We start from the raw sequence: 72089 nt of genomic DNA on the forward strand, positions 1-72089 counted from the left end.
GTTCGTGCCAATAGGCTCTGAGACTCTGGGCGCCTGGGGTAAATGTGCACTTAAGTTCCTGAAGGAGCTGGGCGAGGAACTCATTGGGAAGACTAGAGACCCAAGAGTGGCCAGTTTTATGTTCCAGCGCCTCAGTGTCGCTGTTCAGAGGGGAAATGCGTGCTGTATCTTGGGTACGCACCCGACCCCCGAGGAGCTGGACGAGGTCTTCGAACACTGAGTGGTATATTGTTATATAAGTGTGTGTTTTCTGTAAACTGTAGCATTGCAATAAAATCAAATAAAAAAAAATAATAGGGGTGGTAGGAGAGGAAAAGATTAAAGTATTCAGTGAGAATCCACAAGGTCTTCTCTGAACACTATTTATTTTCTTCTTCGAGGATGTGGGTCCCTTTAATTAAACCAGTGGTGGTACCCCTAAATATATATATATATATATATATATATATATATATATATATATATATATATATATATATATATATATATATATATATATATATATATATATATATATTTATATATATATATATATATATATATATATATATATATATATATATTTATATATATATATATATATATATATATATTTATATATATATATATATATATATATATATATATATATATATATATATATATATATATATATATATATATTTATATATATATATATATATTTATATATTTATATATATATATATATATTTATATATATATATATATATATATATATTTATATATATATATATATATATATATATATATATATATATATATATATATATATGTCGTACCTAGTAGCCAGAACGCACTTCTCAGCCTACTATGCAAGGCCCGATTTGCCTAATAAGCCAAGTTTTCATGAATTAATTTGTTTTCGAATACCTAACCTACCTAACCTAACCTAATCTAACTTTTTCGGCTACCTAACCTAACCTAACCTAACCTATAAAGATAGGTTAGGTTAGGTTAGGTAGGGTTGGTTAGGTCCGGTCATATATCTACGTTAATTTTAACTCCAATAAAAAAAATCGACCTCATACATAATGAAATGGGTAGCTTTATCATTTCATAAGAAAAAAATTAGAGAAAATATATTCCTTCATGAAAACTTGGCTTATTAGGCAAATCGGGCCTTGCATAGTAGGCTGACAAGTGCGTTCTGGCTATTAGGTACGACATATATATATATATATATATATATATATATATATATATATATATATATATATATATATGTCGTACCTAGTAGCCAGAACTCACTTCTCAGCCTACTATGCAAGGCCCGATTTGCCTAATAAGCAAAGTTTTCATGAATTAATGTTTTTTCGTCTACCTAACCTACCTAACCTAACCTAACCTAGCTTTTTTTGGCTACCTAACCTAACCTTACCTATATATATAGGTTAGGTTAGGTTAGGTAGGGTTGGTTAGGTTCGGTCATATATCTACGTTAATTTTAACTCCAATAAAATTTTTTTTACCTCATACATAGAGAAAAGGGTAGCTTTATCATTTCATAAGAAAAAAATTATAGTAAATATATTAATTCAGGAAAACTTGGCTTATTAGGCAAATCGGGCCTTGAATAGTAGGCTGAGAAGTGAGTTCTGGCTACTAGGTACGACATATATATAATATATATATATATATATATATATATATATATATATATATATATATATATATATATATATATATATATATATATATATATATATATATATATATATATGACCGAAAAATATTATATATTTTTGTAGTAGTAGGCCGAGAAGTGCGTTCTGGCTACTAGGTACGACATATATATAATATATATATATATATATATATATATATATATATATATATATATATATATATATATATATATATATATATATATATATATATATATATATGTCGTACCTAGTAGCCAGAACTCACTTCTGAGCCTACTAGGCAAGGCCCGATTTGCCCAATAAGCCAAGTTTTCATGAATTAATTGCTTTTCGACTACCTAACCTACCTAACCTAACCTAACCTAACTTTTTCGGCTACCTAACCAAACCTAACCTATAAAGATAGGTTAGGTTAGGTTAGGTAGGGTTGGTTAGGTTTGGTCATATATCTACGTTAATTTTAACTCCAATAAAAAAAAATTGACCTCTTACATAATGATATGGGTAGCTTTATCATTTCATAAGAAAAAAATTAGAGAAAATATATTAATTCATGAAAACTTGGCTTATTAGGCAAATCGGGCCTTGCATTGTAGGCTGAAAAGTGAGTTCTGGCTACTAGGTACGACATATATATATATATATATATATATATATATATGTCGTACCTAGTAGCCAGAACTCACTTTTTGGCCTACTATGCAAGGCCCGATTTGCCTAATAAGCCAAGTTTTCCTGAATTAATATATTTTTTCTAATTTTTTTCTTATGAAATGATAAAGCTTCCCATTTCATTATGTATGAGGTCAATTTTTGTTTATTGGAGTTAAAATTAACGTAGATATATGACCGAACCTAACCAACCCTACCTAACCTAACCTAACCTATCTTTATAGGTTAGGTTTGGTTAGGTAGCCGAAAAAGTTAGGTTAGGTTAGGTTAGGTAGGTTAGGTAGTCGAAAAGCAATTAATTCATGAAAACTTGGCTTATTAGGCAAATCGGGCCTTGCATAGTAGGCTGAGAAGTGCGTTCTGGCTACTAGGTACGACATATATATATATATATATATATATATATATATATATATATATATATATATATGTATATATATACATATATATATATATATATATATATATATATATATATATATATATATATATATATATATATATATATATATATATATATATATATATATATATATGCGAACAAGCCTGAATGGTCCCCAGAACTATATGCAACTGTAAACTCACACCCCAGAAGTGACTCGAACCCATACTGCCAGAAGCAACGCAACTGGTGGGTACAGGGCACCTTAATCGACTCTCGACCATCACGACCGGGACATAAGGAGGTGATAGCCGAAGCTATTTGAACCATCCCCTCCCCAGCCGGCACTCGGATGGTAATCTTGGGCAAAGTATTTTATCAAATCCCCTCATTCAGGCTTCATTCAGTCCTGGGGCCCATTCAGGCTTGTTTGCATTTGTGTTCCTCTCGTGTGCCCCAAAGAATGAGGTGATTTGATAAAATACTATGCTCAAGATTACCATCCGAGTGCCGGCAGGGGGGGTGGGGGGGAGGGTTGAAATAGCTTTGCCTATCACCTCTTTTTGTCCGGTCGTGATGGTCGAGTGGATTAAGGTGTCCTGTACACACCAGTTGCATTGCTCCTGGGAGTATGGGTTCGAGTCACTTCTGGGGTGTGAGTTTTCAGTTGCATATTGTCCTGAGGACCATTCAGGCTTGTTCGCATTTGTGTTCCTCACGTGTGCCCCAAAGAATGAGGTGATTTGATAAAATAATATGCCAAAGATTACCATCCGAGTGCTGGCGGGGGGGGGGGGGGTGGGGGGAGGGTTCAAATAGCTTTGACTATCACCTCCTTTTGTCCTGTTGTGATGGTCTAGTGGATTAAGGTGTCCTGTACACACCAGTTGCGTTGCTCATGGCAGTATGGGTTCGAGTCACTTCTGGGGTGTGAGTTTTCAGTTGCATATAGTTCTGGGGACCATTCAGGCTTGTTCGCATATATATATATATATATATATATATATATATATATATATATATATATATATATATATATATATATATATATATATATATATATATATATATATATATATACGCAGAACTAGCCTGCGGCAAAGAAGCATGGTAAAAGAACACTATACAGCATAAGGGTTAAAGCCACCCAGAAGGGCCACTTGGAAAGGGCAAAAAGCCAATACAGACAGTAACGCATAACCGGAACATGCAGGGACCGGGAAGAACAATATGAAATGACTCCCACACACACAAACAAGAACAAACACCGGAATGCACAGGAACCGGGAACAATGCTACAACCACACTCCAAACACATATAAAAAAAACAACACTGGAACACGCAAGAACCGACAAGGAAACACAAAACACACACAAACACAGACACCAGAAAGCACACACGCACGCACACACACACACACACACACACACACACACACACACACACACACACACACACACACACATACACACACACACACAAGGGATATAAGGGAAGACAAGATGGAAGCCCCCTTGGGAATGAGTGATAACAGTGTATTGAACTTTGAGTTCCTGGTAGAGCTAGGAATTATCTCCCTCAATAAAGAACTAGGAAACAAAAGGCTGGCATACCGAAAGGGAAATTATGAGGAGATGAGAAGCTTCCTAAGGAAAATACCTTGGGACACAGACCTCAGAGCTAAGTCTGTACAAGAGATGATGGACTATGTCACCCGAAAGTGTCAGGAGGCAGTAAGCAGATACATCCCGGCCCTAAAGAAAAAATCCGAGAAGCAAAAAAAGAATCCATGGTATAATAGGGCATGTATGGAATCAAAGAAACTGAACAAAAAGGCATGGAGGAACTTCCAGAATAACAGAACACCAGAAAGCAGAGAGAGATACCAGAGAACCAGGAATGAGTATGTCAGGGTGAGAAAAGAAGCAGAGAAAAGTTATGAAAATGATATAGCAAACAAAGCCAAGACCGAACCAAAGCTACTCCACAGTCACATCAGAAGGAAAACAACAGTGAAAGAACAGGTAGTGAAACTTAGAACAGGCGAGGACAGGTATACAGAGAATGACAAAGAGGTGTGTGAAGAACTCAACAAGAGGTTCCAGGAGGTCTTCACAACAGAACAAGGTGAGGTCACTGTGCTAAGAGAAAGGGAAGTAAACCAGGCGGCCTTGGAAGGGTTCGAAATTACGAGAGAGGAGGTCAAGAGACACCTGCTGGATCTGGATGTTAGAAAGGCTGTTGGTCCAGACGGGATCTCGCCATGGGTACTGAAAGAGTGTGCAGAGGCACTTTGCTTGCCACTCTCCATAGTGTATAGTAGGTCACTGGGGACGGGAGACTTACCAGAAATATGGAAGACGGCGAATGTGGTCCCAATATACAAAAAGGGCGACAGACAAGAGGCACTGAACTACAGGCCAGTGTCCTTGACTTGTATACGATGCAAGGTGATGGAGAAGATCGTGAGAAAAACCTAGTATCACATCTGGAGAGAAGGGACTTCATGACAAATCGCCAACATGGGTTCAGGGAGGGTAAATCTTGCCTGACTGGCTTAATAGAATTCTATGACCAGGTGGCAAAGATTAAGCAAGAAAGAGAGGGCTGGGCAGACTACATTTTCTTGGATTGTCGGAAAGCCTTTGACACAGTACCGCATAAGAGGCTGGTACATAAGCTGGAGAGACTGGCAGGTGTAGCTGGTAAGGTGCTCCAGTGGATAAGGGAGTACCTAAGCATAGGAAGCAGAGAGTTACGGTGAGGGGTGAGACCTCCGATTGGCGTGGTCACCAGTGGAGTCCCACAGGGCTCTGTACTCGGTCCTATCTTGTTTCTGATATATGTAAATGACCTCCCGGAGGGTATAGATTCATTTCTCTCAATGTTTGCGGACGATGCCAAAATTATGAGACGGGTTAAGACAGAAGAGGACTGTCTGAGGCTTCAAGAAGACCTAGACAAGCTGAAGGAATGGTCGAACAAATGGTTGTTAGAGTTTAACCCAACCAAATGTAATGTAATGAAGATAGGTGTAGGGAGCAGGAGGCCAGATACAAGGTATCATCTGAGAAAGAAAAAGACTTTCTGGGTTGATATCACGCCAGACCTGTCTCCTGCAGCCCATATAAAGAGGATAACATCAGCGGCATATGCCAGGCTGGCCAACATACGAACGGCATTCAGAAACTTGTGTAAAGAATCATTCAGAACTTTGTATACCACATATGTCAGGCCAATCCTGGAGTATGCAGCCCCAGCATGGAGTCCATATCTAGTCAAGGATAAGACTAAATTGGAAAAGGTTCAAAGGTTTGCCACCAGACTAGTACCCGAGCTGAGAGGTATGAGCTACGAGGAGAGACTACAGGAATTAAACCTCACTTCGCTGGAAGACAGAAGAGTTAGGGGGGACATGATCACCACATTCAAGATTCTGACGGGAATTGATAGGGAAGATAAAGACAGGCTATTTAACACAAGGGGCACGCGTACAAGGGGACACAGGTGGAAACTGAGTGCCCAAATGAGCCACAGAGATATTAGAAATAACTTTTTTAGTGTCAGAGTGGTTGACAAATGGAATGTATTAGGAAGTGATGTGGTGGAGGCTGACTCCATACACAGTTTCAAGTGTAGATATGATAGAGCCCAATAGGCTCAGGAATCTGTACACCTGTTGATTGACGGTTGAGAGGCGGGACCAAAGAGCCAGAGCTCAACCCCCGCAAGTACAACTAGGTGAGTACACACACCCAACAGCACTAGAAACAACACAAGAAACGTAACATATTAAACACACATAGGAAACAAACCAGTACAGTACATACAAAACACAACGACCAAACGGGGCGAGCCAAAAACATGGATGCAACCCATACATACAGCAGACAAGGCAACAAATACAGAACACAGGGAGTACACAAATCAATCACAAGTACTATGCATGTTTATCCGGGAACTCCTGCATCAGAAAGCACAAGCAGCAAGCCTCCCAAATCAGCATGACGTCTTCGGACACCTGTCGACCAGGAGACGCACAAGGCCGAGGCGTCAAATCTGGGACCCCATAAATGAACCCCCATTACCCACGGCACCCAAATAGTAGAAGAGCACCACGGTACCGAACGCACCTGGTCATCCCAAGTGAGTTCCAAACACTGAGACTCGCGGAGCACGTCCCAGGAGGCCGTGACCACAAGGAGGAGTTCCGCACCAGGGGATTTTGCACTGGGATTCGCACTGGGTGTCGCATTGGGTTTCGCACTAGTTTTCACACTAGGCTTCTCACTGGGCTTCACACGGGGGAGGGGGGGGCGGGAACCCGCAGAGGATGCAGACGCGCCAGGGCCCCCGCCACCAGGCACAGGAGCAGAGGCTCCATGGCGCACATCCTTCCTCAGCACCACGACAAGGTCCCGATCATCAGGGGCAATCTTCCACTGTGGGGAGCCAACAGCAGGAGGCGCAGGGGACGACACAGGAGGTAGCACAGAGCCCCCCACAGCACCGCCAACCACGGTGGGAGACACCGGAGTACCATATTCTCCCACTTCCACCGAAGGCACACCACTAAGGGGAGACACATTCGGAACCTGCTTCGAGCACTTGGAGACAGGCTGCCGGTTGTTCGAGCTATCACCCCCATCATCCCGCATCACAACAAATCTTTCCGACAGGCACACCTTCAAAGCATGGCCCCTGAGAACTGCAGCTTCAACAGCTGGTGGCATCGGACCACGCACCGCAAGAGACAGCTCCTCACGGACATCCAGAGTGACAGGAGACACCGTATCCAGGGATGGAACAGGCAAGGGTAGCCGAGACGGGGCAGGCTGGGGCGTCAGGGGCAGGGACGGGTCAGTCAGGGAAGCCGGCGTCTTCCCACCGTGAACCCTCAAGTCAACATCCACACCACCACCCCAACCCCCAAGTCAACACCACTCACATCCGCACCCAAGCGAGCCGCAGGGTCCAACATCGGGGCAGCAGCCGGCAGGGAAGCAACACACATCCCAGTACTTGGAGGGATGTGTGTTGCTGACTTCCCTCGATGCCATCCAGGGCTGACATCGGGGGAAAATCCTCCTCCCGGATTAGGTTAACAGGGGTAACCCGGCGCTCCACACACCCCGCAGCCTGGTGGCCCAGTAGGCCACACCTGAAACATGTCCTGGGCTGGCCTGCGTGAAATACACGAATAGGGAACCCCAACAGCATGATGGAGGACGGTATAGGATCCCTGAGGAGCATGGCGAGAGTGTAGGGGTCCCACATGGGACCCCTTCCACTTCCCAGTGGGGACGGTGTTCACCCTCACATGAAGGACCCGCTCAAAATGAGGAAAGTACCGACATAGAAGATCCTCTGGAAACTCGAAAGTTGTCCCATGCACCGCCACATACGTCGTTGTACCACAGCAATCTGAGAAAGTCACTGACCCACCATCACCCGGCAGAGTGAAGGAGCGCCCATCATTGTGCGCGACGAGATCATGGTAAAATCCTGAGGAGGCGAACTTGACAATCGCTCGCCTCCCAGCAAGCAGCTGCACCCAACACACAACTTCCACTGGAACATGCAACATGTCAAGTAACACCACTTCCACTGCCTAGTAGGAAGCATTCCTGGAAAGTCCCAGGCCGATTGAGTCCTGCCGGACGACAGGGGGCATAGCCCTCCCCCCCATTCTGCAGACCCCTTACGGCCCCAGGGGCCATTCAGGGAAAAGCACGGCATGCAAGCCACGTCAGCAGCTACACCCGGGCTCGCACACCACGCCGGGTTAACAACAACTGTCAGTCCAAAGCGTGTAGTTGCTAACCTCCACGTGCTCCACCCTCACTGTACTATGTGACGTCACTGCTTGTTACAGCCTTACTCACGCTTTTGAGTGTTGTTGCCTGCCTGGCTGCGTGCTGACGTGGCCTTTTTGCCATGGGGGGCCTGGCTATTCCTCCTGTGTTGAGGGTAAATTCCGTGGGACTGGAATTCACGTGTAAGGCTGGTTATCCGGCCGTTGAGTTAATTATGTGTGACATGCTTCGTGTCCCGGTGGAAGCTGTGTATGGCGTTGAGCTTGTTACGGCCCACCGGGTGATTGTCAAGTTCGTGGGGGAGGAGGAGTATCGGGACTTCCTCCGGCGGAACGAGGGGCGTTCATTGCAGTTGCCTACGAGGTCTTGTACGAATGAGCATGAATGAGTGAATGGGAGAGAAGCCTACCTGTAAGTTCAAGAGCTTGTTTTCTTAAAATGTCTTTTTCTTAGTTGATCTGAATGGTCATCCAGAGTTCTCACCTTCTCAACACCTGACACAGGTACAGGTGGAGACCGAGATACCTGACGGTTTATGCGTGTTTATTTGTGTTGTATCACAACATTACACTTGTTTGTGAATGTGAGCTTCACATACACTTCTCATTTAATTATTGTGTGACATAATTAATGTGCATGATTATTGCCTTTACCATTGACAGTACCATTCTTGTTTATTGTGCATGATCATTACCCGAGTATCCTGTTGGAACGCCTGTGACCATTTGCACACTGACAGTTAGGTGTCCCGTGTTAGTGATTGACTGTCAATCGTGTTAAGTTAGGTTTTGTCTACAAGTGGATCAGAATCGATTAATCAGACGTCAAATCACGCTATAATGCGTTCATAGCCTTGCTGATGTCAATTTAAAGTAAATCAATCACCCATTGTATTAGTGGTACATATGTAAATAAAATACTGTTAAGCATTATGCGGTGTTTCCGATGAACCGCTTCTGAATACTGCCATTACTGTTACTTAAGCCTTCAGCCCCAGGTGTCTTCAACACCGAGTTGCCTATTATTCACAAAGCTATCAATGTGATGAGGACCCCTAGAAGTCCCTTAAAGTGTTTCAATTGCATTGAGTAGATACCCACGACCAACGTGGATAAGGACCAGGTGAAGACAGTCTGAGAGGAGACCATCACGGAGTCCTACTCGACCGTGCTTCCAGGCCCTGTACGCTTGCTCATGTATTTTCTCTGCTGGAATCCGACAGCTTCCTGAAGCGTCTGCCATATCCACATTGGCGACGTTGCATGCATTGCAGACCTAAATTAAAAGAAAAAGTAGAAAACCCCACAATAAATGTACAATTGTAAGGACAGGAGTTATACATACTAATGAATCAACCATTATGCAAAGCGTTTCCCTCAAAACTTAAAATGAATAGACAAAAAATTTATCTAAAGGTGGGAGGGAGATAAAACACTTAATACTAAGGAGAAATAAGCTAAAACAATGAGAATGATCATGGAAAATAACAAATGAATGCAAAAAGGTTACACTAAGAATTCATTCATAGAGTCCATAGACAATATGGCGTCATTGCTACATCTACTGACGCCATCACAAAATGGAGTCAGTAGACAGAGCAATTGTACATTAGTTTATTTACATTAATAAAAGAATGGAAATACAAGGTGTAGTTTAGAAAAAAACAAGTGGACTCATTGTTAATTCGTAGATTAATTTGATCAGAGGATTTATTACCAAAGTATAGAAGGTTTTATCAATGTTAAGGATGAGTTCGTTAGCAGTTAACCAAAGACGGACATTATTTAGTTCAGTAGTCACTTTTTCATTCAGAATATGAAGGTTGAGACTGGAGAAAATGAAGGTTGTGTCATCAAGCAATGAGCTTGAGGTAATGACAGGCATTTGGAAGGTCATTAATGAAGATGAGAAAGAGGAAAAGGCCAAGTATACTGCTCTGTTGAAAACCAATGTTGATGGGTAGGGCGGGATAATTTTGTATATATATTTTGTATTAAATAATGTATATAAATAAAAATTTAAATGTACGTTTGTGCATGACCCCTAATCTCCGAAAGTTCTTCACCGATTGCTTTGAAATTTTCACACAACGTTCCATTCGCATCCGAGCAGGTTTTTATATACATACTATATAGATGTTACGTCTGTGACGGTAAAAAACATGCTTTTTCTGAAAAAAAAACTGTTTTTCATGTGAGGGAAATCTTCGAAACCTCTTTACCGATTGCTTTGAAATTTTGACACAACGTTGCATTCGAATAGGCGCGTCTTTTTATATATTTACTATATACAAGCCTCACCTGTGACAGGTAAAAACATGCGTTTTTGAAAAAACAGCGCCATCTGTTGCACATAATAGCAACATGCACGCTATACTAAATATGTCACGAATTCCATTTCAATGTTTCCAATTGCATTGATAAATTATATTTTCATAGATTTCAATTTATATTATTTTTTATTGAATTATTTTGTGTGACATTGTGTTGGAATTGAGCTGTGTTGTTTACCATACTGTTCATTTCGTAAGTAGAAGCATAGATGCCACACCTGTGACAGGCAAAACTGCTTTTTCCTGAAAAACAATGCCATCTGTTGCATGTAAGAGCAACACACACATGCTATACTAAATATGTTACAATTCCATTTCAATGTTTCTGATTGCATTGATAAATTGAATTTTCATAGATTTGTATATATTTTCATTTTGATTTAATTTTTTTGTGTGAATTGTGTTGGATTTGAGATGTGTTGTTTACCATAATGTTCATTTCGTGAGTATAGTTTATTTTTTATTGTTTCACATTTTCATTTCATTTTTAACTGTTTTTCTTTTATTTCAGTGATGGGAACATCAGATCACTTGATGTTCTCAATTTTCTGATGGGAACATCAGACCATTTGGGAAGGCATTGGACGAGGGAGTGGGGAATGGTGGGAATGACAAGGGGACGGAAGGGAGAGATGGTGGGGAGGACGAGGGGACAAGGGGAGGGGGTAATGGTGGATTTTTGCATATGGATTTTTTGCATATGATACAAAAATCTCTCGATTTTTGTATCATATGCAAATTTGCAAATGTTGCTGCTCAAACCTGAATCTAAATCATTTATATATATTATGAATAACAGAGGACCCAGGGCAGAGCCTTGTGGCACTCCACTTACAACATTTTCCCTGTCTGACTTTCCCCCATTTCTACTAACTCTCTGTTTCCTCTGGTATATCCACGCCCTAATTCAACTTCATATAACACCCCCAATACAATGAGCCTTTATCTTTTTAATCAGTCTTTCATGTGGCACTATATTAAAAGCTTTGCTAAAGTCAAGGTACACATCATCGCAAACCTTACCACTATCAACTGCCTCAACTATGCTGGAATAAAATGATAGCAAATTTGTTAAGCAAGAGCGGCCATTTGTAAAACCATGTTGTGACTCATTTATTAGTTTATGTTTTTTAAGATGAAGACGAATGGTATTTGCAATTATCGATTCAAGTAACTTTCACACAATAGACGTTAGGCTAATTGGCCGATAGTTTGACGTTTGTGATCTATCTCCTTTCTTAACAGTTGGTACCAAATTAGCTACTTTCCACGACTCTGGCACTCTGTCCGACTTTAATGATTTATTAAATATGGTAGACAATGGATCGCAAAGCTCCTCTTTGCATTCTTTAAGCACCCTGGCAAACACTTCATCCGACTCTGGGGATTTGTTTGGTTTGAGTTTCACTATTTGTTTAATAACATCCTCCCTGGTAACTGTTAGACTAGTCAACTTGTCCTCCCCCCCCCCCCCCCCCCCACACATAGATTTGTTCGGCTGAAGGCACAGTTAAGTTCTTTAGTAAATACAGAAATAAAATATTTATTAAAAATACTACTCATCTCTTCGTCATTATCCGTTAAACCTGTCTCGGTTTTTAATGGACCTATCCTTTCCCTAACCGTTGTTCCATATAACTGAAAAAACCTTTAGGATTTGCCTTTGCTTAGCCTGCTATACGAACTTCATAGTTTCTTTTTGCTCTCCTAATTTCTTTTTTAACATTTCTAACCAATTGTGCGAATTCTTGTTCTAAACTGACTTCCCCATTTTTAATTCTTTTGTTCCAAGCTCTCTTTCTAAGGTTCTTCAGATCCTTTGTTATCCATTTCGGGTCATTTGTATTCGATCTATTCAATTTGTAAGGTATACTACGTTCCTGTGCTTTGCTTAAAATATTTTTAAATAAGTTAAATTTTGAATCCACATCGAAATCCCCATTTACATCACCCATCGCTGGGTTCACGTCTTGTTCCAAGACCGGCCCACCCCCTATGCCCAAGACTTTCCAATCTATTTTACCCAAAAAAATTCTTAGGATATTAAAATTAGCTTTGCGAAAATTTGGCACTTTAACAGAATTTTCTCCTGCAGATCTATTCTATTCCATGCTAAATCTGATTTCTTTGCGATCACTGTTCACTCGCTATTTCGATATAATTAATTTGTATTTCCTTGTTAGTTAACACTAAATATAAAATATTATTTTCCCGTGTTGGTTTCTTAATGTGTTAAGTAAGAAAGCAATCATCAATTAATTCTAGACAATCTTCTGCTTCGTTATTCCCTGTTCTGTTAATCCAGTTTATTCCAGTAAAATTAAAGTCACCCATGACACAAATACTGTTAGACCTAGATGCTCTAGATATTTCATCCCATAGATGTTTTGCTTCCATTCTTTCTAAATTTGGTGGCCTATATATAACTCCTAATATAAGATTATTTGCTTTTTCGATTAATTCTATCCAAATAGTTTCTGTGTGTGTGTTCAGTTTTGATTCCCTCTTTGAGACTACATTTCAAAATTTTCCCTTACAGATATGGCTACCCCTCCCCCCTCCTCGTCTATTATATCTATCTGTGTGAAATAGTTTAGATCCATTTATTTGATATTGAGCTAATAGTTCTCAATTTTCTACATTCATCCACGTTTCGGTAAGTGCAATAATATCTATTTTTTCCGTGCATACAAGAGCATTTAAATTGTTTATTTTGTTTCTTAGACTCCTACTGGTCGTATAATATACCCTAAGTGTATTGTTATTTTGGGGCTCCACTCGTTCTCTGGTCATTTTGCCAAGTTGTTTCTCCCACAAACACGTACTTTTATTATCCCCTTTCTTCATATATTTTTTTTATTTATTTTTTTTTTTTGAGATATATACAAGAGTTGTTACATTCTTGTACAGCCACTAGTACGCGTAGCGTTTCGGGCAAGTCCTTAATCCTATGGTCCCTGGAATACGATCCCCGCCGCGAAGAATCGTTTTTTCATCCAAGTACACATTTTACTGTTGCGTTAAACAGAGGCTACAGTTAAGGAATTGCGCCCAGTAAATCCTCCCCGGCCAGGATACGAACCCATGACATAGCGCTCGCGGAACGCCAGGCGAGTGTCTTACCACTACACCACGGAGACTGTTACAATCAATTCCTATACTGTTACTATATCAATTCCCATACCACTATCTACCATCAGTTTAAACCCAAACAAATTCCTCCCACCACAGGTTCCAACGAGTTGGCAACAGCAACAACCCCATCCCGAGCATACAAGTCATTTCTTCCATAGAAGTGTTCCCAGTTATCTATAAATTATATTGCATTTGATTTGCAATATTTGTCCAGTCGGCAAATGACACCAAGTGCCCTCTACAACCATTTATTTCCAACTTCCTTTCTTGGAGGAATGCCACATATGACGGCGATTCCTCCCTTACTCCTAACTAATTCTATGACTATCTTAAATCTCTGTATCAGTTCCTCACTCCTAACTCGTCCAACATCATTTTCACCGGCACTGATACAAATATTGGGTTTGTTCCCATTTCCAGCCATAATATCGTCCATATTGTTAACATCACCAATTCCTGCTCCCGGATTGCAAACCCTAAACCTGTTCCCCCCTGTCTCTGCCAGAAAAAGTTCTATCCTGATACCTCACCTGTGAAATCTCCAACAACCAAAATATGCTGAGGTATTTCCTTTACTTTGTGAGCACCTTGAGAGACCTGCACTCCTTTCGTTGACTTGACTTTCGAGGAAACTACAGTTTCCACACAGCATTTGTCCTCCAGCACGGTGAATGGGTTGGAAGTCCTTATGGTATCTGTAGGTGGCCTTGACAAAGTCTTCCTAAGACCCCCCCCCCCCCTGTCCTTTACAACATTCCATGTCTTTCTACTGCTAAGTTATATAAATATACATATTATATAAATTATTTAATATACATTTATATATTTTTTATATAATTCTCAGTATGCCAATTTTCCCGTGTCATTACCGAGCATGAGCCGTAAATCCCAAATGTTATACTTGATCCTGCCTCGCAAGAACTTCAATATTCTGTCTACTGAGTAACCCACTTGCCTTCCTTTCTACACACAACAATTGTAATCAGAATGTAGCATAATTATTGTATTTTTTTATTTTTTTTTTGCATTTTATGTCAATATGAAAAATTAAAAACCCTCATTAAATCCACTCTAACGCTTCTTCCACATAAAGCTTTAAAAGTGTTTGTAATCCAGTTTACAAGAACAACTTTCTGCTCACAGAAATAGAATATTTGCATATTATTCAAAATTTTAGTACATTGGTCACACCAATCGTTGTCCTTAATGTCCAGCATTAACAACCTATCATTTGTAGGGAGGGTCTCATGAATTGGAATCATTCACAGAGACATACTGGAGCCTGTCACTGAGGCAGGACTGAAGGTATTGGAGGGAGTGACCTCTGACTCCATAGTGTTGTAATTTAAGATGCAGGTTATTATGGTTAAGGGTAGGGTGCTGGGTAAGTAAATACTGCTGGTAGGGGTAAGGGTGCTGAAGGGTAGGGAAGGTGGTGAAGGTGCTGAAGAGTAGGGAAGGTGGTGAAAGATAGGGAAGGTGGTCAACGGTAGGGAAAGAGCTGAAGGGTAGGGAAAGAGCTGAAGGGTAGGGAAGGTGGTGAAGGGTCGGGAGGTGGGGAAGGGTAGGGAAGGTTGTGAAGGGCCGGGAGGTGGGGAAGGGTAGGGAAGGTGGTGAAGGGTCGGGAGGTGGGGAAGGGTAGGGAAGGTGGTGAAGGGCCGGGAGGTGGGGAAGGGTAGGGAAGGTTGTGAAGGGCCGGGAGGTGGGGAAGGGTAGGGAAGGTGGTGAAGGGTCGGGAGGTGGGGAAGGGTAGGTAAGGTGGTGAAGGGCCGGGAGGTGGGGAAGGGTAGGGAAGGTGGTGAAGGGCCGAGAGGTGGGGAAGGGTAGGGAAGGTGGTGAAGGGTCGGGAGGTGGGGAAGGGTAGGGTAGGTAGTGAAGGGTAGGGAAGGTGGTGAAGGGCCGGGAGGTGGGGAAGGGTAGGGAAGGTGGTGAAGGGTCGGGAGGTGGGGAAGGGTAGGGTAGGTAGTGAAGGGTAGGGAAGGTGGTGAAAGGTAGGAACGGTGCCGAGTATGGTAAAGTGTAGTGTCAAAAGCCTTACGTAGTCAACAAATAACCCAACAAGGAATTCATTTTCATTAAGAGCTGCATGTATCAAGCTCATCACAATAATTAATGCATCATTGGTTCACTGATAGCTAAGTAATGATAGGTAAGTACTGATAGGTAATTACTGATAGGGTAAGTACTGATAGGTAAGTACTAATAGGGCAAGTACTGATAGCGTAAGAACTGATAGGGTAAGTCCCGATTAGGTAAGTACTGATAGGTAGGGTGGGAGTGGGGTAGGGTAGGTTTTATCAATGTTAAGGATGAGTTTGTAAGCAGTTAGCCAAAGATGGACTTTATTTAGTTCCGTATTCACTGTCTCATTCAGAATATGAGGACTGAGACTGGAGAAAAGGAAGGTTGTGTTATCAGCTAATAAAATTGGCTTGAGGTGTTAAGAGGCCTTTGGAAGGTCATTAATGTAGATTAGAAAGAGGAGAAGGCCAAGTATACGGCCCTGTTGAACATCAATGTTGGTGGGTAGGGTGGGATAATTTTTTTATTGAATAATATACAATATAAAGATCATATTTACATCAATTTACAAGGGAAAATATGGACCAATGGGCCTTTTGCAGTTACCTTCATTTTATGTTTTTAGATATGTACAAGTGGATGAATGGACATAACAGAGAGGGGATATTGATAGGGTGTTGAAAGTATCAACACAAGACAGAACACGTAACAGTGGGTATATATTGGATAACTTTAGGTTTAGGAAAGACCTGGGTAAATTCTGGTTCGGTAATAGGCTTGTTGACATGTGGAACCAATTACCGTGTAACATAATAGAAGTAGGATCCCTTGATTGTTTCAAGCTTAGGTTAGACATATATATGAATGTTACCTTGCAGTTACCTTCATTCTTATTTTTTGTTTTGTTTCCTGAGGTATACCCATGCCCTAATCCAACTTAAAATAGCACCCGAATACCGGAGACTCAATCTTTCATGTGTTATCTTGAAATGATGATTTTTTATTTCGGGGCTTTAGTGTCCCCGCGGCCCGGTCCTCGACCAGGCCTCCACCCACAGGAAGCAGCCCGTGACAGCTGACTAACTCCCATGTACCTATTTTACTGCTAGGTAACATATAGGGTGAAAGAAACTCTGCCCATTGTTTCTCTCCGGCGCCCGGGATCGAACCCGGGACCACTGGATCACAAGTCCAGTGTGCTGTCCGCTCGGCTCCCTACTGTAAGTCACTGTATAAAAAAAATAGGCCTTCTGCAGTGTCCTTGATTCTTATGTTCTTATTGTGGACAGAATTTCCAGACAAATGTGGCCTCGGCAACCTGGCTACTGAGAGTTGGGGGCTGATGAATTAATTCACTCCCTTCAAAATAAGGTATAACATGGCACAGTCTATTTTCATTTATAACAAGAGAGGGATTAAGACTGCTTCATTTTAAAGTTACAAAAAATATTGTCTGGCAAGAATGCAGTTCATTACCTAAGAAGCCATTAGGACACCCATGGAAGGAAAGAAACACAGAGATGGAGATTATTTCATTGAAAAAGATAATATTTTTTTAATTATTTAAAGTATATACGAGACAGGACAGTTGAAGACAACATTTGATTGTATAATTAGACAAATACCTAAATTAAAGACTATACAAGGTTACTCTGATGGTTCAGTAACGGATGTGGATGTGGAGTCTTGATTAGGGAGTCCGCTGACATCCGCACCATAGATACTGCTATTGGACACCGTTTAACTGACAAACGCAATATGAAACTGTATTTGTCGAGTTAAGAATTGTCGAGTTAAGAATTGTCGAGTTAAGAGTTGTCGAGTTAAATATTGTCGAGTTAAATGTTGTCGCGTTAAGAGTCGAAGATTAAGAGTTAGTCGAGAGAGTAGAAGAGCAATATATCAGGATATTGCATACGAGTGCAGATCAGAATATTGAGCAACTATAGGTTGCAAAGTCAGATTTATGTGGATTCCTTCACATTAGGGAATATTGATATAAGGCAGCTGATGAAATAGCGAAGACAGTCGGTACAGGTTTTAGACCCTCCTGGAGTGACGTCATATCTTCCACGTTGGTGCAAGTTTTAGATCCTACTGAAGTGACGTCATGGCTGTCAGGTCGGCGCAAGTTTTAGATCCTACTGGAGTGGCTGTCAGGTCGGTGCAAGTTTTTGACCCTACTCGAATGACGTCATGGCTTTCATATCGGTGTAAGATTTAGACCCTACTGGAGTGACGTCATAGCTTTCTTGTCAGTGCAGGTTTTAGACTACTAGAGTGACGTCATAGCTTTCATGTTGGTGCAAGTTTTAGACCCTACTCGAGTGACGTGGCAGAGCAAATGTAAGATAATAGTCAGGAGAAAGCACTATGCCATTATAACAATATTAATAAAATAATAATAATAATAATAATAATAATAATAATAATAATAATAATGTTTATTCATAAGAGTGTGTGTACAAAGACCAAAAGAGTAATGTTCAATTATAGTGACAGAAGTTACACATACTAATGAAGCCACCATTACGCAAAGCGTTTCCCGCAAAACTTAAAATATATAGACATAAAATTTAACTAAAGGTGTGAGGGGGAGTAAAACAGTTAATAATAATCTTGAGGTTATCTTGAGATGATTTCGGGGCTTTTTAGTGTCCCCGCGGCCCGGTCCTCGACCAGGCCTCCACCCCCAGGAAGCAGCCCGTGACAGCTGACTAACACCCAGGTACCTATTTTACTGCTAGGTAACAGGGGCATTCAGGGGTGAAAGAAACTCTGCCCATTGTTTCTCGCCGGCGCCTGGGATCGAACCCAGGACCACAGGATCACAAATCCAGCGTGCTGTCCGCTCGGCTCCCAAGGTGAAGTGAAATAAGCTAACAAAATGAACATGTTAATAGAAAATAACAAATGAATGCAAAGAGGTTACACTTCAAGAATGCAGGCATAGAGTCCATACACAATATGGAGTCATTGCTACATATGTATTATTGTCTAGTACATAGACAATATGTGCCATTGCTACATCTACTGACGCCATCACAATATGGAATCAGTATATGTAGCAAAAGTACATTAGTTTATTTACATTAATAAACGAATGGAAATACAAGGTGTAGTTTAGAAAAACAAGTAAACTCTTTGTTAATTCTTAGATTAATTTGACCAGAGGATCTACCCTTCCACATGCTGTGTCTCTTCCTTCTCCGATTCCGGTCGCCTTGCATCGTGGTGACTTTTTGCCCCGTGTTGTTGAGGCTGCTGTTCTGCGTGATCGTGCTGCCCCAGCTTTGGGGCCGCCTGCCGTTAGTTCTTCTGGGGCACCGCTTGCTGGGGGTGACAGCTCCGACGATCTGCGGCCTCTTTTTAAGCGCCGTCGTTCGGTTCGGGATGCGTCACCTCGCCGGACGTGGGCAGAGGAGCATAATGCGATGGATGATAATTCTGTGGACGACGCTGTGTTGCCTCCTGTGTTGGACACTATGCCTCCTGCTGGTGGCTCCCCTCAGTGGGCGGTTGCCCCTGGCGATCGTGACCTCGTAGTGGTGTTGTCGAAGGATGTGCGACGGGGGGGGGGGGCCTCTGGTCCTGTTCCGATTGGTGGGGGCACTGGGGCGCCTGCAGAGCCACCCTCCGCGGGGCTCGGTGCGATGCCCGGCGTCGAACGAAACGCGTGCCGTAGTGGGCGCGCCGGTGTGCGGCCCGCTGTGCGGCCTGGTGTGCTTCCGAGTGTGCGGCCCTGTGACCGGCTTCCTAGGGGGAAACACATCCCTTTCGTCCTCCCGTCCGGCGGGGTGATCGACAGATCTAAGACATCTCTGTATTTTCAGTTTGATGACCTGGTGCGTCCTGTTCCCTGGTGCCCATCTACCATCTGGGTTCCGCAGGCGCAGTGTTTCGTCTTGGGCGTGCCGAATTCATGCTTCGGCCTATTGCGACTCCTGGATGTCAGCTTCCTGAAGGCGACCAACTTGTTTGGGATGCTTATTGCTTACGGTTTCCGGCTCGGGAGTACCCGGAGAAGTATGAGTGATTGGTGTGGTTGGTTTATGTTTGTGTTGTGTGTGGTGTTTCCCCAGCGCCTGCGTGTCAGGTGGGTGTCCTTGTCTGTGCGTGTGGGTGTTGTTCCTGACCCCTGCGTGGCCTGTTTTGTTGTGTTTGCAATTTGTTTTGTGCTTTGCCTTTGGTATGGGTGTTTGTGTTGTGGTTGTGGGTGTTTGGTGTTCTTTCTTTCCTGTCGTTGCGCGCGCCCCGTGTGTTGCGGTGGCGGGCGTATTGGTGTGGGATGGTGTGGTTGTGAATGTTGCTTGGGTTGTGTGTGCGTGTGATTATTTCCTTGTCCTTGTAATTGCTTATTCTTTGTACATATTTTATGTTATTTATGTTCTCATATGTTATTTATGTTCTCATATGTTATTTATGTTCTCATATGTTATTTATGTTCTCATATGTTATTTATGTTCTCATATGTTATTTATGTTCTCATATGTAGTTTTTGGGTTTCATGTTACTTGGTTGTTGGTGGCCTTATTTGTGTCCAGTTCTGCACCTTTGTGTGCGGGGTCGGACTGCCCGTGCTTGTGTATTTATTTACTCCCCTTTTTTGTTTTATGGGTGGTTGGTTTTCTGTACATTTGTTGTAATTTTTGTGTATTTTTTATTGTACGTTTTTTGTTATTGTCCTTATGTCATTTATTTGTTGTGTATTTCATGCATTTTCTGTCCCATGCTGTTTGTGGGTTTCTTAGCTTGTGTATTGTGTGCTTTCCTGTGTCCCTTTGTATGTATTTTATGTCTGTTTCTTGGTGTTTGCTATTTGCACGAGTGTTTGTATTTATATGTTGTTTTGCACTTGGTCCTTGTTTCCCTTCAAGGTGGTTTGGTGTGGATGTGTGTGAGTGTTTCTTTCCTGGCTCCTGCGTGGGCCTCTTCTTTTGCTCTGTACCAAATTTATTATTTATGCCTTTTTATGTTACTTATGGTGTGAGTCCTTATTGTTCCTGTGTCTATGGCGCATGTCTGTTGTGTATTATTGTGCTCCTCGGTGTGAGAGTTGGGGTGCCCGGGTTTGTATTTTGCTTTCCGCCCCTTTCACTTGTAGACGAATTTGTCTTTATGTTCATGTTTTGTTGATGATCCTTTTGCCTTTTACATGATATATTTTGTCTATTTTCTGTGCCATGTGTTATGTCTTCTACCGGATTTGTCTTAATCTTTCTGTTATGGTTTATCTACGGTTTAATGCTGATAAATGTAAAGTTCTGAGGTTAGGTAATGATGATAGAGTTACAAGATACGAGCTAGATGGTGTTGTGATTGCGAAGTCGGATTGCGAAAGGGATCTGGGAGTTATGATTAGTAAGAATTTAAAACAAAAGGATCAATGCATAAATGTTCGTAATAAGGCAAATCGGACACTTGGATTTATTAATCGCAGCGTTAGTAACAAGACACCTGGTGTGGTTCTCAAGCTATATCTTGCTCTAGTTAGGCCCCATTTAGATTATGCAGTTCAGTTTTGGTCGCCATATTATAGAATGGATATAAATTCACTTGAACGTGTCCAGCGTAGGATGACTAAGTTAATTCCCCAAATTAGAAATCTTTCATATGAAGAAAGATTAACAAAGCTTAAGTTGCATTCACTGGAAAGGCGAAGAGTTAGGGGTGACATGATAGAGGTTTACAAGTGGATGAATGGACATAACCGGGGGGATATTAATAGGGTATTAAAAGTATCAACACAGGACAGAACACGAAACAATGGGTATAAATTGGATAAGTTTAGATTTAGGAAAGACTTGGGTAAATACTGGTTCAGTAACAGGGTTGTTGATTTGTGGAACCAATTGCCGCGTAACATTGTGGAGGTGGGGTCCCTCGATTGTTTCAAGCACGGCTTGGACAAGTATATGAGTGGGATTGGGTTGTTATAGAATAGGAGCTGCCTCGTATGGGCCAATAGGCCTTCTGCAGTTACCTTTGTTCTTATGTTCTTATGTTCTTATGTTATCTCCTTGTTCTGTGATTTGTACTTTGGCTTTTTATATCAATAAAAAAAACTTGAGAGGTGTATAGAGACACAAGGCCTCGACCCACTGGACAGGTCATCAACAACAATGAACTTACCTGAAACAGTTCGTGTACACTCTTGCCCAATCAACACCAAAAAATAACATGAAATGGCACAATAATGTCACAAGGACAACAACTACTGCAGTTGCTTCAATAATCAATGTCTCCTAAACATTCAATCAATTACGTTAGCGCACGTCACTTGGACGGCACTCAAAGATAATTGACAATTAAGACCATTTATGTTAATGACACACTGCCCACAGTGGTCAATCAAAGAGTTACGTTAATGACTCACCGCTCCACAGTGGTCAATCAAAGAGTTACGTTAATGACTCACCGCCCCACAGTGGTCAATCAAAGAGTTACGTTAATGACTCACCGCTCCACAGTGGTCAATCAAAGAGTTACGTTAATGACTCACCGCTCCACAGTGGTCAATCAAAGAGTTACGTTAATGACTCACCGCTCCACAGTGGTCAATCAAAGAGTTACGTTAATGACTCACCGCTCCACAGTGGTCAGTCAAAGAGTTACGTTAATGACTCACCGCTCCACAGTGGTCAATCAAAGAGTTACGTTAATGACTCACCGCTCCACAGTGGTCAGTCAAAGAGTTACGTTAATGACTCACCGCTCCACAGTGATCAATCAAAGAGTTACGTTAATGACTCACCGCCCCACAGTGGTCAGTCAAAGAGTTACGTTAATACACTGTCACACTGACAATTATAAATTACTTCAATACGTTAAACTATTGTTTATCACATCAGGTGAAACAAACAATCAACAACTCAATACTATGACAAACTGACAGCTAGCAATCAATGACAACAATGACTTTACTAATACAGTTCTGACTTCAACAAATACGTTAAATGGCTTAAATAATTAACCTTAGGGAATAAGTATCTCGTGTCCCCAGACAGACCACTAACAAGGTGTATCACACTACACCACAATGCAATACACCAATGAGAATAACTTGTCACACGGACAAAATAATCCAATGATTAATCAATCAACACTCAATGATATATTCCACTTACTTGATCTTTGTAAAGATATAAAACCACAGTATCACACGAATATTAATTCAATCAATACAATACACTGCAATCTACGATGACAGTCTAATCTCAATGTGTTTATAAATCACTTGTGCACACACACAACACAGTCACCTGTTACTCTCACTAGTGACAGGTCAAGGAAGGTTAAGGACTGTCACCTGACACATGACTCACGCAACCAATCAAACTACATAAGAAAAAATCTTCAATAAAGGTACACCTGACCTGTAGCTGTCTAAGTGACAGCTTGCTGTCAAACCCGTTGACACCTTTATTTCTTCCTGGATTCCAACAATGAACTCCTTGTGAAAGGTGACACCTCGTCCCCAGGTGACTGGTAAAATCGACCATCACCTTCTCTCCCTCCTCTTGACAGTACTGCAAGCAAACCCTAGCACTGTATCACACAATCAGCGCTCCTCTCTTGCTAACACCTTACACTCCTGCAATATTAGCAACTGTCAGTTGGTCCGGTGTCGTCTGACACCTGACACTTGGGATATCATCCCGAGTGACATAACGTTCCACAGAGTTATTCCTTGCAGCGAAGACCCGTCTGACACCACAGACGACTGTCTCCTCCTTCTCTAGTGTCATCGGACACTTGACAATGATGGTATACCACTTCCCATGAGTCTGGCCCTAGCTTCGGTACGGGGCGGACGTGTTGCATCGGCGCTCCAGCAGTTTGGTGTTGTTTGCCCGTTTCGGCCGGTTGGGGGCGGGTGTGTCTCTGCTCGCCTGTGCTGACGTGGCGTTACGATGGGGGTCCCTCTACCCCCAGTCGTCCGGGCTCAGTCTGTGGGACTAGAGTTCTCTGTGCGGGCTGGTTACCCGGAGATTGCCCTGGCTTGTGAAATGCTCTCTGTCCCTGTGTTTGCGATTTATGGGGTCGAGTTGGTAACGGCCCGTAGGGCAATTGTGAAGTTTGCAGAGGAGGTGGCGTATCGCGATTTTCTCCGGCGATACGAGGGGCGGACTCTGCCCCTGCCGGATGGTGCGGGCACTGTCACCCTCTCGGATAGAAGTGGTGCACTTACTTACATCAGTGTGCATGGGGCTCCCTTGGAGTTTCCAGAGGCTCTGCTACGGCGGTATTTCGGCCGGTTTGGCGCAGTTGTTAGTGTGAGAGTGAACGTGGTGTCTTCTAGTCCTCTTAAGGGTGTGAGGTCTAACATTCGCACCCTGGGCATGAGACTCCGGGCGGATATTCCGTCCTCTGTGCGCCTTATGGGGTACAACGTTCGGGTGTTTTACGCCCGTCAGCCGCGGACGTGTTATCGTTGTGGTCTTTTGGGCCATCAGGCTGCTGACTGTTCTGCGCCTCCTGTTGCACCAGTGAATCTCTTCAGTGAGGAGGATTTTCCGCCCCTTCCTGTGGGGGATGATTCGGTGGGTATGGACGTCTCTTCGGCTGAGGAGGTGCCCTCTGTAGCAGCTGTTGCTCCGCCTGTTGCGCCCCCTGTTGTTGCCGCATCTCCTCCGGAGGTTGGGCCCTCGCCTAGTGCTCCGGCTGGTGTCCCTGAGCCTCTTCCCACTGCCGTTTGCTCGGACCTCTCGTCTTCCAGTTCTTCCTCTGCTGTGTCTGTCCCGGTCCCTGCGCCCTCGCCGTCTGTTCCGGCTGTGCTGGGAGCTGAGGTGGTTCCGGCATTCCCTCCTGTGCCTGGCCTGGTGCCCCGTGTGGTTGAGGAGGCTGCCGTGCTGCGGCGTGCGTCGGTTCGCTCGGTTGGTGCTGCGCGGGTCGCTGAGTCTGCCTCCGGGTCTGATGATGTGCGGCCCGAGCCTAAGCGTTCCCGGCGTTCTTCTGCGTGGGCTGATGTTGGCGAATTCGACGAGTGTCGTCCTTCCGTTGACGGTGGCGTGGCTCCGGATGTGGTGCACACTACGGTGGTGGCGGAGGTACACTTGCCTGAGGATGCCGGTGCCGGCGTTTCGGCCTCAACCTCTGGTCCGGTGTCCGAGGGTCCTGCTTCAGGTGCGTTGCCTGCGTCGGATGGCTCCGGTTCTTCGTGGGCGGTGGTTCCCCCTGCTGTAGTTGGTGGTGAGCGGGGTGGCCTGGTAGTGATGTTGAGAAAGGATGCTCGCTCTGGATGTTCTGTGGCTCCTTCCTCGTTACCCGTTTCCTCGGCAGCGGTCTTGCCGCCTCTTCCGTTTCCTGCAGTCCCTTCCGTGTCTCCTGCGGTATCCGTGGGAGTGCTATCGTCTCAGCGTCCGACACCTGCTCCGATGACGAAGGCGTGGCAGGCTCGGCGACCCTCGTCCGCTTCTCCGGTGTCATCTGCTTCCTCGAAGGGCGTGGTTGGCGCTCCCCAGCCTCGTTATGCGACTTGCGTCAGTGACCTTAGGCATTGGCCGATGCCGCCAGATATAGATGTTCCTGAGTTTATGATACCCGCTCGAGCGCGGGGGGTCGAAAACCCTACCGACCTTGAAGATCTAGTCTGGGAAGCTTACAAGGCGAAATATCCTCATGATCTTTTCCCGGAGAAGTACATTTCTCACGAGGTTCCTCGCAAGTGATTTCTATGTATTTTGTGTTGCCTGGTTGTGGGGTGTGTATGTGAGTGGGTGGGGTGGGTATTGTTTCCCGGTTCCTGCGTGCTCCGGTTTGTATTGTGGGTTTTCTTGTATGGCTAGTGGGGGGGTGTGCGGTTCCTGTGCGTTTGTGTGTTCGGTTGTGGATGTCGTGTGCGCTTGCTTGTCATATTGTGTGCCCTTCAGGCTGTTGGGGTGTGCTCTTTGTTATGTGTGCATTATGTGTTTGAGGTGTTAGCAGACTTGTTTTGTCTTTCTCGCCTCTATGCTTCCCTTATGTTTGTATTACGCTGTGTTTATATTTGTGTTATGTTTGTATATGCATTTTTTGTTTTGTGGTCAGCCCTTCTGGCTGGTCTTCTTGATTTGTTCCTTTGTCATTGTTCATGTGTGTGCTTTGTTCTTTTGTTCTATGTTATAATTTGTTCTGTTTTTATTGTACATTATACGCATGCTTGCATGTAAAAATAAAAAAAAATAAAAAAAAAAAAAACTTCATGAGTGCCTACGCACGTGGCTACTGACAGGTTGACATTACTGCAAACAATTTCTTCACCTGGTGTCACATGATATTAACTCTACCTCCACATTTTACACCGTTAGTTGTCTTTTTACTTTCTTTGTCTCCACTTGCTGGGACGAGAGACCTGACAGACCTGTCAGCTGTCACCACTTGTGTCAACTGACTCGTGACACTGATGTTGACACTTCTTCCTTTCTGCTTGTTAGTGAAATTCTTTCTGATTCCACTTAACCTCTCAAAAGACAGGAATATGCCACGCCCTTCCTGGGTCAACCTACTGGGAATGTCCCAAGAATTCGCTGACTATAACATTTCCGGACCGCCATTCTCCCAGACGACCTTGAGCTTAAGATGGCTGCCTGTGTTTGACAATAACCCGCGGCCATCTTGCGTGCCCCGAGGGACAGGTCCACTGACCCACTCTAACCCGCGGCCATCTTGCGTGCCCCGAGCGACAGGTCCACTGACCCACTCCCATCTGTCAAAAGAGTCGGCCAACCGCTCGAGTTGCCAACTACTTCTTTCATACAGTACTTCAGCAATGACTGCTGTGTGTATTATTCCTCACGTCTTAAACCAAACAGGGAAATATTGTAAGATGCTGATTATTGTGAGAGAGTGTCTCTCAAGATTCTCCCACAGCTGACTTGAATGGCTCATTGCAGTGCACAGTGCACTGATCTTCGTGCACAAGCCTATCTCTCTTAACCCTGGATAGTGACCTGGCATGTTGGGTATCTCCAGAATGCCCACTTAACCAGGAACACTTTTATAATACGGAGGCCGCCGTATGTCCAGGCAGGAAGTAGATACAGGGAGTTAAGCATTGCCACTCCAAAGGGTCAGTGAGTACATGGCTGGTGGGAGCGTGAGAGACAGAGGGTAGACGCCAGACCGTCTGACCTCTGGGGTCAACCGGCGGATGGTGAATAACAGCTATGTCGTGATCGTGACGTGTTCATGACGTCACTCATCGAACGGTCATTATGATTGGTTCCCACTCAATTGCTGCAATGCCATTGGTCAAATTGTAACTCTTTGTGCTGGGTGCCACGAGATGCCCGGCAGCACATGTAAAGCATTCTTGTGAGGGATCTCTTGCAAAGAGGACGTGTAGCGGTTCTGTCTATCGGCCAATAGACTGAACAACCGTCTATTCCTCACCGACAAGTTAACTCAGCGTCTGAAGATTATACCACACACTCACCCAGAATCACGAGTGTGAATATATTATTCAGAAGCCTAAAGTGATAAATCACCAGAGCGAAACAGACTGGTATCAGGTAACCCCTGGTGACAAAGATCGTTGTGAGTGACCTAGAGTGAACTAAGGCAGTGCCGCCGCCTGAGTAACCTGTGTGTGACTTTACCACAAGTGTACCTGCATGGTACCACAGCCGCTGCCACTCGTCCCGAGCGTGTACCTCAGTACCTCAGTACCTCAGTACCTCAAGTTGCCCGCCGCCGCCGCCCTCACTACTATGTGACGTCACCACCTTACTCATCGCCAGTGCCAGTGTGTGTGTGTGTGTCTGTCTGTCTGTTAAGCATACAGCCCGCCCTACTGCAAGTACCCTCCGTGTCTATGAGCGAAACCAGCTGTCAGGCCACCTACGAGTGCTTGTATAAATGTGCCTGAGTGAGTGAGTGAGTAAGGAAAGGTACCTTATCTGTAAGTACAACAAGATCTTGTCATTGTTTTATTGTGTGTGTTGATCTGAGGGATCAACCACAGTTCTCACCTTCTCATACCTGTCACAGGTCATAGGTGAAACGACGGTGAATGCGTGTTTATCTGTGTGGTATCACGGCATTTCACTCGTCTGTTGAATGTGAGCTTCACATACACCACACATTTAGTTATTGTGTGTGATTATTATTGTGCATGTTATTGCCTGCCCCATTGACAGTGTATTTGTTGATTTATTGCATATCATCATTACCGAGTATCCGGTTGGAACTCTTGTGATCCCATTGCATACCGGCAGTTAGGTTGCCGTGTTAATGATTGGCTGTCAACTGTGTTAAGTTAGGTGTTTCGCCACGAGTGGATACGAGTCGTTTAGCCAGACGTCAAGAGTCTCGCTAATATAACCATAGCTTTGCTGACGCCAATCTAAAGTAAATCAAGCACCCTGTGTATTAGTGGTTAAGTTAGTAAATAAACTACTGTTAAGCTTTATGCGGTGTTTCCGTTGAACCACTTCTGAATACTGCCAACATTACACAAGCCTTCAGCTCTAAGTGTCTTCAACACCGAGTTGCCTATATTCACTAAACTATAAATGTGATGAGGACCCCTAGGAGTCCCTTAAAGGGTTACATCATTGAGGAGATTCCAACGATCAACGTGGAGCAGGACCAGGTGAGGCTAGTCTGAGAAGAGACCCTCAAGGACTCTAACTCGACCTTGCTCCCAGGCCCTGTTCGGTTGCTCTCGTATTTTCTATTCTGCTAATTCCGACAGCTTCGTGAAGCGTCTGCCACATGTACATTGGCGACGTACGCATTGCAGTCGTGAAAGCAAAAAAAAAGAAAACCCCCACAATTATATGCATTATAAAAAATGTATCATACACATCCGAATGTATTCCGCATCATGAGTTATTAATGCTAAACACGATTAATATACACTCATATATGAGTTTTGGATTATAAAAAGAGTTTTGGTTAGCCTTTAGTTCATTTCCTTTCACCTAATGTGTCTGTTCACATAGCAGTAAATAGGTAACTGGAGACAGTTAGCTGCTGCTGCTAAGAGCTTCATTTTTTTGTATAGTATGAGGGATGTGTATTATCAATATACACTCATAAAAGATATTTGCTTATCATTTCCTTTTACCCGATGCGTCTGTTCACATCTTTCAGTTCTAAGTTAATCTTTCTACTTTATCAAAGTCTTTCAGAGATATCATTATTTAGATAATTTTTTTCCCCAGTCAATTTTTTCAGATCACGGCATTACTGTTTTATGTCGTATTAATCTATTTCAGACAACGTTAAGCAGTGCATCATACACACCGTTATTCCGTGTTAGTAACATATAGCACACCAAACCGCGTTTGTATCTAAAACGTTTCATCGTGAGCATCTTATGTCTCATCAATTATACTAATCCAACGATCTGGACCTTCCAATTAGTCAATTTGTCTAGCAGGAGAGAGAGAGAGAGAGAGAGAGAGAGAGAGAGAGAGAGAGAGAGAGAGAGAGAGAGAGAGAGAGAGAGAGAGAGAGAGAGAGAGAGATAGAGAGAGAGATAGAGAGAGAGATAGAGAGAGAGATAGAGAGAGATAGAGAGAGAGAGAGAGAGAGAGAGAGAGAGAGAGAGAGAGAGAGAGAGAGAGTGCTCCTTGTGATAAAAAACTGTCTTTGTCTACCCTATCAATTTCTCTGAGAATCTTGAATGTGGTGATCATGTCCCGCTTAACTTCTGTCTTCCAGCGACGTGAGGTTTAATTCCAGTAGTCTCTCCTTAAGTTCATGCCCTCAGTTCGGGCACTAGTCTGGTGGCAAACCTCTGAACCTTCTCCAATTTAGTTTTATGCCTTGACAAGATATGGTCTCCATGCTGGAACTGCATACTCCAGGATTGGTCTGACATACGTTGTATAAAAGGTTCTGTGTGTGTGTGTGTGTATACTCACCTATTTGTGCTTGCGGGGGTTGAGCTTTGGCTCTTTGGTTCCGCCTCTCATCTGTCAATCAACTGGTGTACAGATTCCTGAGCCTACTGGGCTCTGTCATATCTACATTTGAAACTGTTTATGGAGTCAGCCTCCACCACATCACTGCCTAATGCATTCCATCTGTTAACTACTCTGACACTGAAAAAGTTCATTCTAAAGACCCTGTGGCTCATGTGGGTACTCAGTTTCCACCTGTGTCCCCCTGTCCCCTTGTTCGCGTACCACCAGTGTTGAATAGTTTATCCTTGTTTACCCGGTCGATTCCTCTGAGGATTTTGTAGGTAGTGATCATGTCTCCCCTTACTCTTCTGTTTTCCAGTGTAGTAAGGTGCATTTCCCGCAGCCTTTCCTCGTAACTCATGCCTCTTAATTCTGGGACTAGTCTAGTGGCATACCTTTGATCTTTTTCCAGCTTCGTCTTGTGCTTGATAAGGTACGGGCTCCATGCTTAGGCCGCATACACCAGGATTGGTCTTACATATGTGGATATGTGATATACAAGATTCTGAATGATTCCTAACACAGGTTCTTGAAGGCTGTTCTGATGTTAGCCAGCCTCGCATATGCCGCAGATGTAATTCTTTTTATGTGGGCTTCAGGAGACAGATTTGGGTTGATATCAACTCCTACATCTTTCTCTCTGTTCGTTTCATTAAGTACTCCATCTCCTATTCTGTATCCTGTGTCTGGCCTCCTGTTTCCACCGCCTAGTTTCATTACTTTGCATTTACTCGGGTTGAACTTTAACAGCCATTGTTGGACCATTCAATCAGTTTGTCTAGGTTATCTTGTAGCCTCCTACTATCATCCTCAGTTTCAATCCTCCTCATAATTTTTGCATCATCGGCAAACATTGAGAGAAACGATTCAATACCCTCTGGGAGATGATTTACATATATCAGAAACAGTATAGGTCCAAGGACTGACCCCTGCGGGACTCCATTCGTAACGTCTCGCCAATCTGAGACCTCACCCCTCACACTGACTCGTTGTCTTCTGTTGCTTAGGTACTCCTTTATCAAATGGAGTACCTTCCCTTTCACTCCACCCAACATCACCAGCTTTTTCACTAGCCTCTTGTGTGGTACTGTATCAAAGGCTTTCTGACAATCCAAAAATATGCAGTCTGCCCACTCCTCTCTTTCTTGCCTTAATTTTGTTGCCTGGTCGTAGAATTCATCGTAGGTCGTATGTGTGTTTGTGTGTGTGTACTCACCTAGTTGTGTTTGCGGGGGTTGAGCTCTGGCTCTTTGGTCCCGCCTCTCAACCGTCAATTCACAGGTGTACAGATTCCTGAGCCTATTGGGCTCTATCATATCTACACTTGAAACTGTGTATGGAGTCAGCCTCCACCACATCACTTCCTAATGCATTTCATTTGTCAACCACTCTGACACTAAAAAAGTTCTTTCTGATATCTCTGTGGCTCATTTGGGCGCTCAGTTTCCACCTGTGTCCCCTTGTGCGTGTGCCCCTTGTGTTAAATAGCCTCTCTTTATCTACCCTATCAAATGTGCATCGGCCGGGAATCGAACCCGGGCCTCCCGCGTGACAGGCGAGAATTCTACCACTGAACCATCGATGTGTGTGTGTGTGTGTGTGTGTGTGTGTGTGTGTGTGTGTGTGTGTGTGTGTGTGTGTGTGTGTGTGTGTGTGTGTGTGTGTGTGTGTGTGTGTATGTGAGGGGGGGGGACTTCAGGAAAATTATTAATAATTTTCAGAATTGATTTTGGATATTTTATTAATAAAATTAGTTTAATTGGTTATTACATAATGGACTCATAAACAACGACAATTACATACCAATATTTCATCTTAGGCTGGTTGACGTGACCATTATAACATGTGTAAATTTAACAATACTACAATAGTTTTTTAATTACTTTATAACTGTTCGAATTATTTCACAGAAGCCAAACATGTGTGCTAGTATATATAAACATGCAAGTATATATAAAACATGTGTGCAAGTATATATAAACATGCTAGTATATATAAACATGCAAGTATATATAAACATTAGTAAGCTACACAATATGTATGGAGACTAAACCACACACCAGAAGATGAGGAGACGTCATCTCCTCATCTTCTGGTGTGTGGTTTACTCTTCATATCTTCAGCCACGTTATTGTGACTCATCGTCTGCAATATGTATGGATTATGTTTGGATAAAAATAAAGTAATTACGAATTAACAACAACTTTAAAAAGAGACGTATATTCGTATATTATATATACGAATCATCCTATAGGAGGAGAGTTGCAACATTGGTCTATATTTAATTTCAGTTTTCCTGTGTGTGGCAGCCGCACATTTTCTCTGGGCTCGAACTTGCTATTAGTGATCACCAGTTCGTCACTACTAATTCTCCCACGACTTCTCTAGAAGAATTGTAACTTGGAAATCCAAGGGTTGGCAAGCTATCTGAACTTCTAACCAGTTTTACACAATTCCTGGGAACTCCCCCGGATGGAGCAGATATGATTTATTTGTCCATAAACAACTTCTTCTTTACTTCATCATAAAATAACAGTTTTATTGCATATGCAATAATAGTGATAACAATAATAAGCTAATTTCTCAGCAGTTTCCTCCCTCGTCCATGGACTGGGACAGATTCCCTTTTTCCCACCAGACCTGTGTTTTCTGCACCTATTTATTGAGTCGCTGTTGGCCTCATAGTGATTTACTGGCTCAATGGTCGACATTTCGTACAAAGACTCACACATGTCATCAGATATAACAAAACAAAATTCAACATCATGACCATTGAAATTTTCTGCGCCGTCTAACCTGCGCGCGTCGGTAAGGAAATAATCTTCTCCACTGTTGGGATCTCTGTACCAGGGTCCTCCGAACCTGTGCGGGTCATAGCGCTCCAGGGGAAGGTCTTGAGTTGTTATCAGGAGTCTTGAGGCACTTTTAGTTCTAAATTCAACAACTTCAACGAAATAGATGTTGAAATTATGTAGCATCTTCAGTAAATGCCAGAAATTGGCCTTAAGGCTCACATTTCCATACCAGTTATTCTGCCCATTATCTGGGACGTCAATACCATACCAGAGGCCCTTCAAGCCAGGAAGATATGGCAAGCCAGGTAGATTTTTCGTCAGATGTGTGTGTGTTCTTTCTGTTAAGGCATTTGGAATCATTTGTTCCTTCCTCCACACTTCATCAAAATCGTCCCAGTGCATAGTTCTTACTACATTTTCAAAAGAACAATATGAATTCGTGCTATCACGTGCGAGCGAGTAAAGAGAAGATGGTTTCCAGCAGGTGTAGGATGGGTAGCTATCACGAACCTCACAGAGAATCTTGTCCTTAAATTCCGCCATTATTATTTTCAATCTTATTGAATGATGTTTCAACTGACTGGGTTAATACCACGTTCTCCTGATCTGGAAATAAAATAATAAAAGTTATAAAGTTACTCATACTTGCACAAATATTAGAAATTATTTTATTAAGTTTATTACTTTTTCAATCGAACATATGAGGAAGATGAGAATAAAGGCCACTACAGAAGGTCTATCGGCCTATACGAGGCATCAAGTATTTATGATCACACAAACTCATTCATATATTTGTCTAATCTATGCTTGAAGTAATCCAACGATTCCGCGTCTTTTAAATAATAATAATAATAATAATAATAAATATAATAATAATAATAATAATAATAATAATAACATATTTAGGTTAAAGTACATACATGCAAAACGAGTTACAAGCAGAATATTGGATTTCTAGATAGAGTTAGAAAGTTAGTTATAGCTAGAGTTAATATGGTTAAAGCCACTAATGCACATAGCGTTTCGGGCAAGATGTGGGGAAAAAACTTGAAATCAAAACTTAAAACATTGAGATCAAAAGCATGAAATGAACTGAAGTAGATAAAAATAATGACAATAATTACATGTTGAATGGAACAGCAGAAATTGCAACAGAACAGCAGATAGTAATTTTAACTAAATAAACAGATGTACTTAAATTTTCTTTCTTTAAATTTATACATGACAAGTATCAGCAGTTTTAAAAGTTAGTTATTAATCATTACAAGTTAATAATTATTCATTAAGCAGTAATATTTGATAATAGCAAGACATGGGTTGACATTTAGGAGGTAGGGTAGGTTACATGGAGTTGATTACGTAGTACTTAGTTTTTCTAATAAACTGACTGAGAGATGGACAGTTTTTGATATGATTGAGAAGGTCATTTCACATTTGGGACCCATGGTTTACAAAGCATTATAAGTTTCGTTAGGTCGCTCTCTTGATATATCAAATAGATACTTAATTCTAGTGTGGGGCCCATGGATTCTGTTAGTTTATACAATGCCTAAAGCGTTTAAGGTCAAGATTGGTATTAAATTACAGTATATATATATATATATATATATATATATATATATATATATATATATATATATATATATATATATATATATATATATATATATATATATACATATATATATATGCAAACAAGCCTGAATGGTCCCCATGACTATATGCGACTGAAAACTCACACCCCAGAAGTGACTCGAACCCATACTGCCAGGAGCAACGCAACTGGTATGTACAGGGACGCCTTAATCCGCTTGACCATCACGACCGGACATAAGGAAGTGATAGCCGAAGCTATTTGAACCACTCCCCCGCCGGCACTCGGATGGTAATCTTGGGCATAGCATTTTATCAAATCACCTAATTCTTTGGGGCACACGTGAGGAACACAAATGCAAACAAGCCTGAATGGTCCTCAGGACTATATGCGACTGAAAACTCACACCCCAGAAGTGACTCGAACCCATACTGCATATATATCGCATATAGTCCTGGGGACCACTATGCCTTGGGGACTGTAAGCCTCAAAAAACTCAGTATATAGGCAAGACATCAACATCTCTTTCCAGGCGTTTAACGATGCATAAGCAACAGGGCTCCATTAAGGAACATATAGTCTCTTCCCCCAACCAAACCATCACCAGAGAAATCTTAGCTAACAACACAGAAATCATCGATAGATACAGCGATAGCAGGCGGCTTGACGTCTGCGAGGCACTACACATCAAGAAGTCAACACCAGCAATCAACAGACAATTAATGCACAACTATATTCTACCCACTTCAAGACTCCGCTCCAATATAGAAGCCACAAGAAATATGGGCCAATAAAAATAGGCCTTCTGCAGTTACCTACCTTTAATACCCATTGTTTCGTGTCCTGTCTTGTGTTAAAAGTTTATTTTCACCTCATCCAAAACTATTGTAACATGTCACCTCACCCAAATGTAGGTATAAAAACCCGAAGATGTTTAAGATCTATTTAGTTAAAGTTGTATGTGTGTGTGTAAACTAAAGTCTTTGAAAATGTAATAAGTTTTACGAAACGCGCTCAAGTGTCGCGTCAGACTAGAAATAAAAATCACTACACATTAAGAAGTCAACACCAGCAATCAACAGCCAATTAATGCACAACTATATTCTACCCACCTCAAGACTCCACTCCAATATAGAAGCATCAAGAAATATGGACCAATAGGCTTTCTACAATCACTTCCATTCAATACCCATAGTTTCGTGTTCTGTCTTGTGTTGATGAATTTAATACCCTAATAATACCACCTCACCCCATCCACCTCACTCAAATGTAAATATAAACAAATCGGAGATGTGTAAGTTCTATTCAGTTGTGTATGTGTAAACTAAAGTCTTTGAAAATGTAATAAGTTTTACGAAACGCGCTCAAGTGTCGCGTCAGACTAGAAATAAAAATGAATTTTGGAGAATTGATTTTTGAATTACCACCAGCAGTGAAAAGAAATGTACGAAAGATTGAGAAAATTCGTGTTAGAATTATTAATCTTACTTACTATATATATATATATATATATATATATATATATATATATACATATATATATATATATATATATATATATATATATATATATATATATATATATATATATATATATTATCAAATCACCTAATATATATATATATATATATATTAGTATATTTTGGTAGCAGTCTTTCTTGTAGACATATATTATTAAATATGACCGAAAAAGTAAGATTAATAATTCTAACACGAATTTTCTCAATCTTTCGTACATTTTTTTTCACTGTTGGAGGTAAATAAAAAATCAATTCTCCAAAATTCATTTTTATTTCTAGTCTGACGCGACACGAGCGCGTTTCGTAAAACTTATTACATTTTCAAAGACTTTAGTTCACAAATACACAACTGAATTGAACTTACGCATCTCCGATTTTATATCTACCTTTGAGTGAGGTGGAAGGGGTGACGTGGCATTAACACAAGACAGAACAAGATGTGGTATTAATAGGGTATTAATTTCATCAACACAAGACAGAACAAGATGGTATTAATAGGGTATTAATTTCATCAACACAAGACAGAACACGAAACAATGGATATTGAATAGAAGTGTTTGTAGAAAGCCTATTGGTCCATATTTCTTGATGCTTCTATATTGGAGTGGAGTCTTGAGGTGGGTAGAATATAGTTGTGCAATAATTGGCTGTTGATTGCTGGTGTTGACTTCTTGATGTGTAGTGCCTCGCAAACGTCAAGCCGCCTGCTATCGCTGTATCTATCGATGATTTCTGTGTTGTTTACTAGGATTTCTCTGGCGATGGTTTGGTTGTGGGAAGTGATTATATGTTCCTTAATGGAGCCCTGTTGCTTATGCATCGTTAAACGCCTAGAAAGAGATGTTGTTGTCTATATATATATATATATATATATATATATATATATATATATATATATATATATATATATATATATATATAATATATATATATATATTGTGCAACTATATAGAATATAGTTGCACAACTATATTCTACCCACCTCAAGACTCCGCTCCAATATAGAAGCATCAAGAAATATGGACCAATAGGCTTTCTACAAACACTTCTATTCAATATCCATTGTTTCGTGTTCTGTCTTGTGTTGATACTTTTAATACCCTATTAATATCCTCTAATGCCACATCATCCTTCCCACCTTACTCAAATGTAATGCCACATCACCCTTCCCACCTCACTCAAATGTAGATATATATATATATATATATATATATATATATAACAAGATGTGGTATTAATAGGGTTAATAATATATATATATATATATTAATATATATATATATATATATATATATATATATATATATATATATATATATATATATATATATATATATATATATATATATATATTAATATATATATATATATTATATATATTATATATATATATATATATATATATATATATATATATATATATATATATATATATTAATATATATATATATATTATTAACCCTATTAATACCACATCTTGTTATATATATATATATATATATATATATAGGGCCGTCCCCGCGGCCCGGTCGTCGACCAGGCCTCCAGACCTCTTTCTTCCTTCCCTCCCTTCCTTCCGACCAGACCTTCCCTACTCTTCACTCCTCACCACCATCCCTACCCTTTACCACCTTCCCTACCCTTCACCACCTTCCCTACCCTTCACCACCTTCACTACCCTTCACCACCTTCCCTACCCTTCACCACCTTCCCTACCCTTCACCACCTTCCCTACCCTTCACCACCTTCCCTACCCTTCACCACCTTCACTACCCTTCACCACCTTCCCTACCCTTCACCACCTTCACTACCCTTCACCACCTTCCCTACCCTTCACCACCTTCACTACCCTTCACCACCTTCCCTACCCTTCACCACCTTCCCTACCCTTATCTTGAGGTTATCTTGAGATGATTTCGGGGCTTTAGTGTCCCCGCGGCCCAGTCCTCGACCAGGCCTCCACCCCCAGGAAGCAGCCCGTGACAGCTGACTAACACCCAGGTACCTATTTACTGCTAGGTAACAGGGGCATAGGGTGAAAGAAACTCTGCCCATTGTTTCTCGCCGGCGCCTGGGATCGAACCCAGGACCACAGGATCACAAGTCCAGCGTGCTGTCCGCTCGGCTCCCTACCCTTCACCACCTTCCCTACCCTTCACCACCTTCCCTACCCTTCACCACCTTCCCTACCCTTCACCACCTTCCCTACCCTTCACCACCTTCCCTACCCTTCACCACCTTCCCTACTCTTCACCACCTTCCCTACTCTTCACCACCTTCCCTACCCTTCACCACCTTCCCTACCCTTCACCATCTTCCCTACCCTTCACCATCTTCCCTACCCTTCACCACCTTCCCTACCCTTCAACACCTTCCCTACCCTTCACCACATTGCCTACCCTCACCACCTTCCCTACACTTCCCCATATTCCCTACTCTTTACCATCCTCCCTACCCTTCACCACCTTCCTTATCCTTCACCACCTTTCCTACCCCTCACTACCTCCCTTACCATTCACTTACCCTTTACCACCTCCCCTACCCTTCACTAACTTCCCTACCCTTCACCACCTTCCCTACCCTTCACCACCTTCCCTACCCTTCACCACCTCCCCTACCCTGTGGAGCCGAGCGGACAACACGCTGGACTTGTGATCCTGTGGTCCTGGGTTCAATCCCAGGCGCCGGCGAGAAACAGTTTCTTTCACCCTATGCCCCTGTTACCTAGCGGTAAAATAGGTACCTGGGTGTTAGTCAGCTGTCACGGGCTGCTTCCTGGGGGTGGAGGCCTGGTCGAGGACCGGGCCGCGGGGACACTAAAAGCCCCGAAATCATCTCAAGATAACCTCAAGATAACCCTTCACCACCTTCCCTACCCTTCACCACCTCCCCTACCCTTCACCACCTCCCGTACCCTTCACCACCTTCCCTACCCTTCACCACCTCCCGTACCCTTCACCACCTCCCCTACCCTTCACCACCTCCCCTACCCTTCACCACCTCCCCTACCCTTCACCACCTCCCCTACCCTTCACCACCTTCCTTACCCTTCACCACCTTCCCTACCCTTCACCACCTCCCCTACCCTTCATCACCTCCCCTACCCTTCACCACCTCCCCTACCCTTCACCTTCCCTACACTTCACTATATTCCCTTCCTTTACGAGCTCCTTTACCCTTCACCGCCATTCTGTTCAAAATAAAATGTCCAATGCAACTTAGAGAGGAAAGAGTCTGGTCGTAACGAGATAGATAAACAAATTAAGTTGACTTGGAATGTTGACAAATTATGTTGGGGCCGAATGAAAGCATTCAAAATGAAGCCATGACAATCATTCTTGGAGTTACAAGAACTGCCAAAACGTCTAATCTACGAGAGGAGTTGTCCCTTCCCAGTGTTAAAAGCAGAATTAAGGAGCTGAATGCTAAGCTTGCAATTAGAATAGCCAGAGATCCCCATTACAATGATAATGCTATTTTCAGGGGGAAACAGGAGAAGCAAAAAATGGCATCACAGATCAGTCTGCTACCTCGAAGAGCTTCACCTGCTTGAGCAAGCCCGTGAGCTCCTGCCTGTAGAGAGGTTACCTCCCTGGGAAGATGACTCATGCAAGATCATCATCAATGAAATGGCAATGAAAAAATCCAACATGTACCACAAGAAATGAGGCACAAGTATCTCGAGGAAATTTATAAAGAAGCCGGAGATGAACTAGATCAAATCTACACTGACGGGTCATCTAATCCTGTCAATGGCAGGGCTGGTGCAGCGTACACGGTAATCAAGGATAATACTTTCCAACAGAGAAATGAAGAAAAAGCGTGTACTGAGAACTGTGCCTCTTACTATGCCAGGGAGCCGGTCGGCCGAGCGGACAGCACGCTGGACTTGTGATCCTGTGGTCCCGGGTTCGATCCTGGCGCCGGCGAGAAACAATGGGCAGAGTTTCATTTACCCTATGCCCCTGTTACCTAGCAGTAAAATAGGTACCTAGGTGTTAGTCAGCTGTCACGGGCTGCTTCCTGGGGGTGGAGGCATGGTCGAGGACCGGGCGGCGGGGAAAAAGCCCTAAAAAGCCCCGAAATCATCTCAAGATAACCTCTTCATCGCAAGCAGAGCTAACTGCCATTGTTATGGCGTTAAGGTTTCTTTAACGGAACACTAATGGTGCAGTGATTTGCACTGATTCAAAAGCAGCACTGCAAAGCCTAAGTAAAAATCGCGCTGAAAATCTTGCATTAGTCGCTGAAATTAAGAGAGCTGTGAGAGTACTTACCAATCAGGAAGGAGTCATCAAGTTTCTGTGGATCCCCTCCCATGTTGGGATATGTGGGAATGACCGAGCAGATGTGCTGGTTGCTGAAGGCGCTGAAGGAGACCATATTGAATACTTCATACCCAAGACTCTACTACAAATTTAGAGGTATTGTCAGGCAACATCACCGTGACAAGGTAACTGAGGAAAGGAGGAAAGAAGCACAAACCAGTGAATCTGTACGATGGTACAACATGGTTGCAGCTGGCAGTCCCAATCTGCTGCAAGACTGCAGCTGGCAGTCCCAATCATTATGGACGAATAGGAGGAGGACGCGGGAGAGAATCAGTAATAGCGAGAATCCGTCTGGGATACAAATATCCATGGAGATACGGAATGGAAACGACTGTTGATCAGCGAAGTTGCAGAATTTGTGATGAGAGTGACGGACACCGCCTTGAACACTATCTACGTGAATGTGAACACCTGAGAGACATTAGAAATATGTGTAGAATAATAAACCCCACATTGTTTGAGTTAGGAAAACACTATTTGTCAAATATTGATACTGTTCTTAAAAGATTCCCCCATTTTGCACCCGCAAGATAACGTAAGCTTTTAAGGGTTGACAGATGTTAATCTTCTTGTCTGAGGAGCTGTTTACTTGAGACAGTAAAGCAAGTCCCAGCTGTGTCTGGGTACAAGTGACAGGATGAACAACCCAGCGGGTTTTCTTCCTTTTGGGGAGTGTTGTACATGCTGCTATGGCGGTGTGTCCACTCACAAGATCAGTGGCGCTGCCCAATAAACTCGCTCCTCGGGGCAAAAAAAAAAAAAAAAATTATATTAGGAAGTCTGGTTCCAAATCCACGCACTGAAATACAGCCTTGCGTGACCAGGAGGCATAGCAGCCAGTGCTCTCCTTCTATATACACGAGGGACAACTCTCTCCCTCTATATACACGAGGGACAACTCTCTCCCTCTATATACACGAGGGACAACTCTCTCCCTCTATATACACGAGGGACAACTCTCTCCCTCTATATACACGAGGGACAACACTCTCCCTCTATATACACGAGGGACAACACTCTCCCTCTATATACACGAGGGACAACACTCTCCCTCTATATACACGAGGGACAACACTCTCCCTTTATATACACGAGGGACAACACTCTCCCTCTATATACACGAGGGACAACACTCTCCCTCTATATACACGAGGGACAACACTCTCCCTCTATATACACGAGGGACAACACTCTCCCTCTATATACACGAGGGACAACTCTCCCTCTATATACACGAGGGACAGCACTCCCTCTATATACACGAGGGACAGCACTCTCCCTCTATATAGACGAGGGACAACATTCCCTCTATATACATGAGGGACAATTAACATTCTCCCTCTATATACACGAGGAACAACTCTCCCTCTATATACACGAGGGAGAAGCCTAGCCGACCTCTCACCGTGGTCAAAAAAGAGAACATGATAAACACCACAGGATAACTGGTAGCTGTTAACTGATACGTGCCCAACTGTGTTGTGATTCATACCTCGAACTGCGAGCAGCGGCGTCAACAGCCTGGTTGACCAGACCGCCAACCAAGAGACCGTACCGCGGGACATTGATCCCCGGAACCAACACAGATAAAGGCAAGTAGGCGGTGCATACAGACCTCACCTCTCCGTATAGGTAAGTATTATACACTAGTAGAATCACCAATTGTCATTTTTTTTTTGTAAATTACAACTTACTTATAAAGAAAACTTGTGCGGTCAACGGGATGAAGAACTTTCTGTTGCGGCGACGAAGCCAGACGACGGAGAGTGAGAGTGACGCGGGATCCTCGCCGTGCAGCGCCCAGGCTCAGACTGAGCCCAGAAGCAGACTCGGGACATATATATCGTATGGTCTTGCGAAACATGGTGCAATACCCGATGCTCGCTTCTTTAATGCTTGCTGCAATATTATGATGGCTAGACTGGCATTATCTGTGTGAGCAGTTAGCTAATTATTGATAAAGTTTCGTTGAATGGTAAATACATTTATAGTCCCATTATCATTATGCTATTTTGAACAGGTTCCGACAGGTTGTTGTGTGTATCTGGGTACTGGGGTCTAGGGTCCGTGGGCTGGGTGCTGGTCTGGGGGCTGGGGGCTGGTCTGGGGGCTGGGTGCTGGTCTGGGGGCTGGGTGCTGGTCTGGGGGCTGGGTGCTGGTCTGGGGGCTGGGTGCTGGTCTGGGGGCTGGGGGCTGGGGTATGGGATGTTAGAGGAGGGGGGGGGGGAGAGTGGGAGGGACGATGGTAGTCATGTAGAGAGAGTTGGTACTTACCTATCAGTACTTGCGTATCAGTGCTTACCTACCAGTATTTACCAATCAAAACATACCTATAAGTACATGTCCAATCAGTACTTACCTATCCTATCAGTACTTACTAATCAGTAAATACCTATAAGTACTTATTCAATCAGTACTTACTCTATCAGTACTTACCTATTCTATCAGTTTATACCCTATCAGTACTTACCTATCAGTATTTACCCTATTAGAACTTACCTATTAGTACTTACCGTATTAGTACTTACCTATCAGTACTTCAGTAACCCAGTAACCCGCAGAGAAGCGAGGGAAACAACTCTGGGTCACGTGATGTGGCTGTAGGTTTAAGGCGTAAGAGATACCATTAATTAAGCTCATACTACCATTAACTATAGTTAACGCGATAGGAAGTTCAAATAGTTTCTATCGGGGAATTATTGTTAATTAAATAGTGAGCTTGAAATTACGTAACGGTATTGTGTATGAGTGAATGACTCAACGCTCTGAAGGAAACATCAATTAATATCTCTCAAAAGAGGAAGCAGATTGAGAGCAGATTGAGAGTAAGTACTTGGACAAGTATATGAGTGGGATTGGGTGGTTATAGAATAGGAGCTGCCTCGTATGGGCCAATAGGCCTTCTGCAGTTACCTTTGTTCTTATGTTCTTAATTAAGTTTTCTTTTCGTTTAGACGTTCAGAATAAATTACCATCCTGGTCATGTTCGAGGCTGATTATAAAAACGTTGTGATTTTGTTTCTTGTTTTCTGTGTTTGATTACTTGTTCCAAAGATTTTGTTAATCTCGATCAACATTCTTGGGTCAAGGCTAGAACTGTGTATTAGTCTTTCAGACGTATTTCAGTACCATCATCAGTTCAGACAGGGCATTAAGGGTTCAGGGAGTGCATAGCCAACGGGACCCTCCAGTAACACGGGTTTCAGAGAAGCAGGTTGAAGCCGCTCTTGCAGAATTATAAATTACAATGTCCAATCTCTCTTCTAATGAAGAGAAATTTTAAATTCCGAGACAGATTCATGTCATCCAAGTGGACAGCACGGTTCAGGAGACAGGTGGCGATCCCCAAGTTGTAGATGGTGGGGTCACATTAGGTCACACCAGTAGTGAGAAAAGACTCATAACGCTGCCGTTTTGTTTTTTTCCGACGGCAGCGTTATGAGTCGTGTGTTTTTCGTTATCCCGCTTCAAGTTGAAGTATGTTTATTGAGATAAGCAATAAATACTTCTCAAAGGGATAGAGTAGCTTAGGCTATTTCTACCCCGCTTGTTATCCCGCTGACCCTTGCACAGACATCGCTAATGGTCAATGACGTCACCCAGTCTTCATCTCCCTTGTATAAGCCCATTTTCTGTTGTGGTGTATTTATTCCCAACCCATACTTATCTAGAAGTTATATATTTATAGTGTCTTGCCAAGGATCGTTTATTGAGCATAGAAATGAATAAAATCCACTGTCTCTTATTCGTATGAAACAAGGGAGAGCAGCACAGAGCATGAACTATCATGTATCTTCATCCCTGTTAACGAACCAGTATTTACCCAGGTCATTTTCCTAAATTTAAAACTAATCCAATTTATACCCATTGTTTCGTGTTCTGTCTCGTGTTTGAGACAAACAAACAAACCATCCTAACCTAACTTATTATATAACAAACAAATGCCTTCTACGTACCAGTTGTTGTTGTTTTAGTGACGTCACAAAAAGCGACCTCAGTATAGGGGTAGGGTATTAGCTCGCATTACCATATAAGTGTTAAGGCTCCCCCACAGTTAGCTTAGTTCATTTATTATGCACCCCATACCCATCTTGTGGGCGGTAGTGGAAAGGGTTACAGAGGCACATAATGGGCTCAGGGACTGAACCCCACAATTCATTTAGCTAAGCAAGTTACAATCTTGATGAGCTAGTTACAAAATTCAGTATAAGTCGTCACATCAACAATGGGTTCGAGATCGACCACAAGTACAGTTTCTAAATTAAACAATTGACATATGTGGAGAGCTAGAGTCACAATTGATATGTTTGTCCTGCACACCGCCCCCCCCCCCACCCCACCCCAATCCAGTGGGCAGCGGTGGATAGGTTATAATCACTCTTAGTTGATTATAGAGAGAGAGAGAGAGAGATAGAGAGAGAGAGATAGAGAGAGAGAGATAGAGAGAGAGAGATAGAGAGAGAGAGATAGAGAGAGAGAGATAGAGAGAGAGAGATAGAGAGAGAGAGAGAGAGAGAGAGAGAGAGAGAGAGAGAGAGAGAGAGAGAGAGAGAGAGAGAGAGAGAGAGAGAGAGAGAGAGAGAGAGAGAGAGAGAGAGAGAGAGATAGAGAGAGAGAGAGAGAGAGAGAGAGAGAGAGAGAGAGAGAGAGAGAGAGAGAGAGAGAGAGAGAGAGAGAGAGAGAGAGAGTGCTCCTTGTGATAAAAAACTGTCTTTGTCTACCCTATCAATTTCTCTGAGAATCTTGAATGTGGTGATCATGTCCCGCTTAACTTCTGTCTTCCAGCGACGTGAGGTTTAATTCCAGTAGTCTCTCCTTAAGTTCATGCCCTCAGTTCGGGCACTAGTCTGGTGGCAAACCTCTGAACCTTCTCCAATTTAGTTTTATGCCTTGACAAGATATGGTCTCCATGCTGGAACTGCATACTCCAGGATTGGTCTGACATACGTTGTATAAAAGGTTCTGTGTGTGTGTGTGTATACTCACCTATTTGTGCTTGCGGGGGTTGAGCTTTGGCTCTTTGGTTCCGCCTCTCATCTGTCAATCAACTGGTGTACAGATTCCTGAGCCTACTGGGCTCTGTCATATCTACATTTGAAACTGTTTATGGAGTCAGCCTCCACCACATCACTGCCTAATGCATTCCATCTGTTAACTACTCTGACACTGAAAAAGTTCATTCTAAAGACCCTGTGGCTCATGTGGGTACTCAGTTTCCACCTGTGTCCCCTTGTTCGCGTACCACCAGTGTTGAATAGTTTATCCTTGTTTACCCGGTCGATTCCTCTGAGGATTTTGTAGGTAGTGATCATGTCTCCCCTTACTCTTCTGTTTTCCAGTGTAGTAAGGTGCATTTCCCGCAGCCTTTCCTCGTAACTCATGCCTCTTAATTCTGGGACTAGTCTAGTGGCATACCTTTGATCTTTTTCCAGCTTCGTCTTGTGCTTGATAAGGTACGGGCTCCATGCTTAGGCCGCATACACCAGGATTGGTCTTACATATGTGGATATGTGATATACAAGATTCTGAATGATTCCTAACACAGGTTCTTGAAGGCTGTTCTGATGTTAGCCAGCCTCGCATATGCCGCAGATGTAATTCTTTTTATGTGGGCTTCAGGAGACAGATTTGGGTTGATATCAACTCCTACATCTTTCTCTCTGTTCGTTTCATTAAGTACTCCATCTCCTATTCTGTATCCTGTGTCTGGCCTCCTGTTTCCACCGCCTAGTTTCATTACTTTGCATTTACTCGGGTTGAACTTTAACAGCCATTGTTGGACCATTCAATCAGTTTGTCTAGGTTATCTTGTAGCCTCCTACTATCATCCTCAGTTTCAATCCTCCTCATAATTTTTGCATCATCGGCAAACATTGAGAGAAACGATTCAATACCCTCTGGGAGATGATTTACATATATCAGAAACAGTATAGGTCCAAGGACTGACCCCTGCGGGACTCCATTCGTAACGTCTCGCCAATCTGAGACCTCACCCCTCACACTGACTCGTTGTCTTCTGTTGCTTAGGTACTCCTTTATCAAATGGAGTACCTTCCCTTTCACTCCACCCAACATCACCAGCTTTTTCACTAGCCTCTTGTGTGGTACTGTATCAAAGGCTTTCTGACAATCCAAAAATATGCAGTCTGCCCACTCCTCTCTTTCTTGCCATAATTTTGTTGCCTGGTCGTAGAATTCATCGTAGGTCGTATGTGTGTTTGTGTGTGTGTACTCACCTAGTTGTGTTTGCGGGGGTTGAGCTCTGGCTCTTTGGTCCCGCCTCTCAACCGTCAATTCACAGGTGTACAGATTCCTGAGCCTATTGGGCTCTATCATATCTACACTTGAAACTGTGTATGGAGTCAGCCTCCACCACATCACTTCCTAATGCATTTCATTTGTCAACCACTCTGACACTAAAAAAGTTCTTTCTGATATCTCTGTGGCTCATTTGGGCGCTCAGTTTCCACCTGTGTCCCCTTGTGCGTGTGCCCCTTGTGTTAAATAGCCTCTCTTTATCTACCCTATCAAATGTGCATCGGCCGGGAATCGAACCCGGGCCTCCCGCGTGACAGGCGAGAATTCTACCACTGAACCATCGATGTGTGTGTGTGTGTGTGTGTGTGTGTGTGTGTGTGTGTGTGTGTGTGTGTGTGTGTGTGTGTGTGTGTGTGTGTGTGTGTGTGTGTGTGTGTGTGTGTGTGTATGTGTGTGTGTGTGTGTGTGTGTGTGTGTGTGTGTGTGTGTGTGTGTGTGTGTGTGTGTGTGTGTGTGTGTGTGTGTGTGTGTGTGTGTGTGTGTGTGTGTGTGTGTGTGTGTATGTGTGTGTGTGTATGTGAGGGGGGGGACTTCAGGAAAGTTATTAATAATTTTCAGAATTGATTTTGGATATTTTATTAATAAAATTAGTTTAATTGGTTATTACATAATGGACTCATAAACAACGACAATTACATACCAATATTTCATCTTAGGCTGGTTGACGTGACCATTATAACATGAGTAAATTTAACAATACTACAATAGTTTTTTAATTACTTTATAACTGTTCGAATTATTTCACAGAAGCCAAACATGTGTGCTAGTATATATAAACATGCAAGTATATATAAAACATGTGTGCAAGTATATATAAACATGCTAGTATATATAAACATGCAAGTATATATAAACATTAGTAAGCTACACAATATGTATGGAGACTAAACCACACACCAGAAGATGAGGAGACGTCATCTCCTCATCTTCTGGTGTGTGGTTTACTCTTCATATCTTCAGCCACGATATTGTGACTCATCGTCTGCAATATGTATGGATTATGTTTGGATAAAAATAAAGTAATTACGAATTAACAACAACTTTAAAAAGAGACGTATATTCGTATATTATATATACGAATCATCCTATAGGAGGAGAGTTGCAACATTGGTCTATATTTAATTTCAGTTTTCCTGTGTGGCAGCCGCATATTTTCTCTGGGCTCGAACTTGCTATTACTGATCACCAGTTCGTCACTACTAATTCTCCCACGACTTCTCTAGAAGAATTGTAACTTGGAAATCCAAGGGTTGGCAAGCTATCTGAACTTCTAACCAGTTTTACACAATTCCTGGGAACTCCCCCGGATGGAGCAGATATGATTTATTTGTCCATAAACAACTTCTTCTTTACTTCATCATAAAATAACAGTTTTATTGCATATGCAATAATAGTGATAACAATAATAAGCTAATTTCTCAGCAGTTTCCTCCCTCGTCCATGGACTGGGACAGATTCCCTTTTTCCCACCAGACCTGTGTTTTCTGCACCTATTTATTGAGTCGCTGTTGGCCTCATAGTGATTTACTGGCTCAATGGTCGACATTTCGTACAAAGACTCACACATGTCATCAGATATAACAAAACAAAATTCAACATCATGACCATTGAAATTTTCTGCGCCGTCTAACCTGCGCGCGTCGGTAAGGAAATAATCTTCTCCACTGTTGGGATCTCTGTACCAGGGTCCTCCGAACCTGTGCGGGTCATAGCGCTCCAGGGGAAGGTCTTGAGTTGTTATCAGGAGTCTCGAGGCACTTTTAGTTCTAAATTCAACAACTTCAACGAAATAGATGTTGAAATTATGTAGCATCTTCAGTAAATGCCAGAAATTGGCCTTAAGGCTCACATTTCCATACCAGTTATTCTGCCCATTATCTGGGACGTCAATACCATACCAGAGGCCCTTCAAGCCAGGAAGATATGGCAAGCCAGGTAGATTTTTCGTCAGATGTGTGTGTGTTCTTTCTGTTAAGGCATTTGGAATCATTTGTTCCTTCCTCCACACTTCATCAAAATCGTCCCAGTGCATAGTTCTTACTACATTTTCAAAAGAACAATATGAATTCGTGCTATCACGTGCGAGCGAGTAAAGAGAAGATGGTTTCCAGCAGGTGTAGGATGGGTAGCTATCACGAACCTCACAGAGAATCTTGTCCTTAAATTCCGCCATTATTATTTTCAATCTTATTGAATGATGTTTCAACTGACTGGGTTAATACCACGTTCTCCTGATCTGGAAACAAAATAATAAAAGTTATAAAGTTACTCATACTTGCACAAATATTAGAAATTATTTTATTAAGTTTATTACTTTTTCAATCGAACATATGAGGAAGATGAGAATAAAGGCCACTACAGAAGGTCTATCGGCCTATACGAGGCATCAAGTATTTATGATCACACAAACTCATTCATATATTTGTCTAATCTATGCTTGAAGTAATCCAACGATTCCGCGTCTTTTAAATAATAATAATAATAATAATAATAAATATAATAATAATAATAATAATAATAATAATAACATATTTAGGTTAAAGTACATACATGCAAAACGAGTTACAAGCAGAATATTGGATTTCTAGATAGAGTTAGAAAGTTAGTTATAGCTAGAGTTAATATGGTTAAAGCCACTAATGCACATAGCGTTTCGGGCAAGATGTGGGGAAAAAACTTGAAATCAAAACTTAAAACATTGAGATCAAAAGCATGAAATGAACTGAAGTAGATAAAAATAATGACAATAATTACATGTTGAATGGAACAGCAGAAATTGCAACAGAACAGCAGATAGTAATTTTAACTAAATAAACAGATGTACTTAAATTTTCTTTCTTTAAATTTATACATGACAAGTATCAGCAGTTTTAAAAGTTAGTTATTAATCATTACAAGTTAATAATTATTCATTAAGCAGTAATATTTGATAATAGCAAGACATGGGTTGACATTTAGGAGGTAGGGTAGGTTACATGGAGTTGATTACGTAGTACTTAGTTTTTCTAATAAACTGACTGAGAGATGGACAGTTTTTGATATGATTGAGAAGGTCATTTCACATTTGGGACCCATGGTTTACAAAGCATTATAAGTTTCGTTAGGTCGCTCTCTTGATATATCAAATAGATACTTAATTCTAGTGTGGGGCCCATGGATTCTGTTAGTTTATACAATGCCTAAAGCGTTTAAGGTCAAGATTGGTATTAAATTACAGTATATATATATATATATATATATATATATATATATATACAAACAAGCCTGAATGGTCCCCATGACTATATGCGACTGAAAACTCACACCCCAGAAGTGACTCGAACCCATACTGCCAGGAGCAACGCAACTGGTATGTACAGGGACGCCTTAATCCGCTTGACCATCACGACCGGACATAAGGAAGTGATAGCCGAAGCTATTTGAACCACTCCCCCGCCGGCACTCGGATGGTAATCTTGGGCATAGCATTTTATCAAATCACCTAATTCTTTGGGGCACACGTGAGGAACACAAATGCAAACAAGCCTGAATGGTCCCCAGGACTATATGCGACTGAAAACTCACCCCAGAAGTGACTCGAACCCATACTGCATATATATCGCATATAGTCCTGGGGACCACAATGCCTTGGGGACTGTAAGCCTCAAAAAACTCAGTATATAGGCAAGACATCAACATCTCTTTCCAGGCGTTTAACGATGCATAAGCAACAGGGCTCCATTAAGGAACATATAGTCTCTTCCCCCAACCAAACCATCACCAGAGAAATCTTAGCTAACAACACAGAAATCATCGATAGATACAGCGATAGCAGGCGGCTTGACGTCTGCGAGGCACTACACATCAAGAAGTCAACACCAGCAATCAACAGACAATTAATGCACAACTATATTCTACCCACTTCAAGACTCCGCTCCAATATAGAAGCCACAAGAAATATGGGCCAATAAAAATAGGCCTTCTGCAGTTACCTACCTTTAATACCCATTGTTTCGTGTCCTGTCTTGTGTTAAAAGTTTATTTTCACCTCATCCAAAACTATTGTAACATGTCACCTCACCCAAATGTAGGTATAAAAACCCGAAGATGTTTAAGATCTATTTAGTTAAAGTTGTATGTGTGTGTGTAAACTAAAGTCTTTGAAAATGTAATAAGTTTTACGAAACGCGCTCAAGTGTCGCGTCAGACTAGAAATAAAAATCACTACACATTAAGAAGTCAACACCAGAAATCAACAGCCAATTAATGCACAACTATATTCTACCCACCTCAAGACTCCACTCCAATATAGAAGCATCAAGAAATATGGACCAATAGGCTTTCTACAATCACTTCCATTCAATACCCATAGTTTCGTGTTCTGTCTTGTGTTGATGAATTTAATACCCTAATAATACCACCTCACCCCATCCACCTCACTCAAATGTAAATATAAACAAATCGGAGATGTGTAAGTTCTATTCAGTTGTGTATGTGTAAACTAAAGTCTTTGAAAATGTAATAAGTTTTACGAAACGCGCTCAAGTGTCGCGTCAGACTAGAAATAAAAATGAATTTTGGAGAATTGATTTTTGAATTACCACCAGCAGTGAAAAGAAATGTACGAAAGATTGAGAAAATTCGTGTTAGAATTATTAATCTTACTTACTATATATATATATATATATATATATATATATATATATATATATATATATATATATATATATATATAATATATATATATATATATATATATATAGTAAGTAAGATTAATAATTCTAACACGAATTTTCTCAATCTTTCGTACATTTCTTTTCACTGCTGGTGGTAATTCAAAAATCAATTCTCCAAAATTCATTTTTATTTCTAGTCTGACGCGACACTTGAGCGCGTTTCGTAAAACTTATTACATTTTCAAAGACTTTAGTTAAGACTTTAGTTTACATATATATATATATACATATATATATATATATATATATATATATATATATATATATATATATATATATATATATATATATATATATATATATATATATATATATATATATATATATATATATATATATATATATATATATATATATATATACATATATATATATACATATATATATATACATATATATATATATATATATATATATATATATATATATATATATATATATATATATATATATATATATATATATATATATATATATATATATATATATATATATATATATATATATCATTTCATATATATATATATATATATATATATATATATATATATCATTTCATATATATATATATATATATATATATATATATATATATATATATATATATATATATATATATATATATATATATATATATATATATATATATATCATTTCATATATATATATATATATATATATATATATATATATATATATATATATATATATATATATATATATATATATATATATATATATATATATATATATATATATATATATATATATATATATATATATATATATATATATATATATATATATATATATATATATATGTCGTACCTAGTAGCCAGAACGCACTTCTCAGCCTACTATGCAAGGCCCAATTTGCCTAATAAGCCAAGTTTTCATGAATTATTTGTTTTTCGACTACCTAACCTACCTAACCTAACCTAACCTAATTTTTTCGGCTACCTAACCTAACCTAACCTATAAAGATAGGTTAGGTTAGGTTAGGTAGGGTTGGTTAGGTTTGGTCATATATCTACGTTAATTTAAACTCCAATAAAAAAAAATTGACCTCATACATAATGAAATGGTTAGCTTTATCATTTCATAAGAACAAAAATAGAGAAATTATATTAATTCAGGAAAACTTGGCTTATTAGGCAAATCGGGCCTTGCATAGTAGGCCGATAAGTGCGTTCTGGCTATTAGGTACGACATATATATATATATATATATATATATATATATATATATATATATATATAGACGGCCCTGGCCGTCCCCGCGGCCCGGTCGTCGACCAGGCCTCCAGACCTCTTTCTTCCTTCCCTCCCTTCCTTCCGACCAGACCTTCCCTACTCTTCACTCCTCACCACCATCCCTACCCTTTACCACCTTCCCTACCCTTCACCACCTTCCCTACCCTTCACCACCTTCACTACCCTTCACCACCTTCCCTACCCTTCACCACCTTCCCTACCCTTATCTTGAGGTTATCTTGAGATGATTTCGGGGCTTTAGTGTCCCCGCGGCCCAGTCCTCGACCAGGCCTCCACCCCCAGGAAGCAGCCCGTGACAGCTGACTAACACCCAGGTACCTATTTACTGCTAGGTAACAAGGGCATAGGGTGAAAGAAACTCTGCCCATTGTTTCTCGCCGGCGCCTGGGATCGAACCCAGGACCACAGGATCACAAGTCCAGCGTGCTGTCCGCTCGGCCGACCGGCTCCCTACCCTTCACCACCTTCCCTACCCTTCACCACCTTCCCTACCCTTCACCACCTTCCCTACCCTTCACCACCTTCCCTACTCTTCACCACCTTCCCTACTCTTCACCACCTTCCCTACCCTTCACCACCTTCCCTACCCTTCACCATCTTCCCTACCCTTCACCATCTTCCCTACCCTTCACCATCTTCCCTACCCTTCACCATCTTCCCTACCCTTCACCACCTTCCCTACCCTTCACCACCTTCCCTACCCTTCACCATCTTCCCTACCCTTCACCACCTTCCCTACCCTTCAACACCTTCCCTACCCTTCACCATCTTCCCTACCCTTCACCATCTTCCCTACCCTTCACCACCTTCCCTACCCTTCACCATCTTCCCTACCCTTCACCATCTTCCCTACCCTTCACCACCTTCCCTACCCTTCAACACCTTCCCTACCCTTCACCATCTTCCCTACCCTTCACCATCTTCCCTACCCTTCACCACCTTCCCTACCCTTCAACACCTTCCCTACCCTTCACCATCTTCCCTACCCTTCACCATCTTCCCTACCCTTCACCACCTTCCCTACCCTTCAACACCTTCCCTACCCTTCACCACATTGCCTACCCTCACCACCTTCCCTACACTTCCCCATATTCCCTACTCTTTACCATCCTCCCTACCCTTCACCACCTTCCTTATCCTTCACCACCTTTCCTACCCCTCACTACCTCCCTTACCATTCACTTACCCTTTACCACCTCCCCTACCCTTCACTAACTTCCCTACCCTTCACCACCTTCCCTACCCTTCACTAACTTCCCTACCCTTCACCACCTTCCCTACCCTTCACCACCTCCCCTACCCTTCACTAACTTCCCTACCCTTCACCACCTTCCCTACCCTTCACCACCTTCCCTACCCTTCACCACCTCCCCTACCCTTCACCACCTTCCTTATCCTTCACCACCTTTCCTACCCCTCACTACCTCCCTTACCATTCACTTACCCTTTACCACCTCCCCTACCCTTCACTAACTTCCCTACCCTTCACCACCTTCCCTACCCTTCACCACCTTCCCTACCCTTCACCACCTTCCCTACCCTTCACCACCTTCCCTATCCTGCACCATCCCTACACTTCACCACCTTCCCTACCCTTCACCACCTCCCCTACCCTTCACCACCTTCCCTACCCTTCACCACCTCCCCTACCCTGTGGAGCCGAGCGGACAACACGCTGGACTTGTGATCCTGTGGTCCTGGGTTCAATCCCAGGCGCCGGCGAGAAACAGTTTCTTTCACCCTATGCCCCTGTTACCTAGCGGTAAAATAGGTACCTGGGTGTTAGTCAGCTGTCACGGGCTGCTTCCTGGGGGTGGAGGCCTGGTCGAGGACCGGGCCGCGGGGACACTAAAAGCCCCGAAATCATCTCAAGATAACCTCAAGATAACCCTTCACCACCTTCCCTACCCTTCACCACCTCCCCTACCCTTCACCACCTCCCGTACCCTTCACCACCTTCCCTACCCTTCACCACCTCCCGTACCCTTCACCACCTCCCCTACCCTTCACCACCTCCCCTACCCTTCACCACCTCCCCTACCCTTCACCACCTCCCCTACCCTTCACCACCTCCCCTACCCTTCACCACCTTCCTTACCCTTCACCACCTTCCCTACCCTTCACCACCTCCCCTACCCTTCATCACCTCCCCTACCCTTCACCACCTCCCCTACCCTTCACCTTCCCTACACTTCACTATATTCCCTTCCTTTACGAGCTCCTTTACCCTTCACCGCCATTCTGTTCAAAATAAAATGTCCAATGCAACTTAGAGAGGAAAGAGTCTGGTCGTAACGAGATAGATAAACAAATTAAGTTGACTTGGAATGTTGACAAATTATGTTGGGGCCGAATGAAAGCATTCAAAATGAAGCCATGACAATCATTCTTGGAGTTACAAGAACTGCCAAAACGTCTAATCTACGAGAGGAGTTGTCCCTTCCCAGTGTTAAAAGCAGAATTAAGGAGCTGAATGCTAAGCTTGCAATTAGAATAGCCAGAGATCCCCATTACAATGATAATGCTATTTTCAGGGGGAAACAGGAGAAGCAAAAAATGGCATCACAGATCAGTCTGCTACCTCGAAGAGCTTCACCTGCTTGAGCAAGCCCGTGAGCTCCTGCCTGTAGAGAGGTTACCTCCCTGGGAAGATGACTCATGCAAGATCATCATCAATGAAATGGCAATGAAAAAATCCAACATGTTACCACAAGAAATGAGGCACAAGTATCTCGAGGAAATTTATAAAGAAGCCGGAGATGAACTAGATCAAATCTACACTGACGGGTCATCTAATCCTGTCAATGGCAGGGCTGGTGCAGCGTACACGGTAATCAAGGATAATACTTTCCAACAGAGAAATGAAGAAAAAGCGTGTACTGAGAACTGTGCCTCTTACTATGCCAGGGAGCCGGTCGGCCGAGCGGACAGCACGCTGGACTTGTGATCCTGTGGTCCCGGGTTCGATCCTGGCGCCGGCGAGAAACAATGGGCAGAGTTTCATTTACCCTATGCCCCTGTTACCTAGCAGTAAAATAGGTACCTAGGTGTTAGTCAGCTGTCACGGGCTGCTTCCTGGGGGTGGAGGCATGGTCGAGGACCGGGCGGCGGGGAAAAAGCCCTAAAAAGCCCCGAAATCATCTCAAGATAACCTCTTCATCGCAAGCAGAGCTAACTGCCATTGTTATGGCGTTAAGGTTTCTTTAACGGAACACTAATGGTGCAGTGATTTGCACTGATTCAAAAGCAGCACTGCAAAGCCTAAGTAAAAATCGCGCTGAAAATCTTGCATTAGTCGCTGAAATTAAGAGAGCTGTGAGAGTACTTACCAATCAGGAAGGAGTCATCAAGTTTCTGTGGATCCCCTCCCATGTTGGGATATGTGGGAATGACCGAGCAGATGTGCTGGTTGCTGAAGGCGCTGAAGGAGACCATATTGAATACTTCATACCCAAGACTCTACTACAAATTTAGAGGTATTGTCAGGCAACATCACCGTGACAAGGTAACTGAGGAAAGGAGGAAAGAAGCACAAACCAGTGAATCTGTACGATGGTACAACATGGTTGCAGCTGGCAGTCCCAATCTGCTGCAAGACTGCAGCTGGCAGTCCCAATCATTATGGACGAATAGGAGGAGGACGCGGGAGAGAATCAGTAATAGCGAGAATCCGTCTGGGATACAAATATCCATGGAGATACGGAATGGAAACGACTGTTGATCAGCGAAGTTGCAGAATTTGTGATGAGAGTGACGGACACCGCCTTGAACACTATCTACGTGAATGTGAACACCTGAGAGACATTAGAAATATGTGTAGAATAATAAACCCCACATTGTTTGAGTTAGGAAAACACTATTTGTCAAATATTGATACTGTTCTTAAAAGATTCCCCCATTTTGCACCCGCAAGATAACGTAAGCTTTTAAGGGTTGACAGATGTTAATCTTCTTGTCTGAGGAGCTGTTTACTTGAGACAGTAAAGCAAGTCCCAGCTGTGTCTGGGTACAAGTGACAGGATGAACAACCCAGCGGGTTTTCTTCCTTTTGGGGAGTGTTGTACATGCTGCTATGGCGGTGTGTCCACTCACAAGATCAGTGGCGCTGCCCAATAAACTCGCTCCTCGGGGCAAAAAAAAAAAAAAAAAAAAAAATTATATTAGGAAGTCTGGTTCCAAATCCACGCACTGAAATACAGCCTTGCGTGACCAGGAGGCATAGCAGCCAGTGCTCTCCTTCTATATACACGAGGGACAACTCTCTCCCTCTATATACACGAGGGACAACTCTCTCCCTCTATATACACGAGGGACAACACTCTCCCTCTATATACACGAGGGACAACACTCTCCCTCTATATACACGAGGGACAACACTCTCCCTTTATATACACGAGGGACAACACTCTCCCTCTATATACACGAGGGACAACACTATCCCTCTATATACACGAGGGACAACACTCTCCCTCTATATACACGAGGGACAACACTCTCCCTCTATATACACGAGGGACAACACTCTCCCTCTATATACACGAGGGACAACTCTCCCTCTATATACACGAGGGACAACTCTCCCTCTATATACACGAGGGACAGCACTCCCTCTATATACACGAGGGACAGCACTCTCCCTCTATATAGACGAGGGACAACATTCCCTCTATATACATGAGGGACAATTAACATTCTCCCTCTATATACACGAGGAACAACTCTCCCTCTATATACACGAGGGAGAAGCCTAGCCGACCTCTCACCGTGGTCAAAAGAGAACATGATAAACACCACAGGATAACTGGTAGCTGTTAACTGATACGTGTCCAACTGTGTTGTGATTCATACCTCGAACTGCGAGCAGCGGCGTCAACAGCCTGGTTGACCAGACCGCCAACCAAGAGACCGTACCGCGGGACATTGATCCCCGGAACCAACACAGATAAAGGCAAGTAGGCGGTGCATACAGACCTCACCTCTCCGTATAGGTAAGTATTATACACTAGTAGAATCACCAATTGTCATTTTTTTTTTGTAAATTACAACTTACTTATAAAGAAAACTTGTGCGGTCAACGGGATGAAGAACTTTCTGTTGCGGCGACGAAGCCAGACGACGGAGAGTGAGAGTGACGCGGGATCCTCGCCGTGCAGCGCCCAGGCTCAGACTGAGCCCAGAAGCAGACTCGGGACATATATATCGTATGGTCTTGCGAAACATGGTGCAATACCCGATGCTCGCTTCTTTAATGCTTGCTGCAATATTATGATGGCTAGACTGGCATTATCTGTGTGAGCAGTTAGCTAATTATTGATAAAGTTTCGTTGAATGGTAAATACATTTATAGTCCCATTATCATTATGCTATTTTGAACAGGTTCCGACAGGTTGTTGTGTGTATCTGGGTACTGGGGTCTAGGGTCCGTGGGCTGGGTGCTGGTCTGGGGGCTGGGGGCTGGTCTGGGGGCTGGGTGCTGGTCTGGGGGCTGGGTGCTGGTCTGGGGGCTGGGTGCTGGTCTGGGGGCTGGGTGCTGGTCTGGGGGCTGGGTGCTGGGCTGGGGGCTGGGTGCTGGGCTGGGGGCTGGTCTGGGGGCTGGGGTATGGGATGTTAGAGGAGGGGGGGGGGAGAGTGGGAGGGACGATGGTAGTCATGTAGAGAGAGTTGGTACTTACCTATCAGTACTTGCGTATCAGTGCTTACCTACCAGTATTTACCAATCAAAACATACCTATAAGTACATGTCCAATCAGTACTTACCTATCCTATCAGTACTTACTAATCAGTAAATACCTATAAGTACTTATTCAATCAGTACTTACTCTATCAGTACTTACCTATTCTATCAGTTTATACCCTATCAGTACTTACCTATCAGTATTTACCCTATTAGAACTTACCTATTAGTACTTACCGTATTAGTACTTACCTATCAGTACTTCAGTAACCCAGTAACCCGCAGAGAAGCGAGGGAAACAACTCTGGGTCACGTGATGTGGCTGTAGGTTTAAGGCGTAAGAGATACCATTAATTAAGCTCATACTACCATTAACTATAGTTAACGCGATAGGAAGTTCAAATAGTTTCTATCGGGGAATTATTGTTAATTAAATAGTGAGCTTGAAATTACGTAACGGTATTGTGTATGAGTGAATGACTCAACGCTCTGAAGGAAACATCAATTAATATCTCTCAAAAGAGGAAGCAGATTGAGAGCAGATTGAGAGTAAGTACTTGGACAAGTATATGAGTGGGATTGGGTGGTTATAGAATAGGAGCTGCCTCGTATGGGCCAATAGGCCTTCTGCAGTTACCTTTGTTCTTATGTTCTTAATTAAGTTTTCTTTTCGTTTAGACGTTCAGAATAAATTACCATCCTGGTCATGTTCGAGGCTGATTATAAAAACGTTGTGATTTTGTTTCTTGTTTTATGTGTTTGATTACTTGTTCCAAAGATTTTGTTAATCTCGATCAACATTCTTGGGTCAAGGCTAGAACTGTGTATTAGTCTTTCAGACGTATTTCAGTACCATCATCAGTTCAGACAGGGCATTAAGGGTTCAGGGAGTGCATAGCCAACGGGACCCTCCAGTAACACGGATTTCAGAGAAGCAGGTTGAAGCCGCTCTTGCAGAATTATAAATTACAATGTCCAATCTCTCTTCTAATGAAGAGAAATTTTAAATTCCGAGACAGATTCATGTCATCCAAGTGGACAGCACGGTTCAGGAGACAGGTGGCGATCCCCAAGTTGTAGATGGTGGGGTCACATTAGGTCACACCAGTAGTGAGAAAAGACTCATAACGCTGCCGTTTTGTTTTTTTCCGACGGCAGCGTTATGAGTCGTGTGTTTTTCGTTATCCCGCTTCAAGTTGAAGTATGTTTATTGAGATAAGCAATAAATACTTCTCAAAGGGATAGAGTAGCTTAGGCTATTTCTACCCCCCTTGTTATCCCGCTGACCCTTGCACAGACATCGCTAATGGTCAATGACGTCACCCAGTCTTCATCTCCCTTGTATAAGCCCATTTTCTGTTGTGGTGTATTTATTCCCAACCCATACTTATCTAGAAGTTATATATTTATAGTGTCTTGCCAAGGATCGTTTATTGAGCATAGAAATGAATAAAATCCACTGTCTCTTATTCGTATGAAACAAGGGAGAGCAGCACAGAGCATGAACTATCATGTATCTTCATCCCTGTTAACGAACCAGTATTTACCCAGGTCATTTTCCTAAATTTAAAACTAATCCAATTTATACCCATTGTTTCGTGTTCTGTCTCGTGTTTGAGACAAACAAACAAACCATCCTAACCTAACTTATTATATAACAAACAAATGCCTTCTACGTACCAGTTGTTGTTGTTTTAGTGACGTCACAAAAAGCGACCTCAGTATAGGGGTAGGGTATTAGCTCGCATTACCATATAAGTGTTAAGGCTCCCCCACAGTTAGCTTAGTTCATTTATTATGCACCCCATACCCATCTTGTGGGCGGTAGTGGAAAGGGTTACAGAGGCACATAATGGGCTCAGGGACTGAACCCCACAATTCATTTAGCTAAGCAAGTTACAATCTTGATGAGCTAGTTACAAAATTCAGTATAAGTCGTCACATCAACAATGGGTTCGAGATCGACCACAAGTACAGTTTCTAAATTAAACAATTGACATATGTGGAGAGCTAGAGTCACAATTGATATGTTTGTCCTGCACACCGCCCCCCCCCCCCCCCCACCCCACCCCAATCCAGTGGGCAGCGGTGGATAGGGTATAATCACTCTTAGTTACTGCCTACAGGCCCCGCAGCAACCTGACTGTTCAAACTATGCGTGACGTCACCAGATAGGCAATGCGGCGTTGGCATTCTACTTGCATATGTACTGTATTTGATGTTATTATTCAAAAGTGGCTAGACTATCTATCCCCACCTAACCTAATCAGAGGTTCAAGAATATACATTGTATAGGTTTTTTATTATTTTATTAGTGATAAAAGATTACATTCTGGTCTTAACAGAAAAATCGCAATGGGGAACAAGCATAATATTTCAGATGTCGGTCATATCAATCCAAGATCTTGGTAATTTCACTAGAGAGACTAGTTCCTCTGCCACATCAAATCTGGAACAATGAATAAAACCATATGAGCAACCAGAATCATAATAATAATAATAATAATAATAATAATTCAGCAATAATATGAAAGACAATATATGGCATACATCTAGAAAGACATATTTACAGCCCAGTAATATGAGGATTCATCACACAGCGATAGACATTTATCCTCTCCATCTATGCAAAATGTCTTTTTGCAGTTATGCATTACAAAATTAGAATATGCAAATTGAATTATCTTCCTATCATTCATATTATATTACCCATATTCAAATAAAGTTTCAAATTTATGTAGTGCGGCTCTCAGGTTTAGGCGCATAAGAATGAAAGTGCAGAAGGCCTATTAGCCCATATGAGGCAGCTCCTATATATATCCACCCAATCTCATTCATATATATGTCCAACCTATGCTTATAACAATCAAGGGAACCCCCTCACTTCCAATTTTAGTTTACAATAATAATTTATTATTATTGTAAACTCGTAATTGTTTGTAATTGTATTATTATTGTAAAATATTGTAATTTATTATAATTGTTTATAATAAATAGCGCACATTCTAGTTTTATACGCAACAGCAATTATAAAACGCTGTAGCTAGATATCGTACAATAATCCGCGAGTAGTTACCGTACATCTGGCAACTCAGTGGATTTGTAGCTGTATTCATAGGCTAGTCAACTGTCCTCACAACTGTCAGGAAAGTTACCACAGGGATAACTGGCTTGTGGCGGCCAAGTGTTCATAGCGACGTCGCTTTTTGATCCTTCGACGTCGGCTCTTCCTATCATTGTGAAGCAGAATTCACCAAGCGTTGGATTGTTCACCCACCAATAGGGAACGTGAGCTGGGTTTAGAACGTCGTGAGACAGGTTAGTTTTACCCTACTGTTAAACGGGGCTTACAGGCTTAAATTTTGCCAACTTTAATTAAATCTAGCTTTGGATATGTCAGGTGAGGTTGTATAGGGTAGGATGTATAATATCTTAGGGCTAATGAACTAGAACGTTCACAGTGAGAGGTTGTGTTAGCTGGAGCTCCGATTGTAGTGACATTATTAAGCAATAATGGAAGGATTAGTGAAGGAATTGATGAATCTAGTTGGAACTCTGAGAGCAGAGATGGACTCCCTACGGGAGGAGGTATGACAGCTGAAACATCGAGAAGAAACGAAGGAGGAGACCAATATTAATTAATTTCCCTACCGATTTTCGTATCACCGGCAAATTTGCAAATGTTGCTACTCAAACCTGAATCTAAATCATTTATATATATTATAAACAACAGAGTCCCAGGACAGAGCCCTGAGGTACTCCACTAACAACATTATCCCACTCTGACTTAACCCCATTTATACTAACTCTCTGTTTCCTTTGGAATAGCCATGCCCTAATCCAAGTTAATATAGCACCCCCAATACCATGAGCTTCTATTTTTTTAATTAGTCTTTCATGTGGCACTGTATCAAATGCTTTGCTAAAGTCAAGGTACACAACATCACAATCCTTACCACTATCAACTGCCTCAACTATGCTGGAATAAAAAGTTAGCAAATTTGTTAAACATGAACGGCCATTTGTAAAACCATGTTGCGACTCATTTATTAATTTATGTTTTTCAAGATGGAGACGAATTGTATTTGCAATTATTGATTCAAGTAACTTTCCCACAATAGACGTTAGGCGAATTGGCCGATAATTTGACGTAAGTTGAGTAGCAACATTTGCAAATTTGCCGATGATACAAAAATCGGCAGGGAAATTAACACGGAAGAAGACTCACTACCACTTCAAATTGATCTAAATAGGGTTTTGAAATGGTCGAAGGATTGGCAGATGCAGTTTAATGCTGATAAATGTAAAGTTTTGAGGCTAGGTAATGATGATAAAGTTACAAGATACGAGCTAGATGGTGTTGAGATTGCGAAGTCGGATTGCGAAAGGGATCTGGGAGTTATGATAAGTAAGAATTTAAAACAAAAGGATCAATGCATGAATGTTCGTAATAAGGCAAATAGGACACTGGGATTTATTAATCGCAGCGTTAGTAACAAGACACCAGGTGTGGTTCTTCAGCTATATCTTGCTCTGGTTAGGTCCCATTTAGATTATGCAGTTCAGTTTTGGTCGCCTTACTATAGAATGGATATAAATTTACTTGAACGTGTCCAGCGTAGGATGACTAAGTTAATTCCCCAAATTAGAAACCTTTCATATGAAGAAAGATTAACAAAGCTTAAATTGCATTCACTGGAAAGGCGAAGAGTTAGGGGGGTGACATGATAGAGGTTTACAAGTGGATGAATGGACATAACAAAGGAGATATTAATAGGGTATTAAAAGTATCAACACAAGACAGAAAAGACTTGGGTAAATACTGGTTCGGTAACAGGGTTGTTGATTTGTGGAACCAATTACTGCGTAACGAGGTGGAGGTGAGGTTCCCTTGATTATTTCAAGCGCGGGTTCGACAAGTATATGAGTGGGATTGGGTGGTTATAGATAGGCGCTGCCTCGTATGGGCCAATAGGCCTTCTGCAGTTACCTTTGTTCTTATGTTTTTATCTCCCAGAGGGTATAGAATCGTTCCTCTCATTGTTTGCTGATGATGCAAAATTTATGAGGAGGATTGAAACAGAGGAAGATAGTAGGAGGTTACAAGATGACCTGGATGGACTAAATGTATGGTCGAACAAATGGCTACTAAAGTTCAACCCCCAGTAAATGTAAGGTAATGAAACTAGGCGGTGGAAACAAGAGGTCAGACACAGGATACAGAATAGGAGATGAAGTAATTAGTGAAACGGACAGAGATAGATCTAGGAGTTGATATCACACCAAACCTGTCTTCTGAAGCCCACATAAAAATAATTACATCTGCATCATACGCGAGGCTGGCTAACACCAGAACAGCCTTCAGGAACCTGTGTAAGGAATCTTTCAGAATCTTGTATACCACATATGTAAAACCAATCCTAGAGTATGCGACTCCAGCATGGAGCCCGTACCTTGTTAAGCACAAAATGAAGCTGGAAAAAGTTCAGAGGTATGCCACATAGCTAGTCCCAGAACTATGAGGCATGAGTTACGAGGAAAGGCTGCCTGCGTGAAATGCACCTCACGACACTGGAAGACAGAAGAGTAAGGGTAAACATGATCACTACCTACAAAATTATCAGATGAATTCTAGGCGCTCTGTCTGTCTGTCTGTCTGTCTGTTTGCCTCCTCTCCCGTTTGAGTATTTGTCTATCCGATTGTTCTCTAGATTTTTTTTTTTTTTCAGTTAAAATCGATTTGACTGTCTCTCTCTCTCTCGCTCTCTTGGGCCGCCCACAGACTCGCATTCTATCGCATGAATTCGCATGTTTTACCCGAATAAAGATGGAGAAAGCCCCTATGTTTAACTGAAAGGTGATAGGAAGAGACTTGAAGAGACTGTTTAAATACGTAGGAAAGAAATCTTTGTTGAAGGCGGTGGGTGTGTGGGCGGGCGGTGTGTGTGTGTGTGTGGGCAGGCGGTGTGTGTGTGTGGGCGGGCGGTGTGTGTGTGTGTGGGCGGGCGGTGTGTGTGTGGGCGGGCAGTGTGTGTGTGGGCGTGCGGTGTGTGTGTGTGTGGGCGGGCGGTGTATGTGTATGTGTTAGCGGGCTTGAGAGTACGGTTATTTCCCTAAGGGAGTTACCATCTCGTGGATGTGAGAGCAGCATCTTTGACATCAGGTCGGGTCAGAGACAAGAGGCGCGCTGGTGAGTGATTCAAACGATGGGGAACACCACTAATGTGTCCCCCCGTCCCCCAGGGACTGACGAGTCCACCGGCCAAGATCATGGTTAATATATTTGTGTGCTGTATGGGTTTGTGAGCCCCTTGGTGGAGCCTTAAATTGACGAGAGTAGAAATAGCCCTCTACTCTACGAGGGTAGAAATAGAAAGCTACTCTGTCCTTTTGAGATGTATTTAATTTTTCTCAATAAACCTACTTGAACTTGAAGTAGTAGGTTTTCGGGGTGCCCACCTGCCTCCACCCACGGTGGGTAGGTGGGCATGACTGGGACCTCATTACGCCGGCGCCGGTGCAGGTTTCGACTGGCTAGATACGACGATAATTACCTTAAGGGTCACACGAGGTTGCTGGAGAGGAGACAGGTGTAAGGCTTAAGGAGGCGGGGAGTGCTACCTGCGGGCCTTAGTAGGGCGGCGCTGGCAAACGTTTTAGCTAGCTGGGGAACAGCATGTCTTTATAAAGACGGAGGAGAACAAATACTTATACAGTATGTCATTTTGAATACATAGGATCTTTGTTTTTAATAATAATAATAATAATAATAATTAATAATAATAATAATACTCATATTAATTAATAATCCCCAGAACTTTGGGGACGCTGGTTGCATTTAACGCTAGTGAAATTTCGTGGCTATTTGCAGTACTCAACACTGTTATGCAGAATGTTGCACATATTTAAAATTTCGCCTGGAAACTAAAATATGATTTTAAAGATGTCTCTCTCTGTCTTTTTCGTAGTATATTATTATTATTGTAGATTAGCTAACCCTACTGTTACGCAATACGCAAGGATTAAATATTTTTTTAAATTAATTTTGTGTTTTTTTTATTGTCTGAGACTTCCCTTGTGCTATATTATTATTGAATTAATATTATACGGTATAAGCACTTGTTATTAATTTGAGAGACGATATATGCAGTTTTTTAGTTTGACAGACTAACACGAGGTCGCTAGGTCGTATTCGGGGGATACGTAGGTCTCCCCCGAATATAATATGTTTTAGCAGAAAATAAAAATGGATCTTGCAAGTTTGCGACATTAGAGAAATATAGGGAGGGATTCATACGTCAGGCGGCAAACAACCGCGTCCAACAGCCCAGTTGACGAGTCCATCAACCAGGAGGCCTTGGTCGATGACCGGGGTGCCGGGACATTGAGCCCTGAAATCATCACAAGGTGAGGGGAGGAGACTGCCAAGCCATTTACTATATAAAATACTGAAAGGGTCGGGATAGACCGTCCATCTGGTCACCACTTGGTCCGGGAGACATCTCCCGTCACGCAGGGTGCAGTCGCGCCTCCACAGATCTCCAGTATCATCTATTGATACTGGTGATGGCTCAAAAGGGCCACCACTTACGAGTTATTCATGCCTGTGCCATCTTTTGGGTGGCTTCATCTTCATCTTAACACATTCACAAGGGAGACATCTCCCGTCATGCAGGGTGCATTCGCACCTCCACAGATATCCAGTATCAGCTCCTGATACTGGTAATGGCTTAAAATGGCCACCACTTACGAGCTATTCATGCCCGTGCCACCTTTTGGGTGGCTTCATCTTCATCTTAAACACATTCACAAGGGAGACATCTCCCGTCACGCAGGGTGCATTCGCACCTCCACAGATCTCCAGTATCAGCTCTTGATACTGGTAATGGCTCAAAAGGGCCACCACTTACGGGCTATTCATGCCCGTGCCACCTCTTGGATGGCTTAATCTTCATCAATCAATCAATCAGTTCTATTCCACCATTTGGACACCACTTGGTCCGGGAGACATCTCCCGTCACGCAGGGTGCAGTTGCGCCTCCACAGATCTCCAGTATCATCTTTTGATACTGGTAATGGCTCGAAAGGGCCACCACTTACGGGCTATTCATGCCCGTGCCACCTCTTGGGTGGCTTAATCTTCATCAATCATCAATCAATCGGGATAGACTCCACGGGAGACATCTCCCGTCACGCAGGGTGCAGTCGCACCTCCACAGATCTCCAGTATCATCTATTGATACTGGTGATGGCTCAAAAGGGCCACCACTTATGGGCTATTCATCCCCAAGCCACCTTTTGGGTGGCTTAATCTTCTCTCTCTCTCTCTCGTTAGCAGTCCGACCACCATTTGGTCACCACTTGGTCCGGGAGACATCTCCCGTCACGCAGGCTGCAGTTGCGCCTCCACAGATCTCCAGTATCATCTTTTGACACTGGTAATGGCTCGAAAGGGCCACCACTTACGGGCTATTCATGCCCGTGCCATCTCTTGGGTGGCTTAATCTTCATCAATCAATCAATTATCATCTCCATCTGGTCACCACTTGGTCCGGGAGACATCTCCCGTCATGCAGGGTGCAGTCGCGCCTCCACAGATCTCCAGTATCAGCTCTTGATACTGGTAATGGCTCAAAAGGGCCACCACTTACGAGCTATCCATGCCCGTGCCACCTTTTAGGTGGCTTCATCTTCATCAATCAATTCAATCTGTTTAAATCACGGAAGACATCTTCGGTCACGCAGGGTGCAGTCGCGCCTCCACAGATCTCCAGTATCAGCTCTTGATACTGGTAATGGCTCAAAAGGGCCTCCACTTACAAGCTATTCATGCCCGTGCCACCTTTTGGGTGGCTTCATCTTCATAACACATTCACAAGGGAGACATCTCCCGCCATGCAGGGTGCATTCGCACCTCCACAGATCTCCAGTATCAGCTCTTGATACTGGTAATGGCTCAAAAGGGCCACCACTTACGGGCTATTCATGCCCGTGCCACCTTTTGGGTGGCTTAATCTTCATTAATCAATCATCAACTGTTCTTTCACCATCTGGTCACCATTTGGTCCGGGAGACATCTCCCGTCACGCTGGGTGCAGTCGCACCTCCACAGATCTCCAGTATCATCTATTGATACTGGTGATGGCTCAAAAGGGCCACCACTTACGGGCTATTCATGCCCGTGCCACCTTTTGGGTGGCTTAATCTTCATCAATCAATCGGGATAGAATTTGGAACGGTGGAAGAAAGAAAAAAATATGTTCAATAGCTTAGACGTTGAGAACTGAACACAGACCCGCATAACATCCCTCTGTCATCCCGCCCGAGCGACTGGGGCAGAACGATTCAATTTCTATCTTTCTCTGTTATGCACCCTATACCCATTCCTGTGGGCAGCTGGGTAAAGCGTTACGGAGGCACATAATCGGTTCGAGAACTGAACCCCATAGTTCGTTTAGCTAGCAAGTGGCAACCTCTTGAAGATAGTTACACGATTGATACTGCTACATACACATGTATATATATATATATATATATATATATATATATATATATATATATATATATATATATATATATATATATATATATATATATATATATATATATATATATATATTGAAATGTCGTCGTCTCTTCAATTTCTAGTGTGTGGTCTGGTCAACATACTTCAGCCACGTTATTGTGACTCATCGCCTGCATATATATATATATATATATATATATATATATATATATATATATATATATATATATTATTATATTTTGGTAGCAGTCTTTCCTGTATACATATATTATTAAATATGACCGAAAAAGTAAGATTAATAATTCTAACACGAATTTTCGCAATCTTTCGTACATTTCTTTTCACTGTTGGAGGTAATTCAAAAATCAATTCTCCAAAATTCATTTTTATTTCTAGTTTGATGCGACACTTGAGCGCGTTTCGTAAAACTTATTACATTTTCAAAGACTTTAGTTTACACATACACAACTGAATAGAACTTACACATCTCCGATTTGTTTATATCTACATTTGAGTGAGGTGGATGGGGTGAGGTGGTATTAATAGGGTATTAAATTCATTAACACAAGACAGAACACGAAACAATGGGTATTGAATGGAAGTGATTGTAGAAAGCCTATTGGTCCATATTTCTTGATGCTTCTATATTGGAGTGGAGTCTTGAGGTGGGTAGAATATAGTTGTGCATTAATTGGCTGTTGATTGCTGGTGTTGACTTCTTAATGTGTAGTGCCTCGCAAACGTCAAGCCGTCTGCTATCGCTGTATCTATCGATGATTTCTGTGTTGTTTACTAGGATTTCTCTGGCGATGGTTTGGTTGTGGGAAGAGATTATATGTTCCTTAATGGAGCCCTGTTGCTTATGCATCGTTAAACGCCTAGAAAGAGATGTTGTTGTCTTGCCTATATACTGGTTTTTTTGGAGCTTACAGTCCCCAAGAGGGCATTTGAAGGCATAGACGACGTTGGTCTCTTTTAAAGCGTTTTGCTTTGTGTCTGGAGAGTTTCTCATGAGTAGGATGGCCGTTTTTCTGGTTTTATAGTAAATCGTCAGTTGTATCCTGACGTAGACATAGTACAGGTGTTCATCCCACGAATTTGCATCATGCTCTGCCTGAATTGCAAACATATCTTTAACTGACCGGTTCATCCGTTCTGTCATACCGTTAGCCTGAGGGTGATAAGCCGTAGTGAATGCTGAAGTGGTTTCTACAATTTTACATACTTCTTTAAAAATATTCCCATTAAATTCCTGACCTCGGTCAGAAACTAACACGTTAGGGGGGGGGGGCGAATACAGTGACGAACCTATCCAAGAACTTCTTTGCAACAGTTCGAGAACCTTTCTGAGGCAATGCAATCAGTGTGGTGTACCTGGAAAGGTGGTCTACCAACACCAATACGTAACGATTTCCTGAATGACTGTGATGCAGATCAATCAGATCAGCCCCCACCCGATCTAAAGGTTCGAAAATTTCTGGGAATTCTTGCAATGGAGCTTGTACCTTAAGGGTACCTTTTCTCCTTTGGCAGTGACCACAGGACTTAACGAAGTTATTGACCTCTGTTAACATACCGGGGAAGAAGAAGAGTGACTTGGCTTTCATGTGAGTTTTAAAAATCCCCGGATGACCTGCAATCTTAGACGCATGTGCGAGTCTCAACGCCAACTTTTTCAATACATCTGGGATAACCAGGTGAAAAACTGCACGATCCTTCTGTCCCTTTACATAAAATAAGACTCCATCCCTCAATTCAAAGTCATGAATTGATAAATTACGTTTCTTCGACGGATATTTTCCTCCCTCCAAATGTTCAATAATTTCCTTCCACCTCGTTCGTTCGTTCATCTGGAATTCTCGCATTTTTTCACTGGAAATATTTTCAATATTAAGGTTTACGTTAATCGTAGCAATGTTTCTACTCAAAGTGTCTGGTACAACATGTGATGGACCAGGCTTGTAAAGTATTTGAAATGAGTGAGCAGCTAGTTCATGAGACCAACGTGACATGCGAGGGCACTTAGTTCTTTTCTTAAAAATATGAGTTAAAGCGCGGTGATCTGTATAAATGACAAAGTGACGTTGGAAAAGATACGGTTCAAAGTACCTGACACTTTCTACTATAGCCAAAGCTTCCCTATCCGTTGCAGAATAGCAGACCTCCGGACCCTTAACCTTCCTGCTAAAATATGCAACAGGGTGAGGAAGATTGTCATTGTCACGTTGCATTAAGCACCCACCAATAGCTATGCCACTGGCGTCAGTGTGTACTTCCCACTCCTTATCAAAATCAGGTACTGCCAAGACTGGGGTGGTAATGAGTTGACTTTTTAATTTTGCATAAGCGTTATCATGCTCAGGTTTCCAAATGAATTTAACGTTTTTCTTAGTGAGCTCAGTTAAAGGTGTTGATTTACTTGCAAAACCCTCAATGTGGCGACGGAAATATCCGGCTGCCCCTAGAAACCTTCGAACATCTCTTGCTGTCTTAGGTGTAGGCATGTCAGCAATGGCGCAACAGGAGTCGGGGTCAGGTCGGATACCATCTATGCTCACCTGGAATCCCAGAAACTTGAATTTCTGAGATGCCAGAGTGCATTTCCCCACATTGAGTTTGAAACCCGCTTTATCTAACAATGTCAACGTCTCAGTCAAATCTCGTAAGTGCTCATCAAACGTCCTGGATTAAATAACCTCATCATCCAGGTACGCTAATGAGTGCCTTCCTAAGACTGGACTGAGGATATAATTAATTGCCCTCTGAAATGATGAAGGCGCTGTCTTTAACCCGAAAGGCATCCGCTTGAAATGATAAGTATATGAACCCCATGAGAGAAAGCGGTCTTCTCTCTATCCGTCTCAGCGACTGGAATGGACCAATACGCAGATTTGGCATCCAGAGTGGAAAAGTACTTTGCTGCCCCAAACTGATCTATTATTTCCTGTATCCGTGGAAAAGGGTACACATCACCTTTAGTAATTTCATTGATCTTCTGGTAGTCAACACAAAACCTATAACTACCATCCAGTTTCCGTACCAGCACCACTGGCGACAACCATGGTGACGTACTAGGCTCTATCACATTCTGCCTCAACATCTTCTGACACTCGTCCCTAATTACTTCCTTTGCCCGTTCCGGAAGCCTCCATTGACGAGTGTAAATAGGAGGATGATCGCCTGTAGGAATAACATGCTCGATCCTATCCAGAAACCCGATCTGATCGTCTTCTGTTACAAACAGTCTAGGGAATTTACGTAAAATCCCTCTCAAAAGTTTCCTATACGACTGTTGCACATGTTGCAAGTCATGGGTCCAGAGCTGAGATTAACTTATCCACTTCCTGAGTATTACTACTTTTACCTGTCTCGGTCTTGTATTTCCCTTGTGTAATACTATCTGTAACATTAAGTGCACAACATTGTGCTATGGTGGCTGGCATCTCCTGGCTTTGATACTGAAAAATTCCCGTATTTTCCACAATCGTAGCCTGAGACAACCTATCACCTGCCCTGAAACGATAGGTAAATAACTCTTGAGAAGTAATACTGTAATATTTTCTGATGGAAGATCCAAAGGCTTCCAATACCACCTGAGAATATCCCCTGTAAAATGACTCACACAGCATCAAAAGAAAAGGGGAACAGATAACTAAACACAATTAAATTAAAACACTTTATTATTTTAAAACACGTATTGAAATCAAATTGAAATGTCCTACTTTACTAACACATCCTAAGAGGCCAAATGGAATTCGAGGTGTATTTACTATTGTACCAAAACTCAGACAGACATTACCTTAATCCTGCAACCTCGGCCACGATGTTGAGTGACTGTCTCCCAGGTCACGACGACCTGTACCACAGTACACACCTTACACTAACTCTAATATTTTCTAAAACTACCAGTTTTCTTAAACTCCTACCAGTGGAACAGGCTCCATCCACTTAGTTCCTAGGCCCAATTAACTCCGCCTATCAAAGCTCAACCAAAGACTACAGAGTGTCACTCTTAGGCCAGTCAACACTCTGACTTAGCCCCGCCCCTAGGCCTCCTTGGTGACAAGGCCTGTCCTGAACGTTATGGTTTACTCCCGTAGACTCCGATCCCACGCTACACAGGATGGGGACTTGTATTACCACTGCTACCTTATTCAATCTTGTGTTGTTGATATCCTCAAAATGCATCCGGAGTCTGCCAGTGCAGACCGCTTATCACATGCCTCTGTATGACTAACCATCCTGTGTGATGGGGATTTTTTAGCATCACCTAGTTAGCTTTTTTGACACACTGTACTCCACTTCATATAGTCTAGGGTAGCTGCACTAATGCAGATCTACCTAATATGTTAATAAAACAAAAAAAAACACAGCCGTATATGGCTCCCAGCTCCCTCACTCGAAACTTGAGAAATTACGG

General features: G+C 42.3%; 1 long non-coding RNA gene and 2 other non-coding genes across 3 annotated transcripts; all 3 read right to left on the bottom strand.

Annotated features, from left to right (window-relative positions):
* Positions 1-31436: 31436 nt before the first annotated feature.
* On the bottom strand, positions 31437-31507 carry TRNAD-GUC (transfer RNA aspartic acid (anticodon GUC)). Its single transcript has one exon. It is a non-coding gene; the product is annotated as a tRNA-Asp (tRNA).
* A 15189-nt stretch (positions 31508-46696) lies between these two features.
* Positions 46697-46767, bottom strand: TRNAD-GUC (transfer RNA aspartic acid (anticodon GUC)). Its single transcript has one exon. It is a non-coding gene; the product is annotated as a tRNA-Asp (tRNA).
* A 273-nt stretch (positions 46768-47040) lies between these two features.
* On the bottom strand, positions 47041-57705 carry LOC138351361 (uncharacterized). The gene is made up of 2 exons (XR_011222453.1): positions 57520-57705; positions 47041-48716 (listed from the first exon to the last, which is right to left on the bottom strand). It is a non-coding gene; the product is annotated as an uncharacterized lncRNA (long non-coding RNA).
* Positions 57706-72089: the final 14384 nt, after the last annotated feature.

Source organism: Procambarus clarkii, chromosome 49 (assembly GCF_040958095.1).
Source record: "Procambarus clarkii isolate CNS0578487 chromosome 49, FALCON_Pclarkii_2.0, whole genome shotgun sequence".
Taxonomy (NCBI): Eukaryota; Metazoa; Arthropoda; class Malacostraca; order Decapoda; family Cambaridae; genus Procambarus; species Procambarus clarkii.